Source organism: Suncus etruscus, chromosome 4, assembly GCF_024139225.1.
Source record: "Suncus etruscus isolate mSunEtr1 chromosome 4, mSunEtr1.pri.cur, whole genome shotgun sequence".
NCBI classification, from domain to species: Eukaryota; Metazoa; Chordata; class Mammalia; order Eulipotyphla; family Soricidae; genus Suncus; species Suncus etruscus.
Genome location: NC_064851.1, coordinates 117,786,207 through 117,858,295, shown reverse-complemented (window position 1 = coordinate 117,858,295; position 72,089 = coordinate 117,786,207). Strand labels below are relative to the sequence as shown.

The 72,089-nt window shown below is 40.5% G+C and overlaps 1 protein-coding gene and 1 non-coding gene across 2 annotated transcripts; one reads left to right on the top strand and one right to left on the bottom strand.

The window, feature by feature from the left end:
• Positions 1–15,208: 15,208 nt before the first annotated feature.
• On the top strand, positions 15,209–15,349 carry LOC126008032 (small Cajal body-specific RNA 17). The gene has a single exon (XR_007495458.1). It is a non-coding gene; the product is annotated as a small Cajal body-specific RNA 17 (non-coding RNA).
• A 9,334-nt stretch (positions 15,350–24,683) lies between these two features.
• Positions 24,684–68,753, bottom strand: MFAP3L (microfibril associated protein 3 like). Its single transcript, XM_049771317.1, has 4 exons — positions 68,570–68,753; positions 39,310–39,730; positions 38,367–38,369; positions 24,684–25,852 (listed from the first exon to the last, which is right to left on the bottom strand). The coding sequence occupies exons 2-4, from the start codon at positions 39,602–39,604 to the stop codon at positions 24,921–24,923; spliced, it is 1,230 nt and encodes a 409-aa protein (XP_049627274.1). The 5' UTR covers positions 39,605–39,730; positions 68,570–68,753; the 3' UTR covers positions 24,684–24,920.
• Positions 68,754–72,089: the final 3,336 nt, after the last annotated feature.

The window sequence follows — 72,089 nt, the reverse complement described above, 5'->3', positions numbered from 1 at the left end:
ATGAAGGTTGGCCTGGTAAAACTTTCTAGCAGGCAAAAACAGGGTGTCGCTAATATTCTTGATCACTGATCCCCAGGATATAAGAAGCAGATAGATGGGTTCAAAACCCCTATTTCATTTTTTTCCAAATATTCCTCTGGTTATAGCATTGCCTATCTCTAACTGCCTGGATTTTCATCATTAGCAATATTTATTTGAGCTTTTCTATTTTAAAAATAGTGAATAGGTTCAAACTTACTCAGAATTTCTTAAGAATTTGTTAAGTTAGGTGAGCATATGAAGAAGTTTTAAGATAAAAAGGCAAAAATGGAGGATTGGAATGAAAAGACAGAAAAATAATAAAACCCTCTCAACATATACCAAACATAATATGATGTCCTCAAAGAGATACTCAGCTAAAACTTAATTGGATCAGTAATTCACATTAAATCTGAAATAATCATTTAGAAGAAGACTAGACTAAGTGCTTTCTTTAAAAGTAACACTGGATAATTTTTATATAATTTTGCACAAAAGCTATGTTTCACATTAATATATTTGACCTATAATAGAACAGAATCTGGGTAGTTTAGTATTGTTTCTTTTAGACTGAAATAAATTAATTTTATCTTCCCAAATAATAGTCTCAATTAAATACACACAGGCTTAATATTTATAAAGTGCCCCCAACTCAAATACTTTGTGTAATGGGCAGTTCTTACCATTTGAGAGGCTCTTACTCTGTTGGTAATTGACTTTAACTTAGATCCCCAGATCTAGAAAAATAGTAGCTACTTTTTTATATTAGTGTCTTATTATTAAAATGCATGTTACTCTACAGGAGTAAGGAATATCTGGATTGTAGACCATATAAAGTCTGTAAAATCACATGGTCTGCTGGCCTTGGTACATGAGGAATACTTATTCTTCTCATTAGTTGCCCAGAGCCCATCCACCTGTGAATGATGTTTTAACTATCTCAGTGGTCTTTGGCAGAAAAAAGTTTCCCCAACCTTGCTTTCATGTAAATAGTAGGTATATTTTCTAATTGTTTAGTTTTTTTGGGCAAAATGACAATGTTCAAGAAATGTGACTTACCTCATTGAGAAAGTTTCTAAGTGAGATCGGCTAACAGAAGCACAAACTAGAAAGATGTTCAAATTGGTCATAATTTTATTATGTCAATATCACTTCTAAAAACAGATTGATCTCAGCTATGATTCAAGCAGCAAAAGCTAATAATAACTTGGGTGTGGAATTACTATTTTTGCCCATAGCATCTGGGTGGTTCAAACAATCTGATTGTATGATTAGGCTCAACTCCAATCTGTCAAAATACTAAGGTTTAAAATAGTGATGTGGGAAACCATTGCAAATGTTTCTCAACCCCTTAGGTTTTAACCTGTTGAGTTAGTATATTTTTTTCTTGATATTTGACTATTTTACTCCGTTGACCAATACACATACCACATGAAGAAATGGGAAAAAAACCCATAATATTCAGAATTTTATATTAATAGCCACAATCACAATTGATAATATTTATGATATTCTGGTGCTCATGATACTTAGTGGTTATCTTTCCTCATGGATACTTAAAACAACTAAAATATAATAGCGAGTTCTTAGTTACAGATGAAACTGGGATCATCTAAGGGAAAAATCTATGCATGGAAAATAAATCTGTAGATAGAATTTAAAAATATTCGAATCTCCATATAAAATACAAATCCTTATGTATCATTATAGTTTGAAATTTCAAAAAGTCTGGGGCTAGAGAAATAGTCTCTAGAGGGTAGAGTACTTGCCTTGTACAAGGATGAGCTGGATTCAAAGCCTCTAGAATTTTTTTTTATTTATAATAACAGCGATAGCAGTAAGAAACTAAGTCAGATTATGTATATATACCTACATGCATATAAATGATTTTCATAGGCCTAAGATTCCATGATTATAAAACCCATAAATATTTTTAAGAATAATGATAATTTTATTTGAGAAAATTCAAGCACTTTCTATGCATATATGGTCTATTAATTTTGGGGTGCCTGGGGATCTCAGGGCCTGTTTTGGATGGAGTGTTACTGAGAGTTTGTTTCTAGTAGTGCTCAGAGGATCAGAGATCTGGTTCCAGATCTGTTTGCAGAGATCCAGCTCAGGTCTTCTACATGCAAAACATGTGCATCAGCCCTTTGTAGCATTTTCATGATCTATGTGGTCAATAAATTTATGCATAAGAGTTAAGACTATACAGTTATACAATTACAGTAAGCATCTACAGGAGGTAAGACATATGTTTTTCCATAGACAAGCTGGGATCAATCCCCAGTACCATATCATTTACTGCTAGGAGTGATCCCTGAATACAAAGCAGGAGTAGGCCTTGAACATAGCAACATATAACCTTCAAATTACATGTATATATGAATTGTATAGTCTCCTAAGAAAAAAGTAGTAAGAAACTAGGACATGGGGCTGAAGCGATGGCGCAAGTGGTAAGGTGTTTGCCTGGCCTGCACTAGTCTAGGACAGACTGTGGTTCGATCCCCAGTGTCCCATATGGTCCCCCAAGCCAGGAGCAATTTCTGAGTGCATAGCCAGGTCTAATCCCTGAGCATCACTAGGTATAGCCCAAAAACCAAAAACCAAAAAAAAAAAAAAAAAGAAGAAGAAAAGAAAAGAAAGTAAAAGAAATTCGGACAGCAACAGGTAAAAGAATGAAATTGGGTCTCGTGTTTTAAACCCCCAAGCCAGGAGTGATTTCTGAGTGCACAGCCAGGACTAATCCCTGAATGTCTCTGGGTGTGGCCCAAAAACCAAACAAAAACAAAAACAAACCCCCCCCCCCAAAAAAAAAGAGAATAAGAAACTAGGACAGTAACATGTAAAAGAATGAAACTGGGTTTCTGTTTTAAACCATACACAAATGAACTCAAAATGGATTGAAAACTAATTAAAGTTGCAAAAAAAAAAAAAAAAAAACCCTGCAAAACTTGTTGTATAAATATGAAGAATTTTCATGGTGTACTCTCTCTTTTCTCTCTCTCTCTCTCTCTCTCTCTCTCTATAAAACAATGGCAGCAAATAAAAAGACCATTTCAAACCAAGTTTCTCGATAGTTTCCTACACCTAGAGAAGTTCCTAGTATCTGCACTAGTAAGCAGTTAATTGGGTTGGTCAAATGAACAATAACTATCATCACCGTCATCATTATTGGCTATAACATCAGATTTTGATCTTCTTATATTGAAACAGAGAAATGAAATGTTTTTTGTTTTGATCTGTAAGATCATGAATGGAGGGAGAATAACAGTACAGATAGCAAAGAAACAAGCTTGTTTTCGACCACCTGGCATTGCTGTGTTGTTTGTGACTGACCCAGTGATCTGAGTCAAAGATTTAGGAAGGGTAGGCTTCTGATCAGTTGGATTTGGGCACTTTGGCATACTATTCTCAAGGCTTTGATACTGTCTTGTCTAGTAAATGTGTGAATCTATTAAATTAATGTCGCCTGTGCATTGGTAACATGGAACTACCAAGAGCTTCACTTGTATGTACAACATATATCTTTCAGAACCTGTATCATCAGCAAGGCCTAGCAAGTAAGAAAGGTCCTGGAGGTATCACAAGTGGAAATGGAAGCAGATTCCTGGGTAAATACTTGGATGAAACTAAGCTATACAGGTTTAAACAAACCAGAAGCAGCCTAGATTTATTGGAAGGCTTTTAGTGCGTGGATGTAATGGCACATCAGATAGGGCTGGGAGTTCTCTCGTCAGCACAAGTTGAGTTTCTATTCTAGACTTTGCCATAATGATCATGAGTCACTCATGATCGAAATGAGTGAGTCTGGCTTTCTGACAGTGCTTGTTTGCTGTTTGCAGAAACTGCTTCTCTCTCTCCTCTCAAGAGGGCATTTAGAACGTGCAGACCTTTCTCTCTGCCTGTTTATTGTGCACTGTTCATTTGCAGAGTGGCGGCTTGGCACTCTTCTGCCAGCTTGGCAGTATGGGGAGGATTCATTCTCACTTTCTCCCAAGAATAAGTGCCAGCTCTTCAGTGACTTAGAACTCACTTCTGAAAGATGGTTGTGGCTAGAGAGGTCAGGAACTTTATCCTGATCAAGACAGTTCCTATGGTGATCAAAGCCCTCTGAAACAGTAACAGAAAATAAGGGCAGCTTCTTCTGACTTTCTCAAGTAGTGATGTAAACTGGTGAAGACCACAACCTCCCCTCTAATATTGCAGGTAGATTGTTTCCCATCTCCTGCTTTTACTTCTTTATCTTCTTTTCCTATCTTTTACTCTCTTTTTATTACTTTCTATTCCTTTCCTATCTCTCTTTATCCTCTCCCCCATCATCTCCCTACTCTCTATTTCTTGCTATCCTTTCCTTTTATTCCTCTCCTTGCTTCCTTTAGTTTCTCTATCTCTCCTCTCCTTTCCTCTCTTTTTTAGTCGCTGTATTCCCCTCCTTCCTCTTAAAACAACTGCTCCTGGATGACCCAAACTCTGACCTCTCCTATCCTCCTTCCTAATGTACCTTGATTTTGTTAGCATTTTGAATAGCTTCAGAAGGATTGGCCCTTGCAATCACGAACAGCTTGCTAATCATGTCAGTATATAGGCTGGTTCAGGGATGTTTATTTCACTCAATTCTAGACAATACAATGTGGGAGGAAGTCCACTGGGTGTACTTATGAAAAAGAAAAAGATTTTTCTTCCTTAAAACAAAGACTCAGAATAAGGATATAGAATAGACCTTTTGTATTTTCCATGTGTAAGTGGTGTAAAATGCAGCTGCTTTGGGTGCTGAAGACCAGGAGGGAAACTGGATAAGGGGACCATGAGGGAACCAGGGAGAAAATAAGACTGGAAAATTCTTAGTGCCATTGATGCTGAACTTAGCTACTCTTAGCAATAGCCTCATGTTTATTTTTACTTGAATTTATATCTGACTGACAGCTAAGAGCATCCTAAATAAGCCATTTTGTTTCTAATTGCTCAACATCTCTGTATAATTCCACTTCTTTTCATTGAATTGAAAATTTAAAAAAAAGATTGTAGTTGTGGTAACATGTTCACAATAACATTAACTTATAATTTGGATGTAGAAAGTGATCATGTTCCACCACCAACGAAGTATCCAATCCCTGCCTCTGTCCTCATGTCATTTCTGTTCTGCTTCTTCCTTCTTCCCTTCTCCTCCACTGCTTAATCATTTTAGTTCTGCAATTCAAGGCCAAAAGTTTGACATCATTCAATAATGCCTATTCCCTTGTTTTGCTTCTCTGTGTACCACCAAGATCACCTTGCATTAGTCTTTTCACTTTCCTTAACATGTTATCCTCTGTTCCATCCATGCTTCACCCAAGAATAAGTGCTAACTAATTATTCAGCAAAGTGAAAGACATCTTTTCTTATAACTTCTTTCTCTTTTAGGGCTATAATGTAGGGGCAATGTGCTTGCCTTGTATACTGCCCACCAGGGTTTTATCCCCAGCATAAATGGTCCCCTGAGTTCTTCCAGGAGTGAGCAGAGAGCTAGGATTAAGCCCTGACCACCACTAGATAAGGCTCCCAAACAACAACAAAAATATCAATAACTGGTTAGTATTTGATTGTGTGTATATAAAACACAACTTCTTTATCCTTTTACCAAATGAATTCAATTTTTGGGTTGTTTCTATTTCCTGACTATTGTACTTAGCACTACAATGAATGTAACTATGCATATAACTTTATTAATTAGTGTTTTTGTGTTTTTGGGTAGATGCCAAAAGTGAGAGTCACTGATTCGTGTGAAGGATTTATTCTTCCTTTTCTAAGAAGTGTCCATACTGTTTTCTCTAGTGGCTGAACCCTTTAATAGTCCCATTACCAGTAAATGAGGGTTCCTTTTTCACCAAATAGTCACTAAGGAAGTTTGCTTTTAATCTATTTGATGTGTTCATGGTATTTTCACTGCAAGATGATATCTCATTGTCATTTGTTATTTGCATTTCTTTGATAATATGTGAAGATGGGCACTCTTTCAGTCTACTGTCTGTATGTCTACTTCTGGGAAGTATCTGAATTTCATCTTCTTTCTGGTTTGGGGACTTCTGAACAATTATACGACTGTCTAGTAACTAGTAAGGTAAGGTACCAAATGTGATGTCTATTACCAACAGAAGACAAATTATTGATTCTATGTATAGTGCTGAAAAGTAGTGATCATGCTTTGTTTTCAATATATAAAATGTCATAGCATATTCTCCTATCACAGAAACTCTTAAAACTTATGATCTGTTAAGCCTATTCTCCTATCACAGAAACTCTTAAAAGTCATGATCTGTGAATCCTAGGACAAGAAGATATTTAATAATTCCAAATGTCCTGAAAGAATGCATTTCTGCTCAGTAATACATCTCTCTATACATATATCTCACTTCTAAGGAAATATAATGAACTTTCAAGAAATTATAGTAATAATTATAATTGTTCCAGATGTTCCATTGTCCATATGTTCTATGTCTGTGATTCTCTTAGTCATCCAAGCTTAAAATCTCTCATTTATTTTTAACTCTCCCACTTTCTTACTCCAAAAATAATGTATTGTCAGATCTTCTATGACATGCCATCTTAGATATATATATATTTTACATTTCTCTGTGCTACCCTTTCTGCCTCTAACCTAGTTCAGACCTTCACCAAAAACCCAACCAACAGCTCTGCTGTCTTTGTCTTTCAAAGCAGATATCTGTCATCTTATTCTTCCCAGTGAGTCTGCATTGCTCAAGGTCCTATATATGGGTCCTATAGCTAGGTCCTATATATGGGTTGGTTTTTTAGTTCCCACAAATGCTCCCAGTACCCACTCCTGCTGCCTTCCTCTCTCCCGAGTCTAACTCAAGAGCACATCCTTTATTGCTATTTTATAATCATTTATTAAACCTATCATAACTTTCTAGAAAGGTTTTTTTTTCTGATTAAATAGCTTTTTTTTTTTTAGACCAATGTGAATTACAAGTCTTCCATAGTTGTATTTCTGTTAGTGATGGTAAATTAGGGCCATTCCTACCACCAGTGTTGACCTCCCTCTACTATAGCTCCCAGCATGCATCCCATACTGCCGCTCTTAGGCCCCTAGACAGCTAGTGTAAGAGGTCCATTTTGTGTATAGCTTGTTATAGTTTGTATCACTTGATTCTAGGGTCTTTGACATTGGTCTGAATATTTAAGGCTGAGCATTTTTTTTTTATAGAAAGGTTAATTTTTTGAGGAGATTAACCAGGCTGTTTTCACTTTGTCTTCTCCTTGTAATTTAATATCATTTACTATTTCAATTGACAGTAAGTAAAGTTGAGTTATTCAAGTGACTGACTTTCTGTTGAATTCTTTTGTGGTCCAAACCTTATCATCTTCTAATTAAGACATAAGACTTTGAACAAAAGGAGCATTTATTTGGTTTGACTGGTCAGTAATTGTAACCACACTCACATTTCCTCCGGTGTAATCTTACCTGCTAATTGATCCTCCCATTTCTGGGAGGGATCTGGGAAGGTTATATAAGGCTTTGACTGGGCGGTCAAAGGGGGATTTTGCCAGGATTTGGATTTGATCGGCAAGGAGAGGTAGCAGGAGCAAAGATGGCTGAGAGACAAGTACAATGCAGGGCTGAATAGATATACAGAATAAGTGGTTATGTTAGGCCACACACATGTGGTGGCTAGGGCATGAATAAAGCTGCTATTTCCTGGAACCTGTCTGGATGATTTACTCACCTCTACCTGAACCTGATGACCTGCCGGTTGGAGGAGTTGGAGCCAGTTGTCTTGGGACTACAGAGAAAGGTCCCTTCATTCACCTCCATCCAAGTCCATCCTAAGGACTTAATGCAACAAGTAATTTGCCACCTGATGGAAAATTCTTTAATGACAGTTAATTCAAACTCTTAGTAATTAGGAATTTGATAGCTACCTTTGTTTTCTATTTCAGAGATTTTCTTAATCCAAAAGTTTTTATAGTATAAATATTCAGGATTATTCTCTAAGTTTATAAGTAATTTTGGCCTTTAGTATGATGATTATTAATCTTAATTATTTTTACTTAATAAAAAATTCTACATTTTAAGGAGGAAAGAGGTCAAGTATATCAATTTCAAGATACAGCCTACTTTACAAAAATAAATGCCTATTCTCTCTACTCCTGCAGATAGATTTTGTTTATCTTATCAATGTTTTAGTACATTGCTAATCTTTTGAAGATATTATGAAGAGATGAACAATCACCTAGTTACCAATTAACACAAAGGAAATCCTTTTGAACCTCAGGAATCTCTAATCATCTGGTCTACAGAAAAACAATGTAGAACATGCCTAGGCATAGGGGAATTCTGAAAAAATAGCTATGATTGCTCTTTACATTTTCTTACTCTTAATTTCTCCCTGCTATATTGTGTAAATTTAACACACAGTGTAATGCAAAGTGGACTTAGATCTCACCAGATCAGGAAACTGTAAACTCCCTCTATTTATTTCCACAAATTTATTTCTTATTGAGTAAGAAGATAATGTAACTCAATACTACAGTTGAATTTCTTCTGACTCAGTTTAAGGACAGATTACAAAGTAAGCACTTAATTATTGGTAAAATTAAATTCCTGAGTATTTAGCAAGAACAAGGAAGATTTTGTTTGTACAATATGTTCGCAGCAGAAAAGAAACCCAACTAAATACTCCCTGCCACCCTCCACCCACATACTTCAATCTATCTCTGGGACTAATAGTTTATCAGATTATATTTTAAGTGGCCAAATGGAGCTCAGAGAAACACAAAAAATACTTAGAGAAATCAATTTGCAAAGAGAGTTCAAAAGAATTTTTTGCTATGTACTTATATAATACCTAGGTTCCAGCCTCTCGTGACTGCAAATACTAGAAAAGAGGATTTACAGTGAGCCTGGGCAGAGTTGATGTTATATAAGAAAGAAGTAGCCTCATCCCACTGTCTGATGCCAGGTCCATGGAGAGCTCTGGGGCCCAAGACCCTTCTTAGATCTGTATAATGGTGCAGATTATTAAAATGAACTAATTCAAGCACATCTATCAGAGTAACCACAAGTGAACTCCAACAGAAGTTGGAGTTTAAAATCTGGCTCAAAATTTTACCCTCATGATTACCTCTATCTAGTATGCTATTGTACTGTTGAAAGGGAGGATAGTAGACATTCAAGATAAAGAACTAGCTGGTATAATTTTAGGGCTCATTTCTCTCCAGATGGGTGTCACAGAGGATGTGGAGATTTTTCATGATAGATCATGTGTGTGTTGCAGGGTGACATGGTTCAGCCATGATGAAACATTCCTTTTGATTTTTCTTACCATTTCTCAGAGTGATCGGAACAGCTTACAACCCACTTTTTTCTCCTTCTCAAGCCAATCTGGACTGTGAGTGTGTTCTTGTATAGTAACACAGACCCCTGTGCAGATGTGATGGAGGAAATGTTTCTAAGGGGACAGAAATCTATAAGTAGCCGATCTCACCAGCATTTTAAGGTGTCTAGATAAATCTGTTCTGTAGGAATAAAATATCTTACTTCCTGAATATGCCTCTTTTGGGTATACAAATTATTTTCCAGGATGTTCTCTGAAGGCATAGGAGGAGTTTGATCTTTGTGAGAGAGACATTAGAAGTTATCTCTTGGGCCCGGAGAGATTGCACAGCGGCATTTGCCTTGCAAACAGCCGATCCAGGACCAAAGGTGGTTGGTTCTAATCCCGGTGTCCCATATGGTCCCTTGTACCTGCCAGGAGCTATTTCTGAGCAGACAGCCAGGAGTAACTCCTGAGCACCACCGGGTGTGACCCAAAATCCAAAAAAAAAAAAAAAAAAGAAAAGAAAGAAAATATCTCTTTGTAAGGGTGAATCCTCCTCTCATCATTCCCTTCATTGCTTCAACTTTTTTACTAAGAAGGCAGCAGCTTAAATTTGCATAATTGTTATGCACTTTTAGTTGTACCTCCTAACCTATCAGGGCTGTCTTCGCTATGCTCAGCATCTTTTGTCCTAAATTTACTTAAGATGTCTATTATGCTGAGTGAAATAAGTCAGAGGAAGAGAGATAGAACAGAATAGTATCACTCATCTAAAAAAATTAAAGAAAAATTAAAGACATTACTGTAATAAGGCCCAGAGACAATAGAGTTCAGGGCTGTAAGGGCCTGAAGGACAGGCTCTCAATTTGAAGCTCACCACAAGGTGTGGTGAATGCTGTTAGGGAAATAATTACACTAACTAGCATGACAATGTTAAAAAATGAGAGAAGTAGAATGCCTGTCACAATACAGGCAGGGGTGGGGAGGAGGGAGGCATTGGTGGTGGGAATTCACCAGTTGCACTGATGAAGGGGGATATTCTGTTTATGACTGAAATCCAACTATGAACATGCTTGTAATTATGGTGCTTAAATAAAGATTAATATTAAAAAACGATGTCAACTCAAGCTATATATCTCTATATATTTTTTTTTAATTCCTCTGTTCTGTTGGGTTTATCCTATGAATACAGAAAACACATGGGTTTTATTCTTTTGCAATTTTTTTTAAAATTACTGTTTTTCTCTTGCTCATTTGTCTGATGTTTATCTGACTATTTGTCAGCCTAGATGAGCCTAGAGGAGAGGGGGACATTTCTCCACTGTCATTACAGCTCAGTGTTCCAGAGAACAAGAATGAGTAATGACTATCATATGCTAATAGTGATGACAATGTCAGGGTGTGGGTTAGTGGACAGTTAACTCAAGAATGAGAAAATAAGAAGGAATCTGTCAAGTTTAGAAAAAAAGTACCCAGCCTAGTAGAAATAAATTAGGCCTGATTAGTTGTAAAGTTTGAAAAGATAGAATAAAGAAATCACGAGTGGCTAAAGAACCTGTGGTACATATACACAATGAAATACTATGCAGCTATCAGGAAAAATGAAGCCTTGAAATTTTTCTATACATAAGTGGACATGGAAACTATTAGGCTGAGTGAAATGAATCAGAGGGATATAGATAGACTCAGGATAGTCTCACTTATTTGTGGGATTTAAAAAATATAAAAGACAGGGGCCGGGCGGTGGCGCTAAAGATAAGGTGCCTGCCTTGCCTGCACTAGCCTTGGACAGACTGCGGTTTGATCCCCCGGTGTCCCATATGGTCCCCCAAGCCAGGAGCATCTTCTGAGCGCATAGCCAGGAGTAACTCCTGAGCATTACTGGGTGTGGCCCAAAAACCAAAAAAAAAATATATATATATATATATATATAAAAGACAGTATGGTAATAATACCCAGAGATAATAGACATGAGGTTTGAAAGGACCAGCCTACAATGTGAAGCTTACCAGGAAGATTGGTGAGAACAGTTAAAGAAATAACTACACAAACAACTATCATCATAATAGTACTGAGTGAGAGAAATAGAATGTCTATCTAGAAGAAAGGCAGAGGGTAGAGGAGGATGGAGATGGGGAACACTGGTTGTGGGAAGGTTTCTCTGCTTACAGTTTTCATGCAGAGGTGAATATTTTCATGGTTTCTGAATCTGGGTGCATTCACTTTCGCAAACAGAAGTGGTGGTTGTGAAAATGAAATGTAAAGAATGGATTTGGGGGTTCAGACATGTTAATATCCAGATATTGTGCTCCTCTTCTCAATCCTGAATTAATTTTCTCAGTCCAAGTGTCACATTTCTTTTAACTCTTGTAAAGAACTTTATTGTAGTCCTCTTTGTATCCTGAAAGCAAATCAAGGAAGATTAATAGATAGTACTGAAACAGACCATTCAAACTCATCTACTGTGTATTGTTTTCTTTTTGGATTTCTGTCTTGCTAACAACAATAAGGTACAAAGTAATACAAGTTCCTCCAATCCTATTTTCACTATCATTTTGTTTTGTTTCTTTTGAGATAAAAGAAACCTAAAACACAGCCAGGGGAACAGATCACTTTGTCCTTGCCAATATCTGAGTAGCAGAAAGGATATATATTTTTTTTCTGCTCTGTCTTCCAGTGACTGCAAAGTACTTGTAAACATAGCATGTGATGACACAGAAGTAATTTCAATGTCACAATTCATTTCTCTTGAATTCACTGCCGATGTCTCATTGTAGAAAACTGTCTCACCATGACACTGAGTGGACAAAAGATTTAAAGGGTGAAAGAAAAGATGAAGGGAAGAAAATTTTAGTGATAGTCTGCTCTTGAAAAATAAAATGTACCCAGAAAATAAAACACCTTGGGAATGGAAAAGTCTATGGGTTTAAGTTCAAGAAGATTCTTCAAAATATCATTTTTACCCTTCACTGGGTTCTATGAATGAAAACATTTTAACTCCCAATTTTCTAAAAGGCATATTTTGTTTCCTTTAGTTAACATTTAGGATAGGTCAGTTTTATTTTTTGTGGAAAGTACTAAGGCAAGATACCAGTGTGATTCCTTTGTGTATGGAGTGCACAGTCTGAGTGTATATTATAGTCTTGGGAAAATTAGTCCTTTTTCAGAATATGGCACTTCCTATGAAGCCAAATTGATAGGAGGAAGAAGGGTATTTATTGTTATGGAGGGGAAAAAGTGTTTTCTGATTGAACTAAAATATTTTAATATTTGTGAGTTTGGTGCCCTACACAGCGGTGCTCAAAGGACTCTATATGGTGCTGGAGACAGAACTCAGGCCTCCTAATGCAAAGCATGAACATCAGTCCATTAGACTATCTCCCTGGACACCAATCAATGCTTCTTGATATATATATAAAAGAAATTTTAATGACACTGTGGATAAATTATTAGGAGCAATTTTTAAGGCTGTGAAATGTATCATGTGCAGGGAAAATAAGGTATAAGTTTAATACAGAAAGAACATCATGGAGTACTATGTTCATACTTTGCTTTTGCATTTAGTCTTCAGTTTCAAGTGAAAAACCTAGCTGTAATGTTACTAACTATGGCCATCGCTAAGAAATTTTGTAACTTGATAGCAATAAAGTTTTTTAATGAATGTTTCAGGCTCAAAGCAAAGTAAATTTGAAAGATTTCTTTAATTGGAAATTTTGCTCTATACTATTTTGTAAGAACTGATTTAATGACTTGATTTTCCAATAGGACACAACTGATAAACTTAGACCAGAACACTTTAAGTATTGAGATTGATGTTATTAAGCAGACAACCAAAACTAATGGTGGATAGATTTCTTCTCTGTTAATTAAGCAAAGTATGTTTCTATGTGATTTTAAAGATTAATTTACATAAACTGATGTATGTACTTGTATTTGTGCATAACTAGTAATTTTATTTCATAGTATAAATTGGAAGTTTTTCTTTTTCTTTTTTTAAGTAACCCCTGGTGGCACTCAGGGGTTACTCCTGGCTTTGCACTTAGAAACTGCCCCTGGCTTGGGGGGACCACATGGGATGCTGGGGATTGAACCTGCATTCATCCTGGGTCAGCTGCATGCAAGGCAAAGCCCTACTTACTGTTCTACTGCTCCAGTTCCATGAAGTTTTTCTTTTTCTCATCCTTTTTCCAGGAAACTCTCTTATGCTTCAAGATGTGAGCATTCCTGATGCTTTCTGGTCTTTTGGCACCCTCATTCAGACCACTGTTCCTGGAGTTTTGGGGGATCTGTAACTGTCTTTCTTCCCGTCCTCTTCAGCACATCAGATTTCAGTGGGTTGTTGGGCACAGCCATAGGATTAAACCATTTCTTGTGATGACTGACGGAGTCTAAATGAGATTCTGAATTGACAGGGTTTGTGTATAACAAAAAAAATGTTAGTAAGAGTGAAGTTTATGTGGCAGCTTTTCAGTGGCTTTGAATAAAGTCCTTCCCAGACTCCAGCAACCCTGTTTAGGATCTGTATCCAGCACCTTTCCTTGAGTTAGGTTGAGGATTTTTCCCACAACATTGTGGCCAGGTGTTATTTTAGTACTTGATCTAGTAACTGGAATTAGGCTTTAACTAAATCGTCTTAATCTCATACTGGATAGATCTCTTTACATGGGCAGGCTCTGGGCACCTCATAGGGTCTTCTCTCTTCTCCCAGGGAGAAGAAAACCAGCTTAGCAAGAACACCATTAGCACAGTTTGTTGAAAGCTGGACCCATCTCCTTTTGTTTGGTCTACCACTTTTTGACCTTAGTTTTGAAATATCAAGAATGATGATATGACTTGGACTTTGTAGATTCTGGAAGGAAATATTTTTCTTTTTATTAATTGGTTTTGGGGCCACAAACATCAGAATTCCAAGACAAATCAGTGCCCATGGGTTACTATTACCACCACCTCTTCCTCCCTCTATACTTGGGGATCACTCTTGGCAGGGCTTGGGGAACTATATAGGGTATCAGGAATCAAACCTAGGTCATCCACAAGCAAGTTTAGCATCTTACCTGCTATATCATTCCAGACTCTCAGGGGTTACTCTTGGTGGTGCTTGAGGGACCTTTCATTGTTATTGATGATGTTGTCACAAGCACCACCTGTGGTGAGTAGACAGCTGTTGCTTGTTGTATGAGAGTTTGTAGTGGCTGCAATGTGGTTGTGGCACTTAAAAGTTTGCACAATGCTTACATGTGCTTACCAGGGGTCACACTTCAGTTATGTTATTCACACACATTCTGGCATAATGGTGAAAGGGGGTGACTGTGGTGCTCATGCATATGCTTGCTAGAGGTTGCATCTCCCAAATATAGTTCTCAAACACCGTTTTAATGATGGTGTTGGAGAGGGCTATGCCTTTTTGTGGAGCTTAAACACTTAAACTGCCTTGCAACTGGAAATCACTTGCAGCAGCAGGAATCACAGAGAGCAGAGCTGCCAGGATCATACTAGGGTATGTAGTGACTCTAAGGGTTGAACTCACGACTGTTAATTTGCAAGACATGTGCTCTAAACTGTTGAGCACATCCTGGTCTTTCTAGGATTTCAAATGCCTGTCTTCTGTTTGCATTTTAGAAATTGTCTTGATTCTAAAATTTTTTCTAATGTATTAGGAAATCAATCAAATCTCAAGATAAACTTGAATGTATTTCTATGTAATAACACTCATTACAATGGGTTCCAAGTAAGTTTTGGTTATCTAAGTTATTTGAAAAACTGTGTGATTGAGTGGGATGAATGGCTGTATGGCTATAAAAAGGACAACATGAAGTGGTGGGAATTGATACTGAAACCAGCTGAGCAGGTGTGACAGGGTCGGGACTCTCCTGTTCCCTCTCCAAAGTCCCCTACATGAGCCCACAGTATGTTCCTTATCTACTCAGGCTCCATCGCTGGTGGTGGTACTTGTTAGGGGCCTGAGAGGATTATGAAAATGTGACTGGCCTAGTGGGGCTGGGGCTGGGTGGAAAGGAGGTGTATCTCAGCCAGGAAGGGAGCAGGGAGGACGACCTAGTGGGGAGGGCCTCTGGTGCCACATCAAAAATGAGAAGTAAAAAAATAAAAGGACATTATGAGAGTTGTCATGGTGATGACTATACAAAGCTACAGATGATAATATTGTATAGAGGGAGCTCAAGACACATTCACACAAAACTGAGTACCAGTAAAAATGGACTATCTGATTATAACTGGATTATCAATGCTGATACCTTGATAATGTCTAACAGTTCTGCAAAATGTTATTATTGAGGATAAATTTTGTACAGAAAATCTGTCCTAGTTTTTACAATTACACAAGAATCTGCTTTTATCTCAAAATAAAAATGTCTAAGACATCCAATTTGTGAGCATAGTGTAATATTATGGCAAAAATTCTTTCAGTTTTTAGCAACAAGGAATATTTATATGTGATCTAGCTATTCTATATTCATTCTGTAAGTCACTGATTCAAAATTTAGGAGCAAAATGTTGATTTATATTAAATTCTGGTCATTGGCTAGTGCTCTTATAAGAAACGTAGTAATCACTATTTTAAAAGGATTCAGAAAAAGTCAATATATTTAAGTTAATCACCTATGGACTTAAGTAAGAAAGTACCATGAAAAATTGACATAATACAAGTATGTGTATGGGTGTACATACATAATATGGGGTTAAAGTTTTTCTAAGATCTGGCAGAATTTTAGAATTGATGTATTCTTTATATTGAAAAAGATGTATTCTTTATATATTGAAACACTTAGCCACAGATTGTCTAGATTAGCTGTGATTTTTCTTCTTAAAATTTATTTGAGGATTTTTTCAGTTTCTGAGATCATCTTCAAAGGTCTGTAAATTTCTTCATTCGATAATTTCACTTCTACAAGTATGTCAGATCATAATTTTAACAATTGCCTTAAAATAACTTCAAACGCAAATGAACATCAAAATTCACGAATTTTATGTTAACATGATGAAAATGGCTACTCCAGATGAAATTTTCTCATGGTCCATTTATAATCATATATTTTAGGTTACTGGCTGGACAGCAGATGAGCCAGCAGGCTAGAAATGGGAAAATCATCCAACAATGAGGCTATTATCTGTGTGGCTGGTACATAAAAATGTTTCCACCTTATTTAAACACATTATCCTTTTCATCTAATACCTTGACGGTTACAATGCAAAGCTTTTTAAAGCTTTTGGAGCATTTTATCTGCCTCACAAAATGCTCCTGTGGAACAAGTCATCAGCAAACATAATAATCACACAAAAATTGCAGTCACTGATTACACTAGGGGGTCTCCCATACACATCACTTTTAGATGAATCAGGAGAATTTTTAGAAAATGAGTACTGTGCAGTTTTTATGGAACATTCCCTGATTTGGTTTGCACTGTGTTTAAGTGATTAAATTTGCATGCCACTGGGATTCCTATTCCATGTGAACTTTGGAAAAAAAAAAAAGAAATCAATGAGAAAAAATAAGCAGTGGCAGTTAAAAAGGCTTATAAATTCATATTGCAGTATCAGGTTTCAGCCAAATAGTTATCTAGAATCCTAGGGAAATTATTTTAAGTTTTTTTTTTGAGCAAATTGTGTAAATCAATTTTAATTTCAGAAAAGATAAGCAGAAACAATAACTTTGAGAAAAAATGTCTTTCAACAAAGATGATACAGAAACAATTTATCTGCTGGTTTTATTCATTTTTTTCCCCCAGCAGTTGGGCCACACTTTATCAATGAGTCCTACAAGTCAGCTCAGGTGCTGGGGGAAAAAATTCAATCCTCTTAGGAGGTCTGCACTATAGGATCTGCAATTGAATAGCTTCAGGGGCACGCAAAACTTTTGTAAACTTTGTGCATCATTTACAATATAATTTTACATTGATGTTGACAGAAATAACTCATGATTTTAGTACCAAATAGCTCAGTGAATCTGGGTGTGGTGCTTTTAAGATTTTTGACTCAGAACTTAAAACCTAACAACAATGAAAGAAAGGGGCTCAGAGAGATAGAAGGGTTAAGCACTGGCCTTGCATGTGGCTGAGCGAGGTGCTTGCACTACCTGCAGTGACCCCTTGATTGCAAGATCCAAGCAGCATATTTCCAAAACTTGAATTAAATTGCCAAGAATCAGTGAGAAGTGGCCCCAGACCTCTGAGCATTTTGGGATATCACCCCCTTCAAATAATTTCTAAAAAAAGACAAACCCTGGGATATGGCATTGAGAAGGTATGGAGCCAGGGGTTGTTTCCATGACAATATGTTTCAAGAGTGGAGAAACCCTGAATCTGTTAGGCCACAGGAATTTTCTTCCTTCCCCAATATTTGCTGTGCCTATACAAAAAAAAAAAAAAAAAAGGTGGGGTAACACAAACCATGCCACTGCAGCACTTTTTCTGGTTTTGTTTTATTTTTTGTTTGTTTTTTGATATTATTTTCCTTCTCTTTTTTCCTCTCACTTTTTTCTTTCTTTTCCACTTTTGTGGATATTATTTGGTGATTTTTTTTTAGTAGTTGATACCAATTTTTTTCTCCTCTTTTCCTTTTTATCTCAAACAGAATAGCATAATTTGAATCATTCAGCCTCATAAATTGAGGGGGAAAAATAATGATACCAGGACAAGTCATATGAACATGTAGTGTAAATAAAAAATGACCAGACTGGGCACGACAGCAAGCCATAGGCCCCCTGGGCTGACCACTTAGTCCAGGGGAACAAGATTCCCCCCACACCAGGCGGGTCTTCAGGGCCACGCCTGGTTAATCAGGCCCTGGGGGGAGGGGGTGAGAAATTCCTCCCTAGGCATCCAAAAACTACAGAGGCACGGCTGGGCTCAGAACACTCCGCATGCCAAGATTTCTGGGTGTGTTTGACTGGTATGTTGGGGGCTCTGGGCAGGACAACATAATTTTCTTAGATCCTCTTTCTGTGCAGTTTATCAGACAGCTGATATGTGATATTTGTTCTTGTTGTGGATGACAAAATGCTTGCTTTCTGTTCTTTTCTCATCTTACTTTTGTTATGGAAGTCTTTTTATTTTTTTTTTGTTTTGCATATGTGTTCTATATCTCACTTAACAAGGGAAATTTAGCTTTCAAAATTTATTGAGTGTCATGTTCTTGGTCTAAATTTGTTTGGTTTCTCCCCATATCTGTCACTCATGTCTTCTCCCTGTGAACTGTTTTGAGTGTATTGATATCCTGGAAATTTAAGATTATTTACAGTAAATTTAAAGGTATGTGTTAAAATTTTAATTATACATAAAAATAAGAAGCTATGAAGTATGTCAGGATAATGCTAAGTTTTCTGAAATTAGTTTGTAGGTTTTTAAAAATTAAAATATATTTTGAGACCACACCCAAATGTGTTCAGGGCTACCTTTTGGGATAACTTCTGGCTTACCATTCAGAGATAACTTGTGGTAGGCTGGGGGAGCATATGGGATGTCAAGGGTTGAAACCAGATTAGCCATAGCAAAGCAAGCACCCTACTTGCTATACTATTGCTCTAGTAGTCCCTATGGTTTGTAGTTTTAATTTTTTAAGGATTTTACAGGGCTGGAGAGATAATATAGTAGATAGGGGGCTTGCCTTACATGCAGCTGATCAGAGTTTGATCCCCTACATCCCATATGATTCCTGAGCACCACCAAGAGTAATTCTTGAGTGAGCCAGAAGTAACATCTAGCATTGTGGGGTGTCGCTTAAACTGCCCCACCCCTAAAATTAGATTTTACTTTGTCCCCTCAACTACCCCCAAAAGTTCTGAAGATGCAAAATGGGAAAAAAAAAGGAAGTGGAAGCAGTGAATCCAGTCATACACACTCTTATGTATTAATGGCTGGAAAATATAAAACATTCTGCATACATGTGCAAACCTTTTATTAAAGCAATAATTGAAATACAGGATGGATCACGTAGGTTGTTTTCATTTTACAACTATAAATAACATAAAGTCACTTGTTTACATCTTTAAATTCTTTTTTAAAAATGAACATTTATAGCTCTAGCTTATTAAATAACCAGTTTGACATTTCTGCCCAGATAACTTTTTTTTTTTTTTTTTTGCAATTTTTCAATTTAAACAAGGACATTTAGAACCAGAGATAATCAAAAATAAGTACAAGCATCTTCTTTAAAGCTAACTCTCTGTTAGCAGCTTTCTGGTATCTTAAGATATATACTTAAAGGCTTTTATTACTGGTAAAATCAAAACAATTATGCCGTAAGATTCTTAGAACTTCTAGCTCTCTATTTTTACCTTTTCTTTGCTTCAATTTTTGATTGTGGTATCTTATGTATTAGCTTCCTTGAAAAAAAAATACCTCTAAAAATTCTGTTAAAGATCACTGTTACCCATCATATGATATTTTCTTATGTAATTGACACTCAGTTCTTTGGAAATCATTCTAAGCTATTGTTTTCACAATCTTTTCCTGTCCACAATGATTTGCTTAATCAATCAATCAATAAACTCAATCAATGTAGAAATTTTTAAAAAGTCATTAGGAAAAGGAAAGTGAACACTTATTGACTGAAGGATTTCTAAATGAATAGGTGATATGTAAAAATGACAAACATCTTTAAGACAACTGTGCTCAGGATGTGTGAATATACAATGAGATTTAGAGTACAAAAAGCAAGTTTACAAAGCTAGGACAGAAAAATGGACTTTTATCCTAAGGGAATGCCAAAAGGCTATATGGTTGGTGATGGATCAGGAAAGAAGTTCAAATGTGCTGTGTACAAAACAGAGGATGTATATGTGGGAGATAAATTAAATACTCTATTTTATTACCAAATAAAACACTGAGCAGATACCCCATGTAAACAGAACCATAGAGATGTTATGTAAGAATACACACTATTTCCATCTGTGGAGAATCATTCGGTGTCTTGTTTTCCTTTCTACAGAAGGTTCTTCAAGTGGCTGGGATGGCATGCTTTTCTAGTTATGCTAGATTGTGTTGGCTAAATTTACACTACATTTAGAGTGTGCCTGCACAGAGCATGCACATTTTCTGGCATTCTTTATATGCTAAAGAACTGACTAGATCCTAGATCACTAATAAATAACAACCCAAGCATTCAATTCCAATGTTATCAAGCCATTAAATATGCAACCCAAGTTCAGTTTCATCTTGCTCTCAAGTTGCTTTCTTCTCTTACATTTGCCCTTCAAAGGGAAGTTTAAACATGGACTGCTACAAAAAAAAAAAAAAAAAAAAAAGGCAAATGACAAATGAAAGGGGACTTAAGAATGAATTGTGTAGGATGTTAAGTCTTTTTACTTTACTTTTGAAAAAAGGAACTCTCATAAGCATCTCCTGGATAATAATGACATGGCACAATAATGCTTATGATGGATAAAAAGAACATTCAGGTACTTCTGAAACAATACATCAAATATCACATTTGGTTCCTAGAGATTTGAGTCAAGTATTAGTATTTCTTTTTGCCAAGTATGATATACAAAAAGATGAGAGTAGTAGATGTGCCCTAAAGATATGAAAATATAATATACAAAACAAAATCATTATAAATTACAGATCTTCAGTATAAAATTTTTATTTCTATATGATAACCTAGTTTAAGCTCATCTAAGTAAATTAAATTATGCACATATATCAGAATTATTTTTAATCTTAGGAAAGAAAATTGTTAGAGATATGATCAAATGATTCAAAAGCAAGAAATCGTTGATTTTCAGAATGCCTAAGTACAATCCAAAGGACGAGCTTCAGATTTAGTGTTAAGCCTTTAAAACTGACCACAATTCTGATGTATGTGAGCATGCATGTATATGCACACACACTCTGTGAATTTCAATGAGTTATAATTTTATCTTCAAAAAAAATCATTTGACAGTCATGAGGTTTTCTACATTTTTTTTTAAATTTAAGCAGGAGGGCCTTTCTTGTTTAGTACAGCAGCTCTAGGAAGAATGTAGACTTTCTGAAGGGAGAAATCTCTACATTATAAGCAAACCTTCTAGACTAGCTATTATTCTATCAGGAGCTTTTTGAGGTCTTAAAAGGAGAAAGTTTAGAAAAATCTCTATAGAATTTCGCCCCAGCATTAATCTGTTTTTAAAGCCAATTTAGAAACATTCTTTGGGCTCACACATTTATGCTTATTTCCTAAGAAATTTTCCCATCCAACTTTTTGTTCCTAATCAATCTCAAGATGGAATAGATACTTTTTTTTAATCTAGAAATTTATAAACAGGGTCTGAGAGAAATGAGAACTAAATAGAATGGGAGAAATGTCTAAGCAAGATTACAAAATCAGTTTAAGTCTCCCATTTGTTGTTTTAGACATTTTAAATCCATGCTAAGAATCCATTACCTCCATGATAAGTGGAGAAGTTTATATTCTTATAGAGAAAAATTTTTTTTTCTTCCACTGAAATATATAAAATTCTAACCAGAAGCCCAGACAGAATTATGGTTTTTTTCTGACTGCTCGTTAATAATTCCTTCATGTGTCCACCCTGTACTCTTCTAACTGGATACCATCAGTTCATTTCTGCACAGGCAATATACATTGGCTTTATTGCACCCCACTTAGCTGCTCTGTTGCAGACGACCATGTTTCATAAATTAGAGGTTTGTGACAGCCCTGCATTGAGCAAGTCTATTGGCTCCAATTTTCTAACATTATTTGCTCACTTTGTGCCTGTCGTATATTTTTAGCAATCAATTACCTTTTAATAAAAAACAGTTAAAAGGCTTTTTACTTAGACATAATGCTAATCTCATATTTTATAGACTACAGTATTGTGTTAGCATCACATTTATGTGTACTAGAAATCCAAAAATCCCCATGACCAGCTTTGCCACAATATCCTCTCTGTTGTGGTGTTCTGGAACCAAAATTGGTAATATTCCCATGGTGTGCCTGTGCAAAAATGTCTGGCCAAGCCCCAGATCTTGTCAGATTGTCTTCCATATCAGTTCTTTACAAGGAAACCTGCCAGGGCCACCTCTAGGGCCAAACCCCTGATCACAGAGCTGAATGCCTTTGTTGTCAAGTTGGGATGTTTTATATTTTTCTCCCAATATTGCTTGTCTTGATCAATGAGGGCCATTGTGGGAGATTATAAACTTTTCATAAAATTATAAATGTGGAGCCAGAGAAATAGTACTACAGATAAGGTAGCCTTGCATGCTGATGATGCAGTGTTTTTTTTTTCCCCCTTTGGCCACACCAGTGATGCCCAGGACTTATTCCTGGCTTTGTGCTCAGAAATCGCTCCTTGCTTGGGGGACCATATAGGACACCGAAGGATCAAACTGTGGTCTGTCCTGGGTCAGCCGAGTGCAAGGCAACATGCCATCACTGTGCAATCGCTCCAGTCCCTGATGCAGGTTTGATCTCTGGCCCCCCATATGGTCCCCTGAAAATATGGCCAGAAATGATCTGTGAGTGCAGAGCCAGGATTAAGCTCTGAACAGTGCTTGTAGAAAAAACAAATTTCTAAATGTGCTAGAAAGGATCTTATGACGACCAATGAACATCTGTTCCCTTTTTTTTTCTTCAGATAAAAAGATTAAATTCTAGGAAAGGGAAGGATTATCATCAGTGGCCACATTCAAGTCCACTTGTCCAGGTAGTGAGAGTGAGGACCAAACATTGGGTCACTATCTCATCACCAGTATGGCCCAAGTGACTGCTGAAATTATGGCCTGTTTACCTGCAGTGACCATGACCCCTTATCTAAAAGGATATGTAGTGAAAATGAAATGGTTCCATTCTTTCTCACTTCAGGTTAAGCCTAACCTATAAAGTGATCTTTAATAATCTTTCACAATTTGCTGAAAATGGTCTGATCTTTTACAATAATCTTTTTACTTAGGTGTTGGGCCACATGCATAAAGTGCTCAGAGCTTGCTCTGGCTCTGCACTCAAGCAGCACTCCTGGTGGGGCTCAGGTCACCCTATGGAGTGCTGGAGATCAAGCCAGGGTCAACTGCATGCAAGGCAAGTGCCTTACTGTACTGTGTCAACAGTCCCCCTAATGCTCTGATTAAGAAAAGAATTCTCTGAGTAATAAAGCATAAAAATGTTAGGCAAATCCAAATATGAAAATATATGTAGTAGTTGTGAAGACCAAAGATGATAAATTTGGTTGGTTCTTTAGAATGAGAACATTTAAATGTTTCTCCAAAACTCACCCTAATGTGTGTCCCTCATGACTGACACAGAAATTGAGACCTACCTAGATTTGTTCTAAGCATGGAAACTGGTTATTGGCACAATTAAGTCAGACTTTGGCTTTGGGCTAGCAAGATTTGTCTTCCAAGATATCATTGAGCCCTACATCTGTCTTCTTGGGAGACTCAAAAAGGAAAAAAAAAAATCAATTTTGGTATAACATTTGATGTTTATAGCTCCTTTTGCTGTTATTCTAATTTGTCACTCTCCTCCATCAAGGGGCCAACAAGTTATCTAGGCCACTCACAAAAGTAGACTTAGTCACCTGACTTTAGAAACCCTTTTATCTGTGTTGCTACAAATTGGGTATGTGAATAACTCCAGGGCATACAATTCCTATGGGCAATCTGGGGCAGTGCCTTTCTAATACTGATGGCAATTCATCAGACGCCCTGTATTTGCAAGTGCAAAATGTTTCAACTCTGGAATCAGGCTCCCTTCCAAGGACACTGCTTAAACAGCTGTCTTCAGGGGAAGCATGGGTTTCCTCCATCTTTTACAATCTCCCTCTGTATCTTGGCTGGACTCACCAAAAGGCTCTCAAAAACATATAGGTAAACACATCTTTTATTTGGCTATTAAAGTGCTATTCCTTGGGCAAAGTTTTTCTCAGGTTCACAACAAGCAGCTTCACTGGGAACAACAAAAGCAAAGTATGAAAAGAAGCTTTGGAAGGGTGGGGGCAGGGGAATGTCTAGTGACTTCTTTGTGATGTTCCCAATGACGTCGAGCTCGGCCTGGCATGGGCACAGACACCAAAGCCTCTGAGGTAAATGTTCTGAGGGTGGAGGGGGCGAATAAGGACAAAGGAGCGAGCCAAAAGGACTAAGCCAGAAGGAACACTAAGTATTAATTCAGCAACACCCACTTCACTCGACAGGAAGAGTCAAAATAAAAACCGAGAAGAAAAGTGCAACAAACCCACACATGTGCATTTGCTATGGTAGCAGACCTGCCATTTGGGAGAAGGAAAAGCACTGCAGAGTGTGTTGGACAGGGCTCGTGAACTCAGAAGATCTTACAGTAGTGGATTCTGCCAAAAGGGCATCGCCAATTAAGGTCTTTGGCAGAGAGTAAAATTGGAACCGAGTGGAGGAATTCTTTTTTGCCCAGTAGTATGAACTGTGCACCCAGCTGTTTTCTTGCAGCCTCTCCTGACGGGGAAATCCCAGACCCCTCAAGTGCACCCAGGTGCTTCCCCTGTGAACATGGCATCACTCCTACCTAAGGGATGAGAGTCTCTTGGTAAGGCTTAGCGGCAAGTGCGTACTATGTCTGCACTACAAGGAGCAGCCCCTGATTCTCTTTTTATGCATAGCTTTGGGGGAGTTGATACTAGACATGGCTTTCATAAATAATGCAGGTGTTTTTGTCTGGGGCCTCTGCTGGTGCGGGGTTTTCCAAGGGTGCTGGCAGCAGGACTCGGTCTGACCCCTCAACTGGAGTGGGCTCTTCAGGCGTCAGCTCCGTGGATGTCACGTCTGTGGAAGGCTCTGCAGTGTCTGGGGATGGTTCATTGGATGGTTCTGTCTCTTCTTCATCCCTGTCTTCTAGGACCACCCCGTCCTGGTCATCCACCGGATCTTTCCTGGACTGAGGGTGAACTGACACCTTGATGGCGATCTGCTGAGGTTGTTCATGCAAGGATGAGGTGTCCGAGTCAGCGGTGGGGGAGTCGCTTCGCTTGAGGGAATTGGGGATGGTGTAGACCTCGTCCCTCTCGGCCTGCTCCTGGCCTTCAGGGGTGTGGCGCACGAAGTTCTGGCCCTGCTCCTCCAGCCCCACCACCTCCATGATCTCTTCCATGATAGTCCTGCAGTTCATGATGAGGGGGGGCAGGGGTACACTCCGGGCCAGCTCTTCGATGTAGCGAGCAAACTCCATGGTCTTGAACTGGGTGACTTTGGCGAGCTCCAGGGTTTTGGCTGAGGTGATGATGGGGATGCGCTTGGCAATCTCGAAGGCCTTCTGAAGCTTCTCAGCGCCTTCAGTCCTGAAGAACTCGTTGATGGCCTTCTCTGTTTTCTTCAAGTGGCTGCTCATCATGCACAGACGGGTGATGTTGAGGATCATGACCACGGTGAAGGCCACCAGGCAGACGACCATGTAGTAGACCCCCATGTCTCCTGAGGTGAAGATGACGCGCAGAGTGACCGTGTTGTTGATGCTGCCATAGATGTTCGAGGCCACACAAGTGTATTTACCTCGGTCAGAAAAAGACACCGTGGTGATGTTCAGGAGGCCGCTGTCGAGCATCTGCCATTTTCCTGTCAGGAGGGAGAGGAGAAAAATTCATCACAGGAAACAGCTTTCCCTCACCGACATGACTTTAGTATATATGAGGGAATGAGAGAAAGCTGTTCCTTAATGGGATCACTACACACTCCAGAATCTTCATGCCTCTATGTGGCAGGCACTGATACCTCATTTTATAGGGTGAGGAAACTGAGGCACAAAGTCAACTACCTTCATAAGAGCAGCAGTTAGGATATAGAATTCCAAGCTCCAGAGGTGACAGTCAGCCATCAAATCAAAAATATATAGTTGTGAATTTTAGTGACAATTCTAATCTGGAAAACCAAACCTTGTACTCTGACTCAATTCCTAGACTTGTATCTGATTCTCGAATCTGTCAGTGGGTCTGACTCTACTTATCAGTGTTTACTGGGGGTGGGTGGATTTAAGGATCAACCTAAAAGCTGTGGTAAATTATCAATAGGTTCCTGGGGTTCAAATATTTGACAGTGAAGTTTTCACTGCATGAGCTCAATTAACTAAAAGATAATTTTGGAATCTATATAGAATTGTCTCTACTGAAAAATCAAGGTGAAGATCAGAGGTGGTTAAGAACTGATGCCAATTTTCAAAGAAATATTGACAGGAAGACTTTAGGCATTATGGCTATGTGTTATGTGTTTGGTTCCACAAATTGAAAATTAAGTTTCATAAGCACAGAGTGTATAAATGGAAAAGTGCAATTCTTCCTGCCTTTGGACAGGGAAGAATCTAGCACTGTGGTCATTGGTTGGAATGAGGCTATGTGTCTGATAAAAATTCTTTTTGTCTTTTTTTTTTTTTTTTTTTTGTCTTGGTCTGTGTCTAGTGGTGTTCAGGGGTTACCTTTAACTCTGTGCTAATGAGTTTCTCCCAGAGGTACTTGGAGAACATGTGGAAGCCAGGATTAACTGGAACAAGTGTAAGCAAAATTTGTCCCCCAGTAGTTTGTGCTCACTTCCCAGCCCCAGTAGAGAAATTTTTATTTGAAAGAAATTTGCCCTCTGACTGCTGTTTTGCAAGTTGGAGGAACCCCTTGGAAAATATTCCCAGATTGACTTCTGGGTTCTTGAATATAAGCCAGAGTTCTGAAATCCTACCTCTCTAGAGAAAGGAGGGGTCGAGTCAGGCCTTTAGGGGATCTAAGCAGTAGACAGATCTTAAAGTATTAGGGATACTTAGAAAAGCAAGATTGGGGGCTGGAGCAATAAGGCAATGGAAGAAAGAAAAAAGAAAAAATAATAATGCAATGGATAGGGTTCTTGCCTCAGCACCTGGCTAACCTTGTTCAATTCCCGAAACCCCATATAGTGCCCCAAGCCCCGCTGGGTATGGTCCAGAACAAAATAAGACCAAAACAGAAGCAGCACTGATACCTGTGTATATAGGCTTTCTAGCTCCCTAAGCCAACCAGGGGAACCTTTCCTCAAAGAGGGGAATAATTCAATGTAGAATTCCCTTTTACCTATCTTTTATTGCATTGTATTTTTTACTTCTTTCCCTTATGGATGTGAATTTTAATTCTAATAAAGTTTTCGTTGGGTCCGGAATAATAGCATAGTATGTAGGGTGTTTGCCTTGCATGCAGCCAACCTGGGATCAATCAGTTCAGTCGCCGGCATTCCATAGGGTCCCTTAAGCCTACCAGGAGTAAGTTCTAAGTGCAGAGTCAGAGTAACCCCCTGAGCACTGCTGAGTGTGGCCCCAAAACCAAAAAAATAATAATTTTTCATGAAAGTGACAAGAAGCATGATGTGTATGTAAGAGGAGAGAGAGAAAGGAGAGAGAGAGAGAGAGAGAGAGAGAGAGAGAGAGAGAGAGGAGAGGAGAGAGAAAGGAGGGAGAGAGGAGAGAGAGGAGATAGAGTGGAGAGAGAGAGAGAGAGAGAGAGAGAGAGAGAGAGAGAGAGAGAGAGAGAGAGAGAGAGAGAGAGAGAGGGAGATCTAGCACAAAGTGATCAGGATCTCAATGACCTTTGAGTGGAGTGAGGCAACAGAAGACTGTCTTTATTCCAGCATCCTCTGCTCCCCAGAAGGTTTTGAAGGAAGCAGGAAAGAGAGGGGTGGTGCCTACTGGGGGCTGCAGAGCCTCCTCTAGCTGCCAGGGGATTCTGGCATGATGCCACATTGCTTTCCTTTCTGAAAGAACATCTGTGAAAAGAGGTTCCTGGTGTCCCTGAGTAACCCTTCTCTAACAATTAACCAGTGTGTTTTTCCCCAAGAGCCAAAAATCGCTGGTTTGTCAAACAAGAGTGAATTGAGTTTTCAATCTCTTGTGAATATATGTGAGGGACAAAATGAACACCAGTCAGTAAAATTGTCTCTTATTCAGATGAGTCAGAATCAAATCTTCCAGCCCTTTCACTTCCTGAACAGGGATTCTGACACTTCAGCTGAACATTTATCCAAATATAAAATGATCTGAGAAAATGATCATTTTCAAAAATTTCATGTTTCATAAAATTGAAATAAAATATATGGTTTTAGAATTTTAAGACTTTACAGACCATGAACTTGTAGTAGTTTTTCTCATATATATTTTCCTTCATTGGCTGGAAAATAGAGTAGGAACTACTTCCGGAGACGAGGAGAAAGTGAGGTCACTTGGGAAGTCATTAGGATAGAGTTTTAAATCCTTCTTCCCCCTTCCACTCCATTTACAGAGGAATTTATTTGTAAAGTCAGGACAGAATTATTTGAACCTGGGTATCAAAGCAGCACAGAAAAGACTATTACTGTAAGAAGGCAGAATTGTACTGGCAGTATAAATAGCTTTATTCCACATGTAAATAATTTTTAGTGACAACATGGTTTTAATTGTTTGAGAAAAATGAAATGCGAAAAGCTATACTAATTACAACATGTTAATGCTTCTTTCCTCAACTGACAATTTCAACATTTCTAAACTTGAATGTTATGGTATTTTTTTGCACACTATTAGTAGCTTGTAGGTATTCCAGGATCAAACAACTACAGATTCAGCTAAAAATTTAGGCAATTTAAAAGTATTTACTATTCTACTAAATCAGGTTGCATTCAGGGATCATTATTGGGCAACCTAGGACATGTTGAACAGGTTGGAATAGATGAGTTACTTACTATTTAGAAACACATTCTGAGTCTTAGCTCTGGTTGGTGGGTCCATAATCTAACATCTTATCTAGACTTTACCTCAGAGTTGAGTTTGTTCTTTAAGTTCGGAGCCAACAAGGTGATGTGTAAAAAGACTATATTTGCTGTATTATAAAAACGCACCAATGACTTTCTTGATGCTTTTTCTTGAAACATATTTATGCCTTAAAATAATATGAATGTTAATGGGACTCCCACTTGAGTGTGTGATGTGGATTTTCATAAGGCAGAACTTTGGAAGTGGACTCATGCATGCATATACGCATGTATACACACATAGGTCCTAAGAACCAAAACTCCCTCACAAGTGTTGTAGACTAGCATTGTTTCCTTTTTAAAAGCTGACATATTCCTTCCTGGTAGATAACATGACAATAATTGTTTCCTCTGAATTTCCCTCTACTTGATTAAATATGAAGATTCCAAAGTACTCTACCACCACACGTATGCTTAGAGACTATGAAGCTGGCACAAATTCTGCTCAGAAACTGGTCACACACATGCTTAGATTCATGAATAACCTCAGCATGATCCCCACCAGCTGAGAACATCATGGGAATGTTTTAGGTGTCACAGTCCACTTATTTCAGTCTAAGGGCACATGTCCAAGCAAGATCAAAGAAATCGAAGATCACTGCACTTGGGAAACCTCCTGAAGAGGTAGCAAGTACACGATTCTGGGTCAGAGAGAGTGTGGGAGGCCTGGGTTTGATCCCTGGCACAGCATGGTTCCCTGAGTGTTGCTGAAGGAACACCCCATCACCACTAGCAGAGAGCCAGCAGTAGCCCCCAAAGCAATGGTAAATGAAGCTTTCAAACTGAAAATCCCAAACCAGACCTACTGTGACTCTTGGGAATGTCAAAGTCGTGCATTGGATTTTCACACATATGTTTTACTTCTACACAAATGGAAACCTAGAAGGTCAGTAGCTGAATGCCTAGTTAGTTTAACACCCATGATTCTGGAGGAAAATGATCAAGGTAGATGTTCATTCACTTTCTGACTGTAGCATGAAAGAGTCGGTGCAAAATAGATCTGAGCACTCTCCTTCACTTATTCATTTCCTGGGTCAGGTTCAGCATTGTAGCTGAATTCCTCACTCCAACCCCCCTTGGAATGTCCTTCCCTATCCCCACTCGTGTCCTGTAAGATGATACACACTGAAGGTTTTGGACTCAAACACTGGTGCCCGAGACAGGCTGACATGCATCTCTAGGAGGATGGAGATGGCCCAGAAATCTGTCCCTCTCCCAACAAAGTCCAGACTTAACAATCACATGTGAGCAAGTTCCACAAGACCAGGGAGCCGCAATGACAATCTCTCTCCTGGGCAAAGAAAAAAGCACATATATTATTTCTTAGCCACCCTGTAGTGTGCACTCTGCAGCGCAGCTAAGCTAACAATTCCAGAAGGGCAGAGAGCTTTGCAAGAACCCTGCACATGCATTCAGTCAACAATGTGATTGAATTAGTTGTGCATATCTCAGCTCCACATAGACAGGACAGGGTCTTTGACTGCAGGACCAATGCTCAGAAGACACAGACTATAACAAATGCAGGATCACGTGGCCAGGGGTGGAGAAGCAGTATTGGGGAGCTGGCCAAAAGGTCCCAAGTTGGTCTGAGGAGTTGCACAGACAACTGGACAAATAAACAGGACCTTAATGGACAGAAGAGACTGGGGAATGAAGGAAATGAAAGAGTGAACAGGAGGGGAGCTAGAGATACCTGACACTCCATGTATAGGACCAGTATGGGCAGTGGGGACAGGTCTTGAGAAGAACATGGAGCTAAGAAAGTCAAAGGTTCTAGGTGGATCTGCTGAAGGCCTCCTCCAGGCATCTGTGCCTTACTTCTCAGGGCTGATTTCAGTACTTAGGGGCTTCCACAGCCTCTCTCCCTGGCCTCTCTATCTCAGGACTCTCTTTCCTTCCTGCTCCAAGCCACTACCAATCTCACCCAATTTTGTTAGTTCATCTAGACACCTCCTTCCCATCTCTTCCCTAAAAGAACCTTCTCAGGCCCCTGATTTAAAACAGGAGCAGATGGTAGTACTGTTGGAGTTTCAAAACAAACAAACAAACAAAAAGAAAATCATGTCAATAAATGGGGAAAGAATACTGGGTATAACTGGGAAGGGAAAAAAGCTTAAATTCTGTTGTCTGTGACATATAAAAATAAATTCTAAATGCACTGAAGATTTAAATGTAAAATTAAAAGTACAAAATTAATAAGGGCTATAAAATATTTGCATATCTTTGGGTTAGGAAAGCCCTTTGAAAGCATTTCTAGAATGCTAGAAATTATGCACAGGAACATTAACAGATCACATTTCTCCTGAATTAAAATTTTCACACTCTAGTTCACACTAAAAAGCAAATGCCAAAATAGAACATTCTAGTATATGTGACAAACTAAAGTTTAATAATAATAATAAAACATTTCAAGACCTATAAATCCAGACAGCTAACCCAAAAGGAAGAATTGGGAAAAACCAAAAGAAAAAAGGGGGGAGTTAGGTTGGATAGACTAAGATGGCACTTGAGGCATCAATCAAAATGAAAAATGAATGCAGCTTCTTGTCCATGTTAGGTAGGATCCATCATATTATTCAAATCAACAAATCTAGATTGATTGGGAAAATAATAAAGTAGTAAGAAAATCATGGTAATGGGGGAGAAAAAGGAAAATTCTATCTCAGACTAGTTTTCCTCCTATTTGGAAATGGTTTTCTGGTTGTTTCTCCTCCCAATCCTTCGAGAGAAGCAGTGCCTTTAGCTCCTGGCTGGGATAAGGTTCACCTAGAACCACTGTGGCACTGGGCATTGGCCAGGCACACAGAGAGATGAATGTAGCTCAGGATACGACAAAGACTCAAAACTACAGCTGGACTAGGGAGACTTGGGAGCAATGACAGAAATGAAGCAACTGTATCCTGACTGCAGCTGACCCAGTGGAAGCAAAATATTCCATGACCCCTGGGTGAAAATGCAATGTGAAATCAAGATCATGATCAAAATCATGATCAGAACATGGCTCATTTTAACATCCTCCAGCCTACACAAGAGCATTAGCCACACCTGGACTACACAGCCATGAAGGGAAGGGTGAGCATAGCCTCCACAGTGACTGTCACTACTGTTGCTCTGAATGCCACATGGGCCAAGATCCTCAATCTCCTTGGCTTCTCCTGAGAATCAGTGAGCAAGACCTACAACACTATGCCTGCTGGCCACACTTTCAGAAGTTCCTACAGGTGACTTAATAAAGAGCTTCTTTATCCTTGGAGATCTCTCTCTGTATATGAAAAACTAAGGTGGTGGAGTTTATCTATCCAATAACCACCATTTCAATGATCCAATTGGGATGCTTCCATCTTTTTTTTTTCCATTTTCTTTTTGAGGGCTGAAAACTAAACTCAGAGCTTCATACATGCAAAGCATGTACACTGTTACTAAGCCACATCTTTGGCTAATAGGTTATTTTTGCACAACTGACTAGAAATGTTCAGGTGCTGAGCACTGCAGTTAATGTTCATGCAAATACAAATAATGCATAACATTCACCTAAATGACCCTCTTCAGATGACCAAATACACGTGTGTGTGTGTCTGATTCTGGAAACTAATTTTTCAAAGAAATGAAATACAGACCATCAGGGAGAAAAGCTCCATGCTTTTCTTTTCTTTTCTTTTTTTTTTTTTTTTGCAAAACATAATTGAAAACTAATTTAGCACTGCAGGTCTGCACCTGATTCAGGGTCTCTACAGATGACAATTTTGAAGCCATTGCACAGCGTTAGGCTATCAACACTGCAAGCTGCAAGGGCTGTTGGTGTACCACCATCAACCATCTCTGGCCTCCCAAGAGGCCACTTCAGCAATTGTTAGGGAAACTCTAATAAGATACTTCTTATATTATGCAGAGCAGAGGTGGCTCTGGATAATACAGGCTTAGCTCTGCTTTCAGCTCAGCGAGGCAGAGTAGGCTGGCAGCACTGTTCAGAACTGCTAGTTCTGCTTCCTAAAGGTATAAACATTGTCTGCAAAGAACCCACTGTTTTTTTTTTTTATTTCCTAATCAATCAAACAATCTCTCTGCTTATTTGACCAGGTAATATTTTTGTTTGCAGCATCCGGTGATGCTTTAGGATTAATCCTGAGCTCTGCACTCAGGAATTATTCCTGGTATTGCTTGACGGACCATGTGGAACACTGGGAATTGAACCTGGGTTGGTGCCATGCAAGGCAATCACTCCACCACTGACCTGTCTCTCTAGCCCCTGACCATGTAACCTTAATATCTTTTCAAAGTACCAAGCATATAATTCCAACATCTGTTCTGAGACTACAACAACTGCTGTCTGTATAAATAATTTCTTCTTGGGAAATCACCATTAGTGTCCTTACCAGAGGTAGATCTGGAAGGGTCTTGACAGGACTTAGACTAAAGTATTCTCAGCTCACATTCCCAGTGGAGCACAATTCAAGTAAACTCTGTACCTTGTGGCTGGGTAGTAGGTTGGCCTTTACTATGTCTCAATGAAAACTGAAATTGCGCTATAAATTCAACCACTTATAGGAAGATATAGGTTTGAACATCTAGACTCATGATCCACTTTAGAGTGTGATTCCTAGCTGAGGCAAGGTCCTTTAAGTTATACTAGGATTTTCCAATTTAAGTTTTATTGGGGGGGGGTTTCCTGTGCATTGTGAGACAATTTGAGTCCCTAGTTTCTACTAATAGCAGAATCTGTGACCTTTTTCTTCAACTCCCCACAGTTAAGAGAACCAAAACATCTCTAGCTTTTGCTAATATTCTAAGGGCAGGGATATGGGGGGTGGGTCTGGAATAGGTTCTAGCTGAGAACCAAAGAGTTAAGCAAATGCAAAGATGCAAAGTTCATCCTATGCCTCAAACACTGAAACTTCTACTTTCTTTGTTTCTCCAGTGCCAGAAGAATATTAGATATCAAGAGAACTTTATCCATCAAAGTAATGTGCTAGAAACCTTGCTTAGGGCTCCATCAGGTAGTACAAAGGGAACTGTAGGATGACTGGAGTACATAAGACTTGGAGTTTAATCACCAGCACTACCTGCCCTTCTGCTCTTCAACAACCGGTGTGGCATTCTTGAGCACTACTGGAGAGACATCCACAAAGACACACAGAAAAAAGGGCAACTTCCTCAAAGAGAGATTATTATGAGATTCTTCTGAATTCCAATAATGTACTCCTTTTCTGTCTAATGACTATTGATGAGTTGATTTTTCAAATGTCAAGGAAAGTACACGAAGGAGTTTAGTATATTCTCATAGGTTAATGTACTGCGACAACCTCATCTTCAAGGAGAGAGTTACTTCACAGTGAAACAAAGCAAGTCCCCTGTTCCATAGTTCAAGTAGGGAGGTGAGAACATGACTGTCTGAAACATGGCTGACACGGCTGCTCCTCAAGCAAGTAGCTAAAAATCACTCACAGTCTTAAAAATGCTGTGAAAATGGAAAGTGACAATGAAACAATAGAGAGTAAATGCAACATTTATAATTCTCCACAAAGCCAGAGCAGAAGTTGTGCTAACTATGAACGTTGAGCAAATCAGCTTATTCTGTACATGTTTATTATTATAAGATAATTCTTAATTGTTCTGGGGTGACAGAAGAATATGAAAAACAAATCACAGATGAGTCTAAAGCTCAACTTTAAGGATGAATTTCAAACTTGACATGCCACTGTTTACAAAGGCCTATACCAGCTGGCTTCTTTAAAATGCTGGTTATTAATTATCTGATAAAGGCTGCTAATGTGCATTTAAATGGTTTATGCTAAAAATAAGAAGTCAGGGTAAAAATATACTAGATAATGAATACCTGAAAGAATACTGAAAGAACCTGAAAGGACTTTCTCAGAATAGTTTCTGAAAATGGCAGATTTCTGCTCACCTCCAAAAGGAATATGGAAACAGCACATTTCATAGCCTTTGTGAGTACGTCTGGTATTTGAATTTGAGTTATTTCTATAATTAAGTTGGTGGACCACCCCAAATATGAGGGAGGGAGGGGAATAAAAGGATAAATGGAGAGGAAGGAAGGATTAAAGAAGGAAGAAAGAAAGGAAAAGTGGGAGGGAAGGAAGGAAGGAAGGAGGGAAGTTCTTGTAAATAACAGATTATTTCCAAGCTTTTATGGAATTCCCAAGATCCCATGAGATTGAAGCAACAGGTTTTGTTTGTGAGTGGCCCTACAATGAGCAATCACTCATGGCAGTGTGCAGTGCTCAGGGGACCATATGGGATGCCAAGGATGGAACCCAGGTCAGGAACATGCAAGGCTGTACCTACTCTGCCATTTCTGTGGCCCAAAGTTATAGGATATTTTTTACTTGTAGGTGAAATAGCTATTCTTTGAACTTGAGAAGCAAAGCAAATTAGCTACCTCTTTAGCCAATTGTCCCATATCTTCCCAATAGGGTACGACCAGTGCACAGAATAGCCACCCTGCATTTTCAGCATCAAAAAGTCACTCCTTTTCAGGTTAACATGCTCCAAGTGCAATGAACTGAATGCATCTGAAGGTGTGCATGTAATGTTTGTGTGCATGTATGTTTTTGTGCATGAGCCACATGTAACGGTCACTACACACACACTTGCTGATTGGTTACAAATGCCTCTTCCGACTGGGCAGTCTGCTTTCATTCACTAAACTGGGATCAAATGATACAAAGTATAGTGAAGTATTGATAAATACCAGTTTGGCCACACACTGCTAGTGAACTCACCTTGCCATTTGTTTTCCATCTGCATTCTCAAGAATTAATAATATATAATCATTGAGCTTGCTACAAGAATTACAAATAATAAATGCTTCATAAATGGTAGTAAATGTTTATGGAAATCACTTAATTCTGTGAGTTCTCTTTCAACAATATGACTAGTGTATATCTAGGTAAAGGTTCAGGGTCCCAACATCATTTTTCATGCTCTATTCAATCACCTCTTTGTTGCCTGACAAACGAAACACTACTCCACTTCAACCTCGAAGAACTAAAGAGCCTCTAAGAATGAAGGCCATGGTTACAATACAGGCCTTCAGTGGGCATTCAGCCTTGGAGAAATGCAGGCAAAGTCTGTGAACCCACTCACCGGCCATCCGGCTGCAACACTCTGCTACTTGATTCTGAGGACTTTCTCTCTCCCTCTCCAGGGCTTCCATTCTGAAGTTACTATTATTACACATGGCAATTACCAAGGCTGAGCAGGAACATCAAGTACAAGGAGGAGCATGAGTTCTTTTCAAAAATCTGCAGTGCAACTTAGGAGATTTCTGAAGAAGAGCTGATGTATTATTGGCAGGGCTGCTGGCTGTAAATGGGAAATGAGTTGGTTCTGAGAGTTCTCTGTGGTTCAGATGGGGCCAAGTGCTACTACAGATCACCTGAACATCCCCCCAAAAAAACAAGAGATATGACCCAGGTATGCTTTCCATTGAGTTCCCATGGCAAGGTAGCATCTGGTCATGGAGACCCAGCTAAGAGTGACAAGGACCTTTTCAGAAAGGGATTCATATGAGTTCTTGGGAGTCCTGTCGTCAGTCTGACTTTAGGATCTTACTTCATTGCACTCAGCTGTTCCCATGGCTTCTTCCTTGCTAGGATTCAGGAATTTGGTATCTTAGTCTCATCTTCTTACTACCTGGGATAAACATTGTTTCAGGGGTTCATGTGACAGGAAGATACAGGAGTCCTCATTCCTGTCAATGTGGCAAGCTTTCTATTTCTTGGAGTGGCCAGCTTTAGAGGCAAATCTGATTAAGTACTGGGACCTCACTGTGTCTGTTTCCATAGTTACCAACCCTCAGTGTGATGTCACTTCCTTCTGACTGAGAGTCTGGAAAAAACTATAGGAATCAAAGGAATTGTGAGAGGGGTGCTGGTCTCTCATCACCCCAACTAGAACTTGCTCAGAAAGGTCTTCTCACATCCTGTCACTAGAGAAGATAGGTAAGTCACAGCCACTTAAGAACAGTAGAACCTTGAGAAACACAAATGAAAAGACATGTGGACTACATTTTCCCTAAGATTCCTTCTGAACCAAAAATTCTGCATCCCAGGTGTCTTAACCCTTGGAACTTAGCTGTGAATCATAAATATGAGAATACAAGAATGTGCTTTTCATAGCTAGAGAGAATACAATGGGCAAGGAGGACATTTGCCTTATATGCAGCAAAACTGGGTTTAATTCTGGCATCCCATATGGTGTCCTGAGTCTGCCAACAGTGGTCCTTGAGCACATAGCCTGGAGTAAGCCAGGAGCACTGCTGGGAGTAGTCCAAAAACCCAAAAGAAAACAGAAAATGCTCTTCACTTAGCTAAGGAGACATAAGGCATTAGGCTCCATTCTTTTCAGAGCAATTTAGAGAAAATGAGAGAAAGACATTAAAAATGCAATCCACTTTGGTCAAAATAAAAATTATTTTAAAAAAAAGAGGAAAATATATAGCTCAAAGACTAGCTGAACAAATTCCCCCCCCCCCTCAAAAAAAGTAAGTTTCCCAACAGCAACAACCATGAGGCTGACCACAACTGAAGAGCTGACCACCGAGAATGACTAGGGGTTGGACAATCAAGTATGCCTGGAGTTGTTATTACACCAAAATACTTTTGGGGTAAGATCTCCAAGAAAGGTCTTTCTTTCCAATTTCTTCCATATTTTGCTGTGCCTACGCAAAGGACAACTGCCACACACACACACAAATCTTTTTTTGTTTGTTTAGTATATCTCCCATCTCTAAAGAAAAAAGGAGTATACTAAACCTTCAATGACTTTATTGGTGATACAATACTTTTTGCAAATATAACTGCTCATGAACTTTCTCCCCTTCTTTTTCCTTTTTTTAATTCTCTATTTTCTTTCTATTTCTTAATAACTTTGCTTTCTGTCATCCTGAAACAAATGTATTATGATCAGTTATGTCAACTATGTCATACATTTTCTTTAAATAAATTTAAAAAAATAGGTCCCCTGAGCCTGCCATGAGCAATTTCTGAGAATAGAGCCAGGAGTAACCCCTGAGTGCTGCCGGGTATGACCCAAAAACCAAAAACCAAAAACCAAAACAACAACTTGGGGCCGGTGAGGTGGCGCTAGAGGTAAGGTAAGCGCTAGCCAAGGAAGGACTGTGGTTCGATCCCCTGGCATCCCATATGGTCCCCCCAAGCCAGGGGCAATTTCTGAGTGTTTAGACAGAAGTAAGCCCTGAGCGTCAAACGGTGTGGTCCAAAAAACAAAAAAATAAAAAATAAAAAAAAAATAAAAGTAATCCTTCTGAAATTAAAAAAAATTAAAAAAATAAAAATGTAGTTTTCCTAGGAGCAGAAACCTCCTGGGGAGGTTGAAGGATTGGTTGAAGGATGCCTGGAATGGGAAGGACATGATGAACATTAGAGTGACAGAGGCCAGTAAGCTCCAGTGCTAGAGCAATATTCTGGCACAATGTTCACCTCAACTCCCCTGCTTCCTCTACAGCAAATGCTTAGCAAAGTGCATTAATTCCTCAGTACATCAGGATCAGGTTTTAGAGCATTGCTTCTCACATCTACAAGACTCCCCAGGAACCAGCCTACCTTTTCTCTGGTCACAATCTTTCCATACAGGGAGCTGGTACTGGGGAAGGTAGAAATTCATTAAAAACCTAGCATTTATCCAGCCATGGTCACATGCCATGTTTTTGTTTGTTTGGTTTTTGCACCATGCTTTACAAAGTTGTTCCTTTTTTGGGTCTCGGCCTGAGCTGAAGCAAATAATTTAAAATAGTCAGTCTGATTTCTGGGAGCAAAAAAGAAATCTCTAGCTAGTGGATGAGAACTTGCTCAGAGAGGTCTTTTAAAGAAGTGTGGTCTTGAAATCCATTCCAGAAATGGAACTGGCATTTGAACTGCTACAGCATTTATTTTGTCCATGGAGCAAAATAAACATAACTTACTGAAAATTCATTTTACATTCATGCCTATAATATTTTATAGGCATTCCATTACAAAATTCTACAAAGCCTTTAACAAACAAGACGTCAGTGTTTGCCCTTTGTCTTCTGAGTCAAAAGGGAAGGGAAGGAATCAATTACTGCTCTGAATCCTGAAGGACCTATAGTTCTCTCTCTTTCCTGAGACAAACCAGCAAAATGAACTCTCCCAATGACCCGAATAAGTCCTTTACAATGACCTCTTCATCATTCAACCCAGAAGTTGAATAAGAACCAACATTAATGTTGTTGCCTTCAGTAGATTTTAAGTTTGAGGACATTTGACACAACTTGACAAACCTACCTCCTTCCTCTTCCTCTTCCTCCTTTTCTCTCAGCAGCTTGCCCATGGAATTATACCACTTGAACTGGGGTTCGGGGACGCCGTAAACACTGCAGTTGATCAAGGCACTGTTCCCTTCCTTGACGATGATCTGGTCAGTTCTGGCAATGATGACCGGTGCAGAGCCCAAGTCCATGTCAGTGCCATTTAAAGTGCTGTTAGTCACACTCGCCGCTGTCACTAGAGCGGATACGAGGATGAAGAAGGACACAGAAGGCAGAAAGCACACAGGCAGATGGTCCTTGGAGCGATCCATCTTCTTTGCTTGCTCTGTAAGGCAGCAGATTTGCCAATGGAATCTTCAGTTAGATTGCAGAGACTTCAGAGCAGACCAAGTGCCAAACCCATGTGGGCTCCATAAAGTTGGTTCTTGGTCCTAAGCCTGTTAGAAAAGGGGGTGAGATATCAATGACATTTAAACTTTATGTGCTGTAGTGTCCAGGGTTAAATTCAGAGCTTCAAACAAGTGATAAACGAGCTACCAACCCAGAACCATAGTATGCAGACTTTAAAGCAGAGCAGGAAAACTTGCCTTGCACACAGCCAACCCAAATTTGATCCCCAGCACCACATAAAGTAATCTGAGCCCTGCCAGGAGTTATTTCTGAGCATGGAACAAAGGCATATTGTCCAAAACAACAAAACAAAATAGTTTTTTAGGACTGGGGTTATAGTTCAGTGGCAGATCCTTCCCTTGCATGTTTTAAGTCCCTGGGTTTAATTTCTCACGTTGATTATCTATACAGATAATGTACATATATAGACATATATTGAATGTGATGACAAAAAGCTAGAAAGCGATTTAAAAATAACTGATATCATGTAATATACAAATTTAGTTATTCCAAACATTAAAAAGTTTCAAAGAACATATTTTAGAAAATATAATGTATAAGGGGTTAGAGCCTGGGACCAGAGCAAGTGGCTCAAGCGGTAGGGTATTTTGTCTTACACGTACTAACCTAGGACAGACCGCGGTTAGATTTCCCAGCATCCCCTATGATCCCCTAAGCCAGGAGCGATTTCTGAGCACATAGCCAGGAGTAATCCCTGAGTGTCACCGGGTGTGGCCCAAAAAACCAAAAAAAAAAAAAAAATAGGGGGGGTTAGAGCCATAGTATAGTGGGTATGTAGTACAGCAGGTAGGCTCTCATATTGCATGTGGCTGACTAAAATTGATCCCTGGCTGACTGAATTTGATCATATAAGAAAAATCTTATATGATTTTTCAAGTCCTGCCTGGAGTAATTTCTGAGTTTAAAGCCAGGAATAACCCCTAAATATTGTTGGCTGTCAATTCAAAAGACCAAAAAGAAATAACAGTGAGTAGAACAATTGCTTTTTATACAGGCAATGCAATTTGACCCCCAGCACCACATATGGTCCCCTGAACACAACCAGAAGTGGCCCTTGCGCACTAAAGCTAGGAGTAATCCCTGAGCACTCATATGGATATCTTGCTTCTGATCTTTATTTTTTTTTTTTTTTATCTAAGGCTACTCAGTATCCATTGCAGAGCTGGAATAGATGTGACAATAATGCTCCGATGTTAGCTGAGAATATTTTTATCACTTTCCCATCTGAATGACAGCTTTGCAGGGCAAAAGACTTTGGGCTGAGGTCCTGTATAGTCAACATATCATTACATTCTGCTTTTTTTTTTAAAAAAATCTTTATTTAAGTACCATGATTACAAATATGATTGTAGTTGGGTTTCAGACATAAACAGAACACCCCCTTCATCAGTGCAACATTCCCACCACCAATGTCCCCCACTCCCCCCCCCACACCTGCCTGTATTCGAGACAGACATTCTACTTCTCTCACTCATTAAGATTGTCATGACATGAAATTTTCCTATACATGGATGTACACAGAATCTATTATGCTGAGTGAAATAAGTCAGAGAGAGAGAGAAAAACGCAGAATGGTCTCACTCATCTATGGGTTTTAAGAAAAATGAAAGACATTCTTGCAATAATAAATTTCAGACACAAAAGAGAAAAGAGCTGGAAGTTCCAGCTCACCTCAGGAAGCTCACCACAAAGAGTGATGAGTTTAGTTAGAGAAATAACTACATTTTGAACTGTCCTAATATTGAGAATGTATGAGGGAAATGTAGAGCCTGTTTAGGGTACAGGCAGGGGTTGGGTGGGGAGGAGGGAGATTTGGGACTTGGGTGATGGGAATGTTGCACTGGTGATGGGTGGTGTTCCTTTTATGACTGAAACCCAAACACAATCATGTATGTAATCAAGGTGTTTAAATAAAAAAAATCAAAAAACAAACAAACAAACAAACAAAAGCATATGTGGGGAAATTAAAAAAAAAAAAAAGAAGTCAATTCTGAGGTGGGCCTGGAAGACCATATGGAATGCTGGAGATCTAACCTAGGTTGGCTGTATGCAAGGCAAATGCCATACTCGCTGTGCTATCACTTCGATCCAGAAATATTTTTATTATATCATTGTACATTGTATACTTCTATCATAAAAAAGATCAGATTATTAAAAAAAAAAAAAGATTGTCATGACAGTTGTTAGTGTAGTTATTTCCCTAACTGCACTCACCACTCCGTGGTGAGCTTCCTATTGTGAGCTGGTCCTTCTGATCCCCATCTCTATTGTCTCTGGGCATTATTACAATAATATCTTTAATTTTTCTTAAAACCCATAGATAAGTGAGACTATTCTGCATCTATCTCTCTCCCTCTGACTTATTTCACTCAGCATAATAGATTCTATTACATCCATATATAGGAAAATTTCATGACTTTTATCTCTTCTGACAGCTGCATAATATTCCATTGTGTATATGTTCCACAGTTTCTTTAGCCATTGATCTGTTGAAGGGCATCTTGGCAGGAACAATATAACAGTGATAGGGCATTTGCCTCACAAGCAACCAACTCCGATAGACTTCAGTTTGATTCCTGCCATCCCCTATGGTCCCCCAGCTTGCCAGGGGCAATTTCTGAGCATAGAGCCAAGAATATTACATCCTGCTCTTACTTTGAGTTTCATTTGAAAAATCTGATGTATCTTAATTCCCCCCGCCACCCCTGTTTTTGATAACTAGCTTTTTTTTCAGGCTGCTCTAGAGTGTGTTTCTGTTTTGGTTCTTGCCATTTTAATCATCATGTACCTTGTGTCCCTTTTTTGGGCTCACTTGGATTCCTTTGGGTGTCCTGAATATGCACCAGTCTCCCTCTTTAAATTAGGTACATGGTCAGCTATTATTTCATCAATAATTCTTCCCCTATTCCTTATCTTTCATTCTGGAATTCTCTTCACTTTTTGTCAATCTCTTATCTCTTCTTTATGGGTGTTGTGGATCTTGTCTTTTATTTATTTACTTATTCATTTATTTGCTTTGTTTTGTTTGGTGGCGCTCAGAACTAACTCCTGGTTTTGTGCTCGTGGATTACATCTGGAAGGGCTCAGGGTGGACCTTGCCCTTGAAGTCACTGATTTGATGTTCAGCTTCACCCATTGAGCTGCTACAGTATCCCACCTTACTTAGTCAAGCCGCTACCTTCAACTTGCTCTTGTCTCCTTGAGCAGTACCTTAACTCCACTTAAGCAAAATCTTTAATTTTTCCCATCAGACTCACATCAAATGTATTAAGATAGAAAAACTGCTGTACCAAAGTGTTCCTCATGTGGATTAGAAAATCTAACATCCTTAAGGACCTTCCTGGAATTGTGTACTCATCAATGGCTGCAACTGAGTTCCTTCATGCCTTCCATTATTATTGGTGCCAGCCCATCTGTTGGGATGGGATTCTGGTCTGCCCAGTGTCTCTCCCTTATGGAGGCAGTGTTTGACTCCCTACTGGGGTCAGAGGCCAGGAACCCTTGAATTCCACCTACCCAGCCTGCTGGGTGGGGCTCCAGCTGTTTGTGATACAGCAGGAGGGGGCATCTGTCTCCCACAACTTTTCTTGGTCCCATCACTGGGCCCCAATGGCAATTAGAGGACATGTTTTCTGGGTGTACCTTCACATCTGATCCAGCTCTTCATGGGGTCCAGGGCGAAACTGGCCTGGGGGCATTTTCATGGCAGAAAGAGGTGCCTTTGGAGTGGGGTTAACTTTCTGGGTGCTCCTTACTACAGTTTTCCTGGCATCCCTCCGGGTTCAATGACATCACAGGAGTAGAGTTTCCTCACATCAAGAAAAGGGTCCTGTTGGACAGTGCTGAGTCCTTTGAGCAAGCCTGGCTGTTTCTAGGCTTGAGGATGCAACAAAGCTAGAGGTCCCCTATAGGGCATTTGCCTTGCACATGGACAACCTGGCTTAGATTCCTTAGCACCCCTGAGCCTGCCAGGAGTAATTTCAGAACACAGAGCCAGGAGTAGCCCATGTGCACTGTTGGGTGTGGCCAAGAATATAAATAAAACAAAATAAATAAAATTATTTTTGTGGAGCCAACAATAAATATCCTATAAGGAGCTAATGCTGCATGCTTTGAAATTATACCATGATTTCACACCAAGCTAGAGACCTGCACTACACAATAAAGGAAACTTCCTAAGGAGGTGACCAGTGTGGGAAAGGTTGGAGCAAGGTCTAGAAATCAGCAAGCAAACTGGAAAAGCACTACTGGAGAGAACAAACATATGGAATAGAACCTGGTTTGACCATATGCAAAACAAATATCCTCCCCACTGGACTGTCATGATGGTCCCCAGTAGTCTATTTTTAAACTCTGTTCTGTTCTGTTACCTTGATATGTTACCTCAGGGTAACTTATCTGTCCTTATGCTAATACTATTTTTCTCATTGATCTTTGAAGTTTAAGTGTCCCTGACCCTTTAGATGTGCAATGGATTGTCCTGAGGGAATGAACCTCTCTTCAAGGCAGATGTGAGTTCAATTTTAGACCAGAGATTCCTCAACTTATTTGGCCTATGGACCCCCATTCTGAAAAGAAACCTAGCACATTCCACTAACATGTACCTTCCTTAAGCAAACAGAGCTAAACTGCTCCTCAACTGCACCATATTCTACCATATCCCCCCAACATTCCAGCAGCCCCAGTGTGTGCATGATGGGGATCACTCATTTCAGGATGCACTAATGGAGATAATCAAACCAAAGACATGTTGGGGTGAAAAATTACTTTCAGATCTTAATAGTTATACTAGTGAGAAATAAAAAAAAAAGTTTCCCTGGTGCCCTCTTCCACTCTGCCTACAGGCCTTGTATGCTTTGCCACCTGAAGGCCCTTTTGGGATCATGTGGTGGAGGTGATAACAGAATACTGGGACATGACAAACACCCATGTCACTGCCAGTTTTCCACTATTGTTTTTGACTTGTTCAACTTGAGGTTTGCTTGTGAAAGGGAAGTTTAAAGTGGATTGACCTCTTTTGCAAAAGAAGGCCTAAGAGGGTCTGGGCTATGATCCCATATCTAAACACCCTGATCTGCTGGGCCAAGACTTAGAGGAGAATACCCCAGCTGTTTTGTGTGACTATCTGAAGAAAAATAAAGACCAACAATCAAATACATGGAAAGCTCTGACTGTTTATAAGTTAAAGTTTAAATTAATACATATATAGATACATGAATAAAGCATTCTTTTTGAAATTACTTTTGAGTTTATTTTCTATTTTTAATTTAATTGAGAATTGAATGAAAAGAGCTGCCCCCTTTTGCATACTCTTACAAAAAGCTATTCTACAAAACTTCAATGTAATAGATTGTTGAGGGGCATACCTTGCTTGGGGTTGTTCAGGAGATATTCCTGGCTAGATTTTCAGAGGATACTCTCAGCAGTAATGGGATTCAGATAGAGGTGAGGATAAAATCCAAGGATCCAGACCTTTATGTCATCTACCAAGCCCCAGAAATTCCCTGGTCTTATATCATCAATGTAAGGATTGCCAGGGACTGAACTCAGGGACTGAACTCACACAACATGATGAGCACTCTACCAATGAGCAATATCTCTTGCTCACACCAATAGCTAAATACGAAGTGAATACACAAAAATCATTGCATTCCTATATACAAATGATGAATTAGAGGAGAAAGAAGTCAAAGACTATTCCATTTAATAATATTCCATAGTGTCCAAACATCAAGTACTTAGGAATCAACTTAACAAGAAGTGAGAAATTTACACCACAAAAATTTCAAAAACTTAAGAAACCAAAGATCTTAGGAAATGGAAAAACATCCATGTTAATGAATCATAAGAATTAATATCCAAATGACCATCCTACCTAAACTACTATATAGATTCAATGAAATTACCTATACAAATTTAGACTTCAAAGGCTTAAAACAGTTATTATAAAGTTTGTGTGGACAGACTGAGACCTCTAGATTTAGAGGTCTGTCTTTATCATCCAGATCAGAGCACAAGTCTTCCATACGCCACAAAAACACCAAGGGGAGAGTAAATGAACGTGAAAGGAGTCTATAGATAATCCCATGACAATATATTCCAAGGGTAGAGAAACCCTATATCTCTTAGGCCAAGGGGATTCCCATTACGGATGACCCCAATATTTACTGTGTCTATGCGGGGGTGAGGGGAGACAAAAAACACTAAATAATCCCTCTTTTTATTTTATTTTTTATTATTTTTATATCTAGTTTTTGTCGATTTCTTTGTTTTGGGGTAGATATTGAAGTAGTTGTCCATTTTTAAAATTATATATTTACTTTTTCTTTCTTCTCTTCTTCCTCTTTGCACCTTGTCATATTTCCTATCTCAAGACCATGGCTACTATGTGGTGCATATTTTTAGTGCTGTAGTGCTCACTGGATATCTTATTTGATTCCTCTTTTTGAACTGTTGTGGTGTTTCACCTTCTTCTTTTCCCCATCGTCCCTCAAACCTAGGATGAGAGCCTCTAGAATGACTCTGCTCATAGTTGGCGTAGTCGATTTTTACCCCATCATATTACCTTTCTCTTCCTCAAACAAAACCACATAACTTGAGCTTTCTAGTCCTGCCTCCCAATTAGAGATGGAAGTAATGGAGGCACCACGACCAAACAGTTATAAGACCACTAAGTAATACTAAGCACAGAAGGGACCACGCATTCTAGCAGCCCCTGTGGTGGGGGGGAGAGTGGAGGATATGGGAGGCAGGATGGGACCGGTTGTGGGAGGACAATTCGGTGGTGGGAAGTCCCCTGATTCAATGTAAATATGTACCTGGAATATTACTGTGAACGATATGCAAGCCACTATAATTAAAATAAAAATTATATTAAAAAATTAAAAAATAATAAAGTTTGTGTGGAATCAGAAAATCCCAGATAGGCAAAACTACACTTAAAAGTAAGAAACTTGGGGCCCAGAGAGATAACACAGCGGTGTTTGCCTTGCAAGCAGCCGATCCAGGACCTAAGGTGGTTGGTTTGAATCCTGGTGTCCCATATGGTCCCCCGTGCCTGCCAGGAGCTATTTCTGAGCAGACAGCCAGGAGGAACCCCTGAGCACTGCCGGGTGTGACCCAAAAACCAAAAAAAAAAAAAAAGAAACTTGATGGCATCTTATAACCTAACTTAAAGCCATACTACAAAGCCATTATAATCAAAATAGTGTGGTACTGGAATAAAGACAAATATTTGATACCAATGGGTCATGACAAACGAATATCCAAGGACAAGCCCCTATGTATCTGGCCAGCTAATTTTTGACAAAGGAGCTGAGAGCCTTAAATGGAATAAAAACGGACTTCAAAAAACAATGTTGGGAGAACTGGATAAAAAGTATAAGAAATTAATGCTGAATCCATGTCTCAGACCTTACACAAAAGTCAACTCAAAGTGGGTCTATAAAGTGGATTATAGACACTGAATCTATAAAATATATTCAGGAAAATGTAAGCAGATAGTCCAATACCTAGTCCTCAGAGAGGAGACTTCATGATCCAATGCCTTTGGCAAAGGCTTTCAAATCAAAGCTAAACAAATGGGAATACAGCAAACTAAAATGTTCCGTTATGACAAAAGAAACACAGGCTAAAACTAAAAAACAGATTAAGTGGGAGAAAATATTTGCACCCAACACATCAAAATATTTTTTTTGGTTTAATGGGCCACATTCAGTCGTGCTCAGGACTTAATCCTGCCTCTGCACTTAGGAATCACTCTAGGCCATATGGGATGTCGGAGATGGAACCTAGGTTGGCTGCATGCAAGGCAAGGGTCCTGCCTGTTGTGCTATTGCTCTTACCCCCAAAACAACAAATCTTAACCACTTTAAATGCATCTTTAAAATATGGTGAATTATAACTAGAGTGCCCTGCCCAAGAAAAGAGTCATCCTGATTTGAGTTTCTCTAAGTTATGTTTGGTCTTTTGTGTTACCCAGGACTGACTGCCATTCCTCTACCAAGGGCCTTTCACTGTCATATCCTTTGGCAGGCAGTCTGGTCCTAAGATACTCTAGCTACTCTTTGGCTGATGGTGGAAGCCTCATTTCAGATGACTCATATCAATCAGTTCTTAGGGGCATGCCATAGCTTATCTGCCTGAAGTTGAAACCCATAAAGGAACCTCTACCAGAACTGGGTAGCCCTGAAATTGCTCTCTGTGCCTCTCCTATCCATCTATTTCTAGTTCTTTTTGACCATGACCTTCCTACCAGAGCTTCAGGTAGCTTTCCACTTTTCCCATGGCTCACATAGCTTCTTTCCCACTTCTGGCACTCCTCCTGGCAGATGATAGCATCTGTCTCTGGAAATCCAACTATCTCTTCACTCCTCAATCCCATCCAGATCTCCCACCATATTGAAACTCTTCACACTCGGTCCTTAATCTATTAGGCATCAAGACCGACCTCCTACCCAACGAACCAGTACCCAGCACCCAGGCGAGGGGACACCCAGTCAAACCCACACCTCGTCTCCTGCAAGAAAAGACAACAACTCTCCTGCAGACTCATGCTGCGGGGCCCTCCCTACCAACTCCCCCTAACATGGACTGTTTCTTGAATCCGGACCTATGTCCAAAAGTATCCCCAATGCAAGAGATCTTGTCCAAAAATATCCCCAATGCAAGAACTCTCCCAAGACCTCCCTGCCGCAAATTTTTACCAATGTGAAGAAGGTCAGGGGGTGTGATAGAAAGATGCCTGGGAACCCACACACCACAAGAAAAACCCAAAAGACAATGGGAAAACCTGTACTTCCAACATAAGCATAAGACCTGTAATATACCACCTCTTTACCTGCTTTCCCCCAAATGTAAGGTAGTCTTTTGCACCACTTTGGTCCTTTAAAAACTTCGCTAACTCATTTTATTTCTTTTTCTTTTATTTATTTTCTTTAATTTATTTTTTTAAATGTCTGTCCTACATATACATTTGTGAGCACATACATTTTTATTCCCCCCCCCTTTTTTTTTATCGTTTTTGGGTATGTGACCTGTTTCTGTTATTCCCTCTGTCCACCCCCAAATACACTGACAATATAATGTAGCACCATTTCTCCCTGCAAAGGCACACTAAATAAAGGGGAAATCTTACATATAAAAAAAGAGCTCTTATCTACTAGAGATAGGAACTCATAGTTGTTTACAATACAGGGATATCTCCTACCTGGAAAATATGTCATGTGGAATCAACTTAGACCTCAGGTGATTAGATACCATTCATCCAGCCTTGAACCCTGGATCCCAGACATAGAAATGGCACAGTTCTTCACAACAGCTGCAGGAAACAAATCCCATCCAGGACAGCCTTAATACTGCCGGGTCAACAGCAAGGGCCAGCTCTAACATGATATCCTGACAACGAGGAAAATGTGAACAACTTGACCTTAGAGCAGATTAGCCTACCCTACCAGTTAACGACAAGATGAAACCAGAAGACTTGGCACCCTTTGGTAGTTCCAAAAGCTAAGATCGCGATTTACAGATGACTGGCTGATAGAACCACGACCAGACTATACATCTTGGGACCAATAAAAAAGCCCTAGTTTAGGGTTTGAACTATGACCTGCACAATAATCATGATCCCCAGTCCCAAAGGTCCTGCAGAGGCAATTGTAACGGAATGGGGCTTCTGGAAGCACAAAGAAAGACGCTATCCTAGGTGCCATCCTAGCTAGATTCAGTGCAAAGACCAAGATCACCAACCACAGAAGATGGAGTAAAATGACACTGAGGGAACAGAACCTCTAGAACCACAAAGACTGACTTCATCATAAATCCCATCTCAGGATCTGTGCAGATACTGAGACCTCTAAACACAGAGCTCTGATTGTATCACCCTGGACAGAGCAGAAGTCTTCTAAACACCACAAAAACACCACCGGGAGAATAAATGATCCTGAGCAAAGCCTAGAGTTGATCCCATGACAAGGGATCAACTCCAAGGACGGAGAAACCCCATATTTCTTAGGCCAAGTGAATTCCTTTTCGAATGACCCCAATTATTTACTGTGCCAGGGCAGGAGGGAAAAAACAAAAATACAAAAAGGACAAAACCTTGGTCATTTATATATATATATATATATATTTTTTTTTTTTACCTTCATTTATTATTATTATTATTTTTTTTTATTTACCTATCTATTTTGGTCGATTTCTCTGTCTGGGTGTGATTATTGAAATTGTTGTCCCCAGTTATACTTATTTTTTCTCTTCCTTTCTTTTCTTTCGTTATGTGCTATGCCATGTTTCTTATTTCAAGACCATGGCATGTTTTTTTTTGTTTGTTTGTTTTTTGTTTGTTTTGTTTTGTTTTTTGTTTGTTTTTTGTGGTGCTTATCGATATAGCTGGAGTCCTCACTGGATATTTGACACTTCTTTTGGTACTGGTGGAGTGTTTCACCTTCTCTTTCTCCTTCATCGCCCAAATCGATGATGAGAGCCTCTAGAAGGATTCCGCTCATTTTTAGGGTATAAGACTCTTACCCCAGTTTATTACTTTTCTCTTTTTCAGGCAAAACCACGCAACTTAAAATAGCTAGTCCTGCCTCCAGTTAGAGGGGGAAATAAGGGAGGCATCAAGACCAAACAGGTGCAAGACTACTAAGTAGTAGGTTAGATACAGAGGGGACCACATATTCTAGCCACCCTGGGGGTGAGGGAAGAAGAAATGGGAGGGAAAACAAAAACGGAGGTGTAGGGAGGACAATTTGGTGATGGGAATCCCCCCTGATTTTATGTAAATATGTACCTAAAATATTATTGTCAACAATATGTAAGCCACTATGATCAAAATAAAAATTATATTAAAAAAAAAAGCTACAGACTAATGTGTAAGTACAGTCATTCAGTGGTTGAAGATGGCAGTACTTCAAAATGCAAGAACAAAGGCCATGCATAAATTACCAACCAGGGTTTTGCAAAAGTTACAATGGGTATATTGTTAAATGGCAAGGATTTTTTCTTATGACTTTTGGGAAAACTTCCCTAAAATGTTTTATTTTCTATAAATAAAACTAAAGAGAAAATGTTTAGCCAATAGCGAATGTCCTCTCTTTGTCTCAATTCCCTTCCTGCCCTCCAACAATTGTATTTTATTTTCTTAAACCATATACTAAAATGCTTTTGGAGTCTAAATACTTTGCTCTTCCATCTTTAGCCAAATAGGAGTACTGACCATGAATTTCTAGAGTTGGAAGAAAAAAGCCCCTTGTTTCAGGGGGTCCTGAATGACATGAAGATATACTTTTCTTTCCCTTGGAAATATCTGCACTGGCATTTTCTGATCAACCATGATGGATAAATTGTATAGCTGCATGATTGAATTTTGTCAAAACATCTACTGAAAGTTATCATTATTTTCATTTGTGTATAAATCATGCCACATAGAGAAAGAGACATCCCTCACCTCCATTCTGCTCAGATGGAATGAACTCTAGGGTTCATACACACGAGGCAGGAATTCTCCCATTGAACCATCTGCCTGATCCTAAGACACATGCTTGAGGTTTCTCATGATGCAAAGTGGTTCAAATAAAAAAATACCAGACACTAAAACTTCCATGCCACTAATGCAATATTTCATAGCTGGTAATACCCGAGGTCATTATCATTAAGGCCATATATATATATATATATATATATATATATATATATATATATATATATATATATATATATATATTGTAGCTTCCATTCCCATACATTAATGAATGAAAAGTAGTCACAGTATTATTTTTCAGAATTTATAAAAGACTTATTTTGGGGGGCTGGTGGGGTAGTAGGGTATATGCCTTGCACATGGCTGACCTGAATTTGATCTGTGGCATATAGGAATAGATTTCCCTCAGCACCACCAGGAGTAATTCCTGAGTGCAGTGAGGAGTAATCAATCCCTGAGCATCACTAGGTGTGTCCCCTGAATCAAAAGACTTGCTTTTGTACTTCCCAACTCCCAATGTCAGGGCTCCAGAGACAGCCCCCATTCCTTTCTTTTGCCATTTGAAAGAAATATTTAAAAACAAAAAATGATCATTCTTTGTCCCTTAATATCTTTCAAGATCACCAACTACTGAGTTTGATATAACTTAGTCACATCTGAATAAGGACTCTGAGAATAAAAGCCAAGAGTTCAGAAATATATGTAGGAACATTCCTAATTCCCACAACAATGGCCATAGTTCAGAAAACAATAATTTCTACTAAATTCACTAAGTTTTATCTCAATGCCCAACACCATATTACAGAAAAAGATTCACACTGTATCCTTTTTCTTTCTTAGACATGCTCTAGCATAGATAATCCCAAACTTATTTCGCATACCTCCCCCTTGAAGAAAAACAAAAGAACTCAGGGCCTCCTGGGAAATCTATCCTATTTTCTGAAACACACAGAAAGTAGCTCCAGTTGTACCCAGATCTGTGACCCTGGTTTGTTCCAGTGTCGCCCATGAGTCAGAATTGTCCACTTTTGGAAAGATGGTATAAATACTTTTTGTGTATATATTTTGATTTTTTTAAGCACACAAATGTAATGTCTAACTTGAATGGAAAAGTGGTCATGACATGAAAATATGGAAGAACTGCATTGGGGGGGGCACTATTAGAAGCATCCAGACGAATAAAATTCAATGCAAATCAGTACAAACTGAGAAATGATCCTCTCCCTAAAACACTTCTAGTGGTAAGAAGAACATATTCCTCAGTCATCCAAAAATTCAATAGGGAAGAGAAAAAAATTAACCAACTGTGAGAAAATGTCAAGGATCCACTGGGGTAAAACAGGGGAGACCCAAATGATTTGAAAGGACCAGAAAAGCATTCTAGAAACAGCCATCCTAGATTTAGCTTTAAAGGAGTCCAAACAGTAGACCAGAGAGAAGACCACCTCCACCCCACCCACAAAAAGGAAAGGCAAAGCAAATGGTGATTATAATCCAACACAACCAGGAAAATGTGTGTAATTAGGCACTACCAGGTGAATGCAAAAATATATAACATAGGATGGAAGGAACAGGAACTAAATGAACCTAACAGAGGACTGGCATAGAGCACCAAGAATGGGGAGGCACCCACAGGATTTGAAAATGAGGGGTGGTATGGCCAGTGTTTGTGCTGAGTTAGATTTTGCTCACAAAGTGTCCCATGACAAGTGGCTAAAGTCACCCGAATCTCTGGGGAGCAAAGGAAGAGCAGGATCTGAGCTTCAGGTAGAGAGGGAGAGGACAGCAGTGACCCAAAGGCACCCCAGGACTAAATGATCAAATGCGACAGGCATTGCAGGTGAAAGTATCGCCAGGTCTGAGTGGCATCTTATTACATCATCAGCTCTGCATGTACCCCAAACACAGTGTCAAGAAGTACCCAGGGCTTGGCTCCTACAGTGGAAAAGGCATGAAGGCACGATTTAGGAATTTTAACGAGAGACTTCCTTGGGCATCTCAGCCCACTCACTGCTACACTTGGATGAAGGCCTGTGTGGGGCAGCGCTGACCCGAGTCTATGGTGGCGTGGGCTAGATATCCTCCTTTTGCCCTCTCCCCTCTCTCTTGGCCACTCATAAAAGATGTTGTGATGACAAGCAGCTGGTGTGTCACTTAGATAGGAACAGTCACCAACTGAGAGCGACAGGGCAGCCTATCTCAGAAATTTGGGCCTGTCTTCTGAAAGTGGCCTCCAGAGGGGAGTTGGAACAAGGGAAGGATTAATGGAACCATGTGGCACTCAAGGTAATTTCCAGTGACCTAATGGGGGAGTTAAACATGTGCCCTGTCTCGCTGGATTGTCTGTGAAGGACCACATGAGCTCTCTAAGATCACAGAACAATGTAGAAGGAGCTAGAACAGAAGGTCTCATTCCTCCTCTATCAACTACACAAAGGACAAGACCTACAGGATTTTGTACAGCTGTTTCTCTGATGCTTAAAAGACCGTACAAAGTTCTCCAAACCTGCTTTGTGTTAAAAATCACTATTTTTTAAACTTAAGAAATGAACTATGAGCCCGGAGATGCTGGGCTCATATTATTTTTGATATTCCATCACTTAAGGAAACCATTCTTGGATCTTTGTCACATTTTCCCCCCACATGGTATGTTAAGAATGACATAAAATGAAACTTTTAGAAATAAGAGTGTTCTCTGGCAAAGGCAACAAAATAAAAAATAAACAAATGGGCTACATCAAATTAAAAGTTTCTGCATGGCAGAACTACAACTAAAAGAATAAATGGGGGAAAATATTCACATTCAATACTTCAGATAAAGGCTTAATATTAAGGATATATAAATTACTAACAAACATCAACAAAAACAAATTAGAAAACTATCAAAAAATGGAAAGGGGCTGGAGTGATAGTATAGCAGGTGGGTGCCTGCTTTGCACACGGCTGACTCATATGGTCTCCCAAGCACTGCAAGACCCAAGAGTAATGCCTGAGTGCCACCAGTTGTGGCCCTACCCCCCTCACCCAAAAGAGAAATAGGGACAAGAAATGAATAGCCACTTCTGAGAGGAAGACAAGTGGATTTCCATTAGTGACGTGAAAAAGTGCTCAGCACTACTTATTATTTGGAAAATTCAGATCAAGACAATGAGATTTCATTTTATACAAGTCAGATGATATAAAAATATTTCAAAAAAAAGGGAACGATTTCTGCTGGCAAGGATGTGGTGAAAAAAGAACTCCCATCTTATTACATCATCTGCTCTGCATGTACCCCAGGCACAGTGTCTGGTGGGTATGCCTCTTGGTTCAACCCTTGTGGAAAATGGCATGGAATGTTCTCAGTAAACTTAGAATTGAGGTCTCTATGACCCAGCAGTTTAACTTTGAGGTATCTGCTCCCAAGATTTAAAAATATTTATTTGAAAAAATGTATGCACATCATTATTCATTGCTGCTCTTAGTAAAATAGCTAAGATATAGAATTATCCTAGATGTCCAATCAGTGGTAAATGGGTTATAAAGATGTGGTGTATTTATATAATAAAATACTATGCAGCTGCAAAAATGATGAAGTCATGAAATTTGCTGCAATCTGGTTGGAAATGAAAGGTATCATGTTGAATGAAGTAAGCCAGAAAGACCATCAAACACAGGGTGAGCTCACTTATCTATGGTATGGAGAATAACTGCATGAGGAAATGTAACATAAAAGGGGGGATGCCAAGATCACCTTGACTCCAGAGCTTAGGGAAGAGAAAAACAGAGAAGAAATGAAATCAAGGTGGAAAAAAGATGAAAAAGAGAAGGAACAGTGAACAGGGGTCAGGGCTTCAATTAATTTAATTAGTGATGTAGAGAGAGTAGTATATCTATACATCCAAAGAACAGACTTAACAATACTGAAAAAGTAAGATCTAAGCTGTAGCCACCAAACTCTGTAATGTGCCTGTCAAGGTGGCATTCAGGGTGTGGAGGGTATGAGGGAGTCTAGGAGCACTGATGATGGGAGTTGATACTGGTAGTAGAATTGATGTTGAAATATTATATGCCTAAAATTCAACTAACAACAACTCTGTAAACCATGATTCTTTAACTTAAAAAAACAGAGTATTTTTAACAGGGAACACAGAAAAAGATTATATTGAGCATGAATGAAAATAGAGCACAGGGCACTTGTCTTGCATGCAGCCTCCAAACGAAAAGTGACCGAAATATCAAGGCAAGATAAAAACAGAAACATCATCCTACGTTTACAGAACTAGAATATTAGATTTGGAAAAACTTACATGTCTTCTTATAAAGGTAGTTCTTATAAATACAATGAAAAAGGTAAGCCAAGGTTTTATACAACCAAGTGGCTTTGGCCAGGAAGAAAACAAAACTCATGCCCAGAGCACACTCAATAGACACTATATTAACATCCTGGGTCCCTTGTTTGTTTTGTTCTGTACAGAGTATCCCCCAGCAGTGCTTGGGGGACTGTGTGGTAAAGAAACCTGGATCTTCTTTGGTAAAACATTTGCTCCAGCCTGCTGAGTTATCTCCCAGGTCCTAAAGGCTGCATTTTAGGTTCTTTCAGCAGTTGAGACTTGCAGGCAGGTGTCTTATCACAGCTGTATTCACATAAGAGTCCACTGATGTTTTAACTTGTATTTAATGTCTCCAAAATTCTCACTCTCAAATGATTAGGCAAAAGTAATTTGGAAGTCCAATTAATGCAAATCCTTAAATGATCACAGAGATTTTTTTTCTTTTTTTTTTTTTGGTTTTTGGGCCACACCCGTTTGACGCTCAGGGGTTACTCCTGGCTATGTGCTCAGAAATCGCCCCTGGCTTGGGGGGACCATATGGGATGCCGGGGGATCGAACCGCGGTCCTTCCTTGGCTAGCGCTTGCAAGGCAGACACCTTACCTCCAGCGCCACCTACCCAGCCCCACAGAGATATTTTTCTCAGAAATATGTTGGTCCAGGGAATACAAAACCAGGAACTAAATACAAACAAGGGTGCTAAATGGATGGCACCTTTCAGTACTTTATCTTACTGAGAAGATCAAAGGTTTGAAATTAGTGGTGGGAATGTTGCACTGGTGAAGGGGATGCTCTTTATATGACTGAAATCATACAACTACAATCATATTTGAAATCATGGTGTTAAATAAAGATAATTATTAAAAAAAAGGCTTTGAAGGCTGTCTTGGTCATTTTCTTTATTGTATGACACCTTCATCGTCAGACTCACAATTCAATTCACTGCTGGTTCCAAAGCATTTTATTTTAATTGTATCATTTAAAAACATCCACCAGGAAGGAAGCAATAGTACAGTGGGTAGGGCACTTGGCCAATCTGGATTCGATCTCTGGCACCCCATATAGTCCCAGGAGTGATCCTTGGGGACACGGCCATGAATAAGTGCTAGCACTGCAGGGTAAGGCTATAAATAAAACAACACAAAACAAAATAAAATAAAATAAAATTCTCCCTACTCATTTGGAATGTGTATTTAGGAAGAATAAAATTTCTCTCCAGTTCAAGTAATATAGGTTATTGGATAATCATTTTTGTGCCTACTCTCCATTGTTCCTTGTTTTGGATTTAGTCTTGAGTCCACTTTCTGAATAGCTTTTGATGTATCTCATATAGAAGCTCCTAGTCTATAGTGGACTCAGGCCGAAGCTTATTGCTCTCCAGAAGCTTAGACCCATCCAGCACTCAGAACTATCTTCCTGTCCCACAAGAATGGCTCTGAGGATCCCATAAACTGGGGAAGTATCCTACTGAGCTGCTGCCCCCCACTCCCTGCCTATAAGTCCAGTCTGGACAGCTTGTATCCCTGGAGCGGGCAAGTCCATGCTCCCTGAGCAGTTGAAAAGGACGTTCTTTTATCTAGAAGTCAGGAAGGAGTCTGCTTTAGTTTTATAAAAAATTGTCTTCAATATTTTTAACTTAAAGAAATCATTGCAATAATTTAGGTGACACCATTAAAATACTGTTAGCATATGTGGTTTAGATGTAACTGTACATCACCAAGTGCCACCAAAATGCCCACGGCTCCAGTATTCCCAATCCTCGCCTCTCTTCTGCCTCTGCACTCACTCCCTGCACTGCTGGGGACTCTCTGTTCTGTGATCCAAGGCCAAGGGTTTGTCATCATTCAATGCTATCTATTCCTTTGTTTGGTGTCCCTGTATACCACAGATGAGTGAGCTCATCCCACAATATTCTCATTGTGCTTCCCTACATAGGACTCAAGGTCCGAAGCAAATTGCAAGTTTATATTTTCTTGTTAATTCTAGCATATTCTAGAAACTCTTAAAAGCCTTGGTAATCAGCAGACTTGTCTAAACTCCATGACCACTATGCTGGCTGGTCCAAACAGTAACTCCACTGCTATGTGACAATCTTCGGTGGCCAGAGAGATAATAAAGTTGGCACAGCTTCGTACATGTCAGTTCTGAGTTTGATCCCCATTACTTTCTATGCCCCCCCCCCCGAGCCTGCCAGGAGTAATCACTGAGTGCAGAGACAGAAGTAAGGCCTGAGCACTGTTGGGTGGGTCCCAGAAACAATTTTTTTCTAAATGTCAGTCTTATCTGAAACAAGGAGAGCAGTGTGTAGAGGAAAAAAAAAAAAACCTATTAAGGACAGCTGATTATTCTGGGACAAACTCTGATTGTCCCATTTATTTTCCTTATGAGTATAAAGGATTTTATCAACAGTATCCAGAAAAGGTACAAGAAAGGAGAAAAGTCAGAAATTACCCAGTTGCAAAAGAGAGCCAGGGTGAACAAGAAACATGCAGGAACCAGCAGATGGCAAAGGCACAGGATAAGAAACACGATGGGATGGAGCTGAAGTGACAGTATTAAGTAGGGCATTTGCCTTGCATAAAGCCCACCTGAATTCTATTCCTGGTAACCCATGTGGTTCCACAAGCACCACAAAAAAGTAATTCCTACATGCAGAACCAGGAGTTAACTCCTGAGCATCATTGGTGTGGCTCCAAAACAAAACAGGGCTGGAACTGCAGGTCTGGATGAAGTGTACGAAGGGGACAACACCAACCTATTACACCAAGACCTACAAAATTGGGGAATATATTTGTTAGCTCTTTTCCCCACTTTTGCTCTGAATCCTAGACAGGCATAGCTTCCTGACAGTGAAAGGACATAGAAGACCCGTACATGGTCCTGTGTCAAGGAATGGGGAAATCTGCTCAGGGGTCCAGTTGTACCGGAGATGAGTGAAATTATGGGAACTGTTCTCTAGGCCTAAACTGTCCTCTGCAGTTATTGTCACTTCAGCTGAAATAACAAGCTGAGTGTCTCAAAGCCATTCTTCACCCCTTAGTTCTCAGGTAGTACGACTGCAGCCATTCTGTTTCACAGGGGAGGAACCGGACCACTCTAACTTTTTTCTTTCAACACAATAAAATTTCATCTATTTGAAGAAAGAAGCTTGAGGGTTCCGTGTTCCTCTCTCATTTATGCGTGTTAGCGCATAAAGAAACAAAGATAGTACAGTGGGTAGGGCACGTGCCTTACACACAGCCAACCAGGATTCAATTCCCAACACCCCATATGGTACCCCAAGCCCCACTAGGAGTGATTCCAGAAGCCTGAACATAGCTAGGTGTGGCCCCAATCCCCCTCTTCAAAGCGCATGACTCAAAATATCGTCTCACCATTTTATATATAAAAGCAACAAACACCTTTCAGAGTTTGGTTGGATCCAACTAATCTGCCACAACTGATCAGTCTTGCCCTACATTTCCCCAACCCTAAAGTTAAGTGATTTTCCAAGAGCCATTCTAAAAGGGTATTTTGACCAAGCCAAAACACAAGAGATTGGAAATATAAATTCCAGGGTTTCTGCACAAAATTTCTGCGGGAAGTTTGCTTTGCACTCAGCTAGGATGAGAGAGGGCTGAGGCAGGCTTGTATACTTCTCATGTGAGCACGGTGATTTCTCAGCTGGGCAGTCAGATTCATCTAAGTGATAAAGGCAATTAGCAGCCAGTCATATCAATTAAATTGAAAGCAGAGTATTCATGAGGCCATTATTTGCAATTTAGTACAGACTGCTGTGGAGATTTAAAAAGAGTAAGATCAGGTTTTTACCTAAGAGGGCTCAGAATCCTGGCTTGACGATACCTGTGCACAAAGCGACATCTAATTAAGCAACGAAGTGGGAAAATACCACAAACTCAGAGGAAGTCAGTTGGAAAGGTCACAGAAGGCTCCTGGGGTTGGTCAAATTTAGAAGGACAAATAAAGGAGATAAGGACACCTTACCAGGACAATTTACCAGATTTTTTGCTCTGTAAGATGCACCTGACCATAAGACGCATATAATTTTTAGATGCTCTCCTCCCCTGCACTATGGTTTCAGCTCCAGGTGGCATTTGTTCCTTAAGATGCACTTGGAAGGGGGATGAAGAATACGCTATATAGTTTGGATATAAATAAATACATGAAGGGCCAGAGGGATAGTACAGAGGATACTTGCATGAAATCAACCTGGATTTGATCCTGGGCATTCTATATGCCCCCACCCCAAAGAAATGCCAGGAGTGATTCCTGAAGCACAAAGTCGAGTAACTTGAACACTGTCAGATGTGGTCTCCAAGAGAGAGAGAGAGAGAGAGAGAGAGAGAGAGAGAGAGAGAGAGAGAGTGTGTGTGTATGTGTGTGTGTGTGTGTGTGTGTGTGTGTGTGTGAGAGAGAGAGAGAGAGAGAGAGAGAGAGAGAGAGAGAGAGAGAGAGAGAGAGAGAGAGACAGATTGAGATTGCTGATCCATTTCCCATGACCTAGGGCAGTGATGGCTAACCTTTTTGAGCCCGAGTGCCCAAACTGCCGCACAAAACCAAAGAATTTCCTCAAAGTGCCAGCACGTCAATTAAATTTTAATAAGATTTTAGTATCTAAACATTCTTTATAAATTCTATAAATTTATTAATTGCAGACCTTCCCACATGCCAGCTGCAAGGCCTTCGTGTGCCACAGCTGGCACGTGTGCCATAGGTTCACCATCGCTGAAAACTCACTTTCTTGGGAAGGAAAGAGCAATGGCCACAACCTAGTGATAGGAATGAAATACCACAGCATGCAGGTAGGAATCAAGATACCCACCACAAGCTCAGACCCATTAGAGCTAACAGTTGATTATACTCACCTTTTTTCTAGGAAGGAATTTAAGGTTTCACAAGCATTTGTAAATAGAGAAAAAAAATATCAATTGGGGGAAATCTAATAAGATTAGACTTACTTGAGACCTAAGAGACAGAACAGCAGGTTGGGCACTCTTTGTGCAGTGCACACAGCCGACCCAGGTTTGATCCCTGGAACCACATAGAATCTCCCAAGCCCTACTAGGGCAGATCCCTAAGCACTACCAGGTAGTTGACTCCAAACAGAAACAAATTAAGTACACTTAGTAATCTGAAGTTATTCAAAGCACAGAGAATGTAAAAGAAAAGAAAGGAAAGCCTCTTTTACTTGGCACTATAGGGGAAAATAATGATATATTTTAAAAAAATGAGCTGGGGAAAAAGGCAGGGATAGTGCAGGGAAGTCAAGTTATAGGCAGGACTGAAGAGGGCAGAAGGCAACATTTGCAAGATAAAAGTGACAACAGCAGCTGAGAAGCAAGCAAGCTCCAAGGTTATAGGGTGTAAAGACCAGGAGGAGGTTCCTAGAAGCTTGACACTAATAGAGCTGTGGGATCCTTGGAGGAGCAGAGAAAGGGGGCTTTGCATTTTTAAGAGGACATGAATGCTGAGCATCTCCTACCTCTTGTTGGAGGAGCTTGGTCTCTGAGGAAGGAACTTAGCTGTTCGACTTGGCTTTCCACTACCACTAACTAGTTCAAGAGGCCCAGCCTGAGCACAAGCAGTGGCTCCTCTTATCCAGGAGAGGTGCCGCTCCAACGAGCTGCAGGCTTTGAACCTGCACCCTCGAGCCCTTCCTGAAGAGGCCCAGCCTGCTGAAGGGTCACCCTGGAGCACTTGCTTCCAAGCCATTGATTTCCTAAGGAACAAAGCCTTCCCTTACACTCTAGCTGGCACCACCAGCCCACTCACATCCCCAATGGAAGAAAAGACCAGGAATTTTATTTAAGTATCTGCTCTTTCCCAATGACTACAAAGAGCAAAGTTCAGCCAAGCCCCTAAAGACTCACCTTCCATTTTCTTTCAGTTATATTCACTAAATGTTCAGCACCCTAAGAACACTGGGGGTGGGAATGTATGAATTCCTTCCATCTTGATGCCTTAGTTAAGGGGCTGCTTACAAACACACACACACACACACACACACACACACACACACACACACACACACACACACGCTGTTTGTGCTCCTGGTTCAGCCCAAGTGGGCTGAAAGTCGATCTCTGCTGGGGCCAAAGCCCGAGCACTGGAAGAAGAGTCTTGGTGTACAAAGATGCAACTCTCAGAGGGGTGCAATTCTTGGGGAGTTAGTAAAAAAAAAAGCCTCTTTCCTTCCCTGCCCATGAGGCTACCACATCCTAGCTCTGTGCCCCCACCCCCCACCCCATAGACTCACTCTGACCAACCTCTAGTTTTACCTGCCTTCAAGTCACATACTATGTCCTTGATAAAGTCAGCAGATCCAGGTCTGATTTAACACATTGCAAGGCCAGGGAAAGAGCTCAAAGGGCTAGAATGGGAGCCTGGCATACAAAGCTGCAAGTTCGATCCCCAGTATCCACCACATGAGCTCTAAAGCACTGGGGGTTCCTAGCAGTGCCGCATTTTCATTCAGTTCCTAGTGTAAAGCACACAATCACTTCTGGTCTGACTCGCACCTACCTCTTAAAACTCATCTCAACAAAGATCCTCTTTCCCTTGTCCCCTTTTTCCTGTGAACCCCCCACACCTCTGTGCATTCAGCTCTAACATTGATTATCTGGAAACCACTTCCTTGGCCTTCAAGTCTTGGCCCCAAAGTCCTACTTCGAGACCCCATTTCTCACATTCCTTTACCTGAAATCTCACCTTTTCACTCTAAGTGTCTTTCTGTACCTTTATCCCTCTCTTTATAGCACAGAAGCTCACAGGTTAATAATGTTTGCAAAATGAATCAGAAAGTTAGTGACTAGATGGAGGAGGGTTTATCCGAAGATACAGAATTGGAGACACTGGTGTCTGGGTGAATGATGTCTATAAGAAAGAATATGTCACCCAGAAAGAACATGGCAAGATGAGGGAACAAAACCAGGAACCCAGAAAAAGGAAGACAAGCCTTTGGAGACATAACAATACTAATAATGTTATTAATAATTATTATTATTATTATAATTATATGGGGCAAAGTGAGGGCACACATCTCTGAGGTCAAGGCACAGGAGACTGGAGGGAGAGGGAATGGTGTCATGAACTCATCCTTTGTAGCAGGAATCAACATCATTATACAAGGAAGTCTGGGTAAAATATCATAAAATTATGCAATATAAACTATAAAATGTGGATATAAAAATTTTTTCTTTTTATTTGGGGGCACCTGGTGATGCTTTGAAGTTACTTCTGAACTAAAGAATTACTCCTGAAGGTGTTTGGGGGACCATATGGAATGCTGGGGATCAAACCCAGGGTCTGCTGCATGCAAGGCAAGTGTCCTACCTACTGTACCATCACTCCAGCCCCTGGTTTGTTTTGATTAGGATAAATCTTTTTTTTTGTGGTTTTTTTTTTGGCCACACCCATTTGATGTTCAGGGGTCACTCCTGGCTAAGCGCTCAGAAATTGCCCCTGGTTCGGGGGAACCATATGGGATGCCGGGGGATCGAACCATGGTCCTTCCTTGGCTAGCGCCACCTCGCCGGCCCCGATTAAGATAACTCTTAATCAGTTTTATTGTTGTTACCATGCTTCCTTTATTGTTTTTAAACAAAACATTTTCCCTCCAACATATATTTCCACCATTTCAAGTCAGAGCCATTGGTAAGCAGCTTTCTTCTTGAGGTTGAGGTTGTAAAAGGCACATAGAGATGATCAAAAAAAAAAAAAAAAAAAAAAAAAGCTAGGGGCCGGAGAGATAGCATGAAGGTAAGGCATTTGCCTTTCATGCAGAAGGTCGGTGGTTCGAATTCCCACATCCCATATGGTCCCCCCAGTCTGCCAGGAGTGATTTCTGAGCATAGAGCCAGGAGTAATCCATGAGCGCTGCTGGATGTGACCCAAAAACCAAAACCAAAACCAAAAATATAATAAATAAATAAATAAATAAATAATAAAGATGACAGGATAGAAACAGTTCTTGGGTATAAAAAGAAATGGAATAGATAGAACTAGAAAGAGTGAACTTTCTTCTAATTCCAGGGAGGAAGTGAGGTGGTTCCTGTTGTAGCCATCAGAACTCCAACTTGCCAAATATGGAGTCTGAAGCCATCCCTGCTGTGTCAACTTCCAGCTGAGCCTGCCAGGCCTGATGAACACTATGGCAGCTCTGGCCAACTGGTCAATCAGGCCCAGAGGACATCACACCTCCTCAGGGCAACAGTTCAACCTGAGCTAGTACAGCGGGTAGGGTGTTTGCTTGCATGTGGTCAACCCAGGTTGAATCCCATTTGGTTGCCTGAAGACCACCAGAAGTGATTCCTTAGTGCAATGTCAGTCTCTGAGAACTTCCAGGTATGGCCTCAAAACCAAACCAAACCAAACTGATTTTCCATCGCTCATGTCTGCAGAGTATGCAGTCAACAGAAACACTATTAAGAGGACACAGCAGAGAGAATGAACTAAAAAATATGACTTATTTTACTTTCTATGTCCTTTTATACATTGTAAATAAGTTTCCTTAAGCTATTCATTTCACACATGGAAACAGGCATCCTTTCAGGTCAATTCAGTACTGAATTTTTCTTTCTGTTTCTGGATCACACCTGGTTGTGCTCAGGGCTTATTCCTGGTTCTGTTCTCAAGGACCACTCTTGGTAGAGCTCAGAGGAGATGATATGGGGTGCAAGTATTGAACCCAGGTCAGCTGAAATGCAACGCAAGTGCCCACTGTACCATGGCTTCGAAAGCTCAGTTCTTCATAACATGCTCACATGGTACTGTAAAGAACCATCCCTGGTTAGTATATGGTTAAATTGCATTGGTCCAGCTGCCCTGCAAAACCTGGGTTTGGTTATATGATGCCTTTTCAGGGAAATAAATGTGGTACACTCTACCCATGGCAGTATCTGTTTTAAAATGCCTTAGCCTCTCATTGCTTATTTACAATACAATACAATATTTACAATATTACAATAAAATAAAAATCAAATTCCTTTGTATCCCAGGGAGCTCATCATAATGCAAAGAACATTCTCTTCTTCTGCCCTTGCCGCTGCCCCCTCGTTTCCAATCTTTCTTAAAATATGGTTTTATCACTTTCTGCAGCACTGGGTCATAGGCCAAGCACACCATAAAAACTTATTGCCTTCCACTTCTATGGCTTGGAAGCAGTCACAAAAGGCAGATCCCAGAGCTGGCAGTGCTGCACTGCTTGGGAACAATGTAAAGGCTTCTTTGCCTTCTCTCCTTAGGAGTCAATGGCATTCCTTGCTTCAGGGGCCTTTTCATCTTCAAAGGCACCAGGACCAGTTAAGCCTTCTCTAAAGCACTTGGATGCTAACTCCTGTCCCTGTTGTCATTTCTATGGACAGTGGCCCCCCATAGATAATATTTTGGCATCTCCCCATCCCAACATAATCCAATCACATCTGTCGTAACCTCAGGTAGACATCTTTGGTAGGGGTACTGTTCTAACAAGCATGATATGCTCTTTCTACCAGGAGAGTCCACTATCTGCTCCCCAATTCCATAGGCCTATGAAGAAGCTACTATTCTCATGTCATCCTCTTCATCCCTGCTCTCTCTCCTCTCTCTCTTTCTCTCTTCCCTCTCTCTTTCTCTCTCACACACACACTTTCCATCTTTTCCTCTCTCTTCTAGGCCCCATTATTTTGTTTTTGAGTTTATCTTTCTGATCACATTGTGTCTTACTTGTTTGGGGGAACCTCCAGGGCCAAACTAGATTAAGAAAAGATAAGAAAGATAGGGTAGGAAAGAATAAGTAGCATTAACTAGACCTAGGAGTGGTGGTAGAGGTCAATCTGATACAACCACAGGACTTCTGTTTGAGTTACAAACTTCAGAAACTTACTACTGGGAGCTTTAACTTTTTAAAAATCAGTTAATCAACCCAATCTTTAAACATTCTTTAGACACAGAAGTATTGAGGCAATTTTTTTTATTGAGGCAAATTTTAAAAACCATTTGCTATTAAAGCTCTTTCCAACAATATTAAGATGTACATGGATCACAAAATGCTGTCCAGCTTTTTTTTTGGCAGTGCTCAGGGGGACTTTATACTTAGAAATCACTCCTGGCAGGCTCAGGGGACCACATGGGATGCTGCGGATCAAATCCAGACCTGTCTTGAGTCCACAGTGTACAAGACAAACACCCTATAGCTGTGCTATTGCTCTGACCCCAGCTTTTAAGTGTCCTTAAAGAAATAAACTACCTAAGTACATGGTTAGCATTACTATTTCTGAATCTCTCCCTCCAAAATGAAACTAAAAAATTCAGCATCTAATAAACTTCACATTCTTTCATGGCAGTTAAAAGCAACTAACTCTACTACAGTATTTGGTTTTGGTTTTTGGGTCACACCTGGCAATGCTCAGGGGTAACTCTTCGTTCTGTACTCAGAATTAATTACTCCTGGCAGTATTCAGAAGTCCATATGGAATATAAGGGAACAAACCCAGCACAGACCAAGTATTTGGTATTTTAGTATCTGGAAGTTCTAGTACATAAAACACAGAGAATAAAAAGTTTAAATTAAGCAAAGTTTAGAGAGCCTAAGTATTTACATTACAAACCAAACAAGGAGCTGAATAAATTATGTCTCAAATGGTGGAAAGATCTATTTTTAAAGACCATCCTTTGCCAGGAATATCTAATGTCACTACCACCCATACAGTACAGAAATTTAAAGACATGGAAATAAACCCAATAATCACATTCCCAGCAATTGAGCTTGGGGAACCCAATAGTTAAGTAAAAAGAGAAGAAATGATCACATTTCCTAATTGGAAAAAGTCTATTTTTTCTATTTGCTTCTCATTAGCCATAAGAATGAACCTAAATCTTGTTGGGTTTGTTTTAAGTTGGAAGAAAGTGGAACTTCTGAAGTCAAAAGCAGTGTTTGTTTAAATGTGCAGGAAGCTGGAAGTTTGGGAGCCAGAACAGTAGAAGAGAGGATAGGGCACTTGCCTTGCACATAGTTGGCCCAGGTTCAATACCTGACATCTACATGTGGTCTTCCGGAGCACAGCGGGAAGTGATCCTTGAGCACAGAACCAGGACTCAGCCCTGAGTGCCATGAGATGTGGTGATCCCGAAATAAAACAAAAGACTAGATCCCAAAGGGAGTCTACCGATGTGTATTTATTCACAAAGGGGAGACTGAGGCCTAGCTACTAGGTCAGAATAACCTAAGTTTGAGTGGGAGCGGGGAATCAGCCTAAAGACAACTTCTTATTACACATTTGTAATGTTGTGCACATGTGTATCTACACATATGAACACACACACCTCACACCAGGTCTGATGCATTTAGACACAGACAGTTTCTTAGTATTTGTGCCGGTTTCCTCAAACCCCAATTTTTTTCCTGTGATACATTTAGGCTTTATGAGCACCATCAAATAACTTGGGGCCCATAGGACCAAGTCATGCCAAAGGATGTTTCTGCTGCTACTGTGTTGACAATACAAGCCTTTCCTTTTTTTTTTTCTTTGATTTTTGGGCCACACCTGGTGATTTTCAGGGGTTACTCCTGGCTCTGTGCTCAGAAATTGCTCTTGGCTTGGGGGACCATATGGGATGCCAGGGATCTAACCCTATCACTGTGCTATTGCCCCAGCCTTTCCTATTTTTAAGTAATCATCACATACAGACATCAGGCTCCTTGGGAAAATCATCCCAAATATTTGGAATCGGAGTCATAGCCATCTGAGTTGAGAACAAACATAAAAAAAAATATTCACGACCCAATATAAAGTCACTGCACCTTAAAAGTCTATTACTATCTAGCAAGAATGTAAACAGTAAGTTTGGTAATAGTGTAATGAAAGGTTTACTAAGAGGTAGAACTAGTTCCCACTAGAACAATACGTATGTTATTCTATGTATGTATAATGGGGACAGTATGTATGCCGGGTCCCCATTAGACCCAATAATTCTCAAAGTGCTTGTGGTCTTTAATGCTTTCAGAAGCTACAATAAGATCTAAAATTGCATTTCCCATACATATAAAATGCCGATGGAATTGCATTGTTCTAACTTACTCTATTCTAAAAATACATCTTCTACCATCTTGCATCTCATCCAAGGAACATTTCAGTGTGTTCAGCATAGTAGCAACTGGGAGAAGGGGGGAAGTGCTTCATCTAGCAGCAAGAGTGAGAAAACTTGTCGAAAAACATTGCGCAAGGTTTCCAAGATCTGAGTATAAAGCGAAGAGCATGCAAAATACAGACTGCTACATTAACCAAACTTTTCAATTAGCAGTATCCTTAAAAGTGAACCTGCAAACCTATTTTTCCTCCATTCCCCCCTTTGCCTGCTTTACAAATCTTACAATTAGCAGGCTTTAAGTTTTCTGGAGAGGAAGCCTAGTTCCATGGTTGAACTTAAACTAAATCCTTCCTTCCTTCCTTCCTTCCTTCCTTCCTTCCTTCCTTCCTTCCTTCCTTCCTTCCTTCCTTCTTTCTTTTCTTTCTTCTTCTTCTTTTTTTTTTTTTTGCAAACCCATGCAGCACATTTCCCCATGTCACACTGTTGAAGCCATTCGATGTCAACTTGCTAGGAAGTCAAATGCGACAAACTACAAGTCGCGAGGCGGCGGCGTCGGCGTCTGGAAGTGCCTCCCTCCAGGCGCCCGCAACTCGGGCAGCACCCGGCGAAGGCACCCCGTGCTTTGGGGGGAGATCGGAGCAAGCAGGACACCCTCCCTCCTTCCGGGGGAAATTGAGGCAAGCTGCCTCCAAACGATCTAGAGTCTCGCAAAGGCCACCTCCACTGCCAGGGGTTCCTCCTTTTCCTTTCCCCCCGGAATTCCAAGACGTGGCTGTCTCCAACCCCAACCGGACGAGTCTCTCAGGTCGAGGACCCGCAAGGATCTCCAAGCATCATGAGACACCCCCCCCCCGGGAAGCCCGCTGCGGAGGGGATCCCGCGACGCACCCCGACCCCAAAGTTCCCCACCGCTCCCCGGCAGCGGCCTCAGCCTCAGCGTTCCGTCTCAACCGCCCAGCCCCGTGCGGGTCTCCCCGTGCCCCGCACCCCGGCGCCCCGACTAACCTGACGCCGCCTCGCCGCCACTCGGGTGGCCGCCGTGCACCCCTCGCCATGACCCGGCTGCCTGGAGCCGCCCCGCAGCAACTACTGTGGGGCCGAGCCCGGAGCCCAGGCTCCCCGATTGCGGGCGCCGGTTGTGCGGAGCTGCCCACCCACCTAGCCGAGCCCGGGCCGGCGGGCGCCGAGCATGCCCAGTGCCACTGGCTGGCCGTGCGGGGTGTCGTCGCCGGGTTTTCGCGGCAGCAAAGCTCGGGAGGCGGAGCGGGAGGAGCGGGGTCCGCCCCCCGGAGGTGCGGGGCGGGCTGTGCTTGCGGGTGCGCACCCCAAAGCCCGACGCACACCCCACTGTCAGTTTTCTGCACACCCCCCTTGAAGCGCGCGCGCGCGCACGCACGCACACACCGCACACGCACACACACATCACGCACACACACACACCGCACACGCACACACCCCGACTCCGGCTCCCGGAGTCGTCACCGCCCCCACGCCGGGCTTGGTGCGCTCATCGTGATCGCTAATTGTCGGGGGTCAGGGCGCGCCCAGCTGCCACCGCAACTTGGCTGAGCGTCGCGTCGCTCTGTTGTTTTTTAGGAGCACCCACAAACAGGCTTCAAGCGCCCATCCCGGGACGCAAGCACACCCGCACATGCAAGTACACACATACGCACATCCCTCCTGGACACGCGTCCTTCCACGCGCGCACGCACGTACGCACCTACCCCGTTTCCGACGCGACTACCGAGCCTCCTGCGAGCAATCGAAGCTTCTCGGGTGTCCCGTGCTAAAGCGTGCAAAAGCTGGAAGCCACCCTAGGACGACTTAAAACGCTGTTGCTTTCCGAGTGGCAGCGGCAGGGAAGGGAGGAGATTCCAGCAAGTTATTTTTATTTGCTGCATTTGCGTGTGCGGTTTCTAAGTTCTTTTTATTTTTTCCCCTCATGCACGCTATGGTGCTCTTTTTTTAATAGCTAAAAAAGGGAAGCTAGTTTAGAGACAGTTTGAAAATACTCTTGGAGAAGTTTGGCACTACAATCCAGCAATGTAAGCCGCTTTTATTTATTTTTTCTTTCTTTTTTTGGTTTGTGGGCCACACCCGGTGACGCTCAGGGGTTATTCCTGGCTATGCGCTCAGAAATCGCTCCTGGCTTGGAGGGCCATATGGGACGTCGAGGGATCGAACCGCGGTCCGTCTTAGGTTAGCGCGTGCAAGGCAAACACCTTACCGCTTGCCCCTTCTTTCTTTTTTCTTTCCTTTTTTTTTTTTTTTTCATTAAGGTCTTGGCAAAAGACCTTCAATTTCTGGGGCCGACCCAGGCTCCGCCCACTGGGCCAGCGCGCCCGCCCTGGTCCCCGCCCCACGCCGGCCTTCTCTCCCCGCCTTCCCCCTGCCCCCGGTTGTGCGGGAAACGCGGAGAGGTGGATTGCACGCAGCAGCGGCGTTCCCGGGGATTCCTGCAGCCAGACTGGGCATGTGCCGCCGCCTCGGGCTCAGGGTCTGCGGTCAAGGAGAGAGAGAGAGAGGCTTTCAACAGCGCCCCGTTTCTCTCCTCCTTTTGCTGGTTCTCAGCAAGTGGCACGCAGAGTATGCACCTCCGGACCCCCCAGCTCAGACCCGCAGAAATGGGTCAGGACCCGACTGAGCATGCTCTGGGCAGTGCCAGGCTGCCGCACGCGGCTGCTTCTGCTTGCCCAAGACTGATGTAGCCCTTGCTGGTTGATCACGACCTCGAAGGTCAGGAGAGGCGTCCTGGACACGTGGGCTGGTGGGCCCTGCCGAGGTGGGGCCTAGTACAGGAGAATGACTTAAGTAAAGACTCAAACCCGAGTCTCCTCTTATTAAAAAAAAAATTCAAATATGAGAATCATTTAACGTTACTTTTATGGTATTCCAAATAACAACACATTTTAAGCCCTTATGAACTTTTTTGGATGATGCCGGAAAGCATAGTGGGTAGGACACTTGTCTTGCACAAGGCAACCTGGGTTGGAGTCTCACTATCCCATGTGGTTTCCTGAGCACAGCCAGCAGTGATCCCTAAGCACAGAGTGGGGAGTAACCCCTGAGCATCACCGGGTGTGGGCTTCCTCGTTTCCCCAAAAATAAAATAAAAAGAAGAGCTTTTCTCCAGGTCTTTTCCATAAACCTGTCTTTTGGCTTTCTTTCCGAGTGTTTAATAAACATGTTTCTATCATTTCTTAGACTTACATACTTATATTTTTTATTTCCTTTACACAATTCTGCATTCACTCACCGAATCTTTCCCTTTCCCTTCCTTTGAAATGTCCAATGCTCCTTTATTATAAATGTTCTCCTGCTGTGTTAAGATACAGTTGAGGCAAGTGCGGGGTTTGACTTTTAATCCCCTGACATAGAAGGTTGAAATAGAGATTTTAGAGGCTTGAGATGAATGAACTTGAGAACTCAGAGAGTGCCTTGGACAGTTGATTGGATAGTTGTATGTTCCAAGAAGGAGGAGGGCCAATCACCCCTTGAGATTTGGTGCCCAAGTGGGGAAATCCTGAGTGGAAGTTGGCTTCACTTCAACCTCTCCTGCCTACACTTGACCGAGTTCTACTTCTGGTGATTAGAAACATCATCTTTAGGGGACAGGTCAGGTCAGGTGCTTGCCTTCCTTGCACACAGCAGAAACAGATTATCATTCTCCTACACTGCCAGAAGCCTGACAAGAGCCAGAGCCAGGAGTAGCCCCTGAGCATCGCTGGGGGTGCCCACAAACACAAAAATAACAACGAACCCGCACTATCTTTAGGGGAAGTTATCTGCTGGGAAGAGTAAATTTACCTAATTACTTCCTCCTACAAGCACAACTTCTGCTGAGGTCATTCCCACCCCCGAACTTTGAAATTCCTTTCTTGCTGGTCCTTTCTGGCCACTGCTCCCCAGCTGACCCCTGTTCTGCACCCTCACCACTTCTAAAGATCTGGAGCTTTCTGCTCTTTCAACTTTCAAACAGCTCCAGACAGGAACTCTTTGAGTTTTTCCTGTTTGTTGCTTCCGTTCTTCTCTCTCATGTTCTTTGCCTTCGTACTGTGTAAGTCTATATATCCTGTCCCCTGGCCTTTTCCAAGAGCCCTCCAAGACCTCTCATCCGAGGGGTAGTCACCAGCAGTTCAGCTGGGATATAGTATAGCCATGTGAGTATTGCTGCATTTTTTTCAGTTCTAGTTGACCAGCTCTGTGTCTGTGTGTCTTGCATTGCTAATATTTAGAGGTGTTTTTTTTTGTTTGTTTGTTTTGTTTTTTTTTTAACACTGCAAACCAAATCTTCCTCTTCCACTTCTACTAGAGTTCCTTGTGTGTAGAACTGGAACAATAGTAGAATAGGTGGAATGCTTGCCTTGTATATGGCCTACCCAGGTTCTATCCCTGGCACTTCTTAAGACCATCTGGAGTGATCAGTGAGTGCAGAGCCAGGAGCAAGCCCTGAGCCCAGCCAGCTGTGGCCAAGAAATTGAAAAAAAACTAAAACCAGACCCTGTGTGTAAAAACAAACAAAAAA

Coding starts and splice junctions, on each gene's coding strand:
- MFAP3L (XM_049771317.1), bottom strand. CDS start 39,604: ATGGATCGCTCCAAGGACCATCTGCCTGTGTGCTTTCTGCCTTCTGTG.